Source organism: Oncorhynchus gorbuscha, linkage group LG11, assembly GCF_021184085.1.
Source record: "Oncorhynchus gorbuscha isolate QuinsamMale2020 ecotype Even-year linkage group LG11, OgorEven_v1.0, whole genome shotgun sequence".
Classification (NCBI taxonomy): domain Eukaryota; kingdom Metazoa; phylum Chordata; class Actinopteri; order Salmoniformes; family Salmonidae; genus Oncorhynchus; species Oncorhynchus gorbuscha.
This window is the reverse complement of record NC_060183.1, coordinates 68047950-68118877: the sequence shown is the minus strand read 5'-3', so window position 1 is coordinate 68118877 and position 70928 is coordinate 68047950. Positions and strand designations below refer to the sequence as shown.

Here is a 70928-nt window from a genome sequence, read left to right as displayed (position 1 = left end):
TTGCATGCGTGACCTGAGGCTCCAGGGCATCTTGGGTATAGCCGAGGTCCGTGGTGGAGCAAGCCATCCTTCCACGCTACTGACTATTGACCTTCAGTTGAGCATGGCTCAGGAGTTAACCAGCTAAGTAAATGTTAGAGGAGGTTAGAGAAAATGGTTCTGTTGCAGGTAGTTTTCTGTGTTGACTGAAGTGCAGAGGTCAAAAGCCTGGAGCATTGACATTGGAGATACTTTTGGTCATGTAGTGTATGTTGACACCTGCTTGTCGAACATCTCATTCCAAAATCATGGGCATTAATATGGAGTTGGTCCCTCTTTGCTGCTATAACAGCCTCCACTCATTGCTATGGCAACTTGATTCCATTGAGCCACAAGCGCATTAGTGAGGTTAGGCGATTAGGCCTGGCTCGCAGTCACCGTTCCAATTCATCCCAAAGCTGTTCGATAGGGTTGAGGTCAGGGCTTTGTGCAGGCCAGTCATGTTCTTCCACACCAATCTCGACAAACCATTTCTGTATGGATCTCGCTTTGTGCACAGGGGTATTGTCATGCTGAAACAGGAAAAGGCCTTCCCCAGACTGTTGCCACAAAGTTGGAAGCACAGAATCGTCTAGAATGTCATTGTATGTTGTAGTGTTAAGATATCCCTTCACTGGAACTAAAGGGCCCGAACCATGAAAAACAGCCCCAGATCATTATTCCTCCTCCACCAAACTTTACAATTGGCACTATGCGTTAGGGCAGGTAGCGTTCTCCTGGCATCCACCAAACCCAGATTCGTCCGTCAGACTGCCAGAGGATGAAGCATGATTCTTCACGCCAGAGAATGTGTTTCCACTGCTAGTTTCCAATGGCGGCGAACTTTAAACCACTTCAGGCGAAGCTTGGTGCATGGTGATCTTAGGCCTGTGTGCGGCTGCTCGGCTCCATTTCATTTAGCTCCCGATGAACAGTTATTGTGCTGAAATTGCTTCCAGAAGCAGTTTAGAACTCAGTAGTGAGGGAAAGGGAAAGGGGAATACCTAGTCAGTTGTACAACTGACTGTATTCAACTGAAATGTGTTTTCCACATTTAACCCCTCTGAATCAGAGAGGTGCGGGGACTGCCTTAATTGACATACACGTCATCGGTGCCAGGGGAACCGTGGGATAACTTCCTTGCTCAGGGGCAGAATGACACATTTTTACATTGTCAGCTCAGGGATTCGATTCAACAACCTTTTGTTTACTGGCCCAACATTCCTACCCGCAAAGCTACCTGCCACCCCAGTGCTGCAACCAAGGACAGACGATTTTTACGCCCTACACGCTTCAGCACTCGGCGGTCCAATTATGTGAGCTTATGTGGCCTACCACTTTGCGGCTGAACTGTTGTTGCTCCTAGACGTTTCCACTTCACAATAACAACACTTACAGTTGACCTGGGCAGCTCTAGCAGGACAGAACTTTGATGAACTGACTTGTTGAAAAGGTAGCATCCTATGACAGTGCCACATTGATTTTAGACACCTGTCAGCAGTGGTTGGCTGAAATAGCCAAATCCACTAATTTAAAGGGGTCTCCACATACTTTTGTATATATAGTGTGTTTTCCTTCTTCCGAGCAATATATACTGAACAAAAATATAAATGCAACATGTAAAGTGTTGGTCCCAATCTTCATGAGCTGAAATAAAAGATCCCCGAAATGTTCCATCGGCACAAAAAGCTTATTTTGCTCAAATTTTGGTCACCCAGTGACTGGCTGGCACTGTTAGTGAGCATTTCTCATTTGGCAAGATGATTCATCCACCTGACAGGTGTGGCATATCAATAAACTGATTAAACAGCATGATCTTTATACAGTTGCATCTTGTGCTGTGGACAGTAAAAGGACACTCTAAACTCATTCTGATTGTCTGGGCCTGGCTCCCCAGTGGTTGGGCCTGGCTATGAAGTGGGCCTATGCCCTCCCAGGCCCATCCATGGTTGTGCCCCTGCTTAGTCATGTGAAATCCATAGATTAGGGCCTAATGAATTTATTTCACTTGATTGATTTCCTCATATAAACTTGAACTCAGTAAAACCATTGAAATTGTGGCATGTTGCTTTATATTTTTGTACAGTATAAATAATCTAATTTCGCTCTCGCTTTTTTCTCTCTCGCTCTCTCTCTTATTCTATCTCTTTCTCACACACAGAAACATACACACACACACAAATACACACATTCAGGAAACCAACCACATGACCTGCCTGAGGCAAAAGGAAATGTGAATATTGAGCGGCAACCTTTAACTGACCTCAGAGATGCAGAGCTCTCTCCATCATGATTGGACTGAAGCCAAGCCAGGGTCGTCCCTACTGGGTCGAGGCCAAAGTGGGCTCATTCATTCTGGAGCAGAGCCAAAGTGATGATTCAGTCAGGAGAGCAGTGGAGGTGTTGTGAGTCCCACTAATGATGAGAGGAGAGGAGAGGAGAGACATTGCTCTCTGAGTTGGTGCCCCCCCCCCCCTTGGGTTGTGCCGTGGCGGAGATCTTTGTGGGCTATACTCAGCCTTGTCTCAGCATGGTAAGTTGGTGGTTGAAGATATCCCTCTAGTGGTGTGGGGGCTGTGCTTTGGCAAAGTGGGTAGGGTTATATCCTTCCTGTTTGGCCCTGTCCGGGGGTGTCCTCGGATGGGGCCACAGTGTCTCCTGACCCCTCCTGTCTCAGCCTCCAGTATTTATGCTGCAGTAGTTTATGTGTTGGGAGGCTAGGGTCAGTTTGTTATATCTGGAGTACTTCTCCTGTCCTATTCGGTGTCCTGTGTGAATTTAAGTGTGCTCTCTCTAATTCTCTCTTTCTCTCTTTCTTTCTCTCTCTCGGAGGACCTGAGCCCTAGGACCATGCCTCGGGACTACCTGACATGATGACTCCTTGCTGTCCCCAGTCCACCTGGCCGTGCTGCTGCTCCAGTTTAAACTGTTCTGCCTTATTATTATTGGACCATGCTGATCATTTATGAACATTTGAACATCTTGACCATGTTCTGTTATAATCTCCACCCGGCACAGCCAGAAGAGGACTGGCCACCCCACATAGCCTGGTTCCTCTCTAGGTTTCTTCCTAGGTTTTGGCCTTTCTATGGAGTTTTTCCTAGCCACCGTGCTTCTACACCTGCATTGCTTTCTGTTTGGGGTTTTAGGCTGGGTTTCTGTACAGCACTTTGAGATATCAGCTGATGCACGAAGGGCTATATAAATACATTTGATTTGAGTCGGAGCATGGGACTGAGATGCGTAAGAAGAGAAAGAGTGGGATTATGTGAGAGGGGAGGATAGAGAAAAAGACAACAATAAGAACAGATAAATACTTAGGGTTTTGTAGAGAACTAAACAGTCATTCAGTGCTTGGTTCGGACATGTTTTCATAAGAGTTAGCATTATGGAGTGGAATGGGGTAGACAGAGCACTGAATATACAGTATGCACTATACACAACTAATTACAATATTACTCACTATGGAGATGTATTTCATGCTACGTTAAAGATGCTCCAGGTCAGGAGATTTGTGAGTCAGATAGATCCAGTAGGAGTAGTGGGAAGGAACAGCTTGTCTCTATCCGTGGGAGGGACTGCTTTGTGGATGGGAAAATGTCCTGGAAGATCAGTCATGAGGGAGGGCTGGAGGGAGAAGTTTGGAGGGAAGGACAGATGAGTTGTGTGTATTTTCCTGTGGTCTGATAGATGGAGAATGTCTGTGCACACAGAACAGAAGAGTCAGGGAGAGTTGAAAGTTGAAAACTGGGTCATGGTCTCTAAGGATGTTAACGTCTAGAGAGAGCCAAGGTTAGAGATAGTGATGCAGCAAGGGAGGAAAGTGAAACCGATTTTTTTTTTGCTTCTCATACATTATCCTAGAAAAAAGTCATTAGGAAAAGGCTGAAAAATAATATAGAAACTAAATGATTGTCTATAACAGCAGTATTGAGGAATATTCTGAAAAAATAATAATATGCAGTATTAGAATGAGTAAGTTAGTTATAACACTTAAAATGTATCAATGTAAGCAAGGGGAGTCAGTTGTAAATGGAAAATGCATTAATGAGAGAGGGGAAGGAGGGAGGGAGGGAGGGAGGGAGGGAGGGAGGGAGGGAGGGAGGGAGGGAGGGAGGGAGGGAGGGAGGGAGGGAGGGAGGGAGGGAGGGAGGGAGGGAGGGAGGGAGGGAGGGAGGGAGAAAAGTGAAGGCTATAGAGACAGCAGAATGACGAGATAAAGGGACATTCCCATTTCCCTCCTGAAGATTCTCCTCCTCTCTAAACTGCTCCCTCCCGGCATACCTCTAACCCCACTGCTTCCTGCCTGCCTCTTCTACCCTAATGCCTGCTTCTCCTCCCTGCCTGCCTCTAACCCCATTGCTTCCTGCCTGCCTCTTCTACCCTAATGCCTGCTTCTCCTCCCTGCCTGCCTCTAACCCCATTGCTTCCTGCTTGCCTCTCCTCCCTCCCTCCCTGCCTGCCTGCCTCTTCTCACTGCTTCCTCCCTGCCTGCCTCTAACCCCTGCTTCTTCTCCCTGACTGCCTCTAACCCCATTGCTTCCTGCTTGTCTCTCCTCCCTCCATGCCTGCCTGCCTGCCTGCCTCTTCTCACTGCTTCCTCCTTGCCTGCCTCTAACCCCATTGCTTCCTGCTTGCCTCTCCTCCCTCCCTCCCTGCCTGCCTGCCACCTCTCACTGCTTCCTCCCTGCCTGCCTCTAACCCCATTGCTTCCCGCCTGCCTCTCCTCCTTGCCTTCCCTTGTTTCATACAGCACTATTTTCACCCTGAACATAAAGTCCTTGTTTTTCACCCAGACCCAGGCCATACACTGTCACAGGAATCAACAGAAATAATAGTTTCTGTAATAGTCTCCGTGACTTTGTGGAAGGGCAAAGTCCTTTTCCACCATAATTGGAATGCTTCGTCATTTCATTCTATTTATCATGTCTGAGAGAGAGAGAGAGAGAGAGAGAGAGAGAGAGAGAGAGAGAGAGAGAGAGAGAGAGAGAGCTAGAGAGAGACAGAGAGAGGAGAAAGAGATAGAGAGAGAGAGAGAGAGAGAGAGAGAGAGAGAGAGAGAGAGAGAGAGAGAGAGAGAGAGAGAGAGAGAGAGAGAGAGAGAGAGAGAGAGAGACAGAGAGAGACAGAGAGAGGAGAAAGAGAGAGGAGAAAGAGAGAGAGAGACAGTTAGGCTAGAGAGAGAGTTCCTGATTCTCACACTTCTGTAGACAGACACTAGCTCAAAGTCATACACAATCAAACACACACACTAATAATCACACGTACACACACACACGCACGCATATATAGACCCATGAGCACATAACCCAATCACCTGCTGTCTGTCTCCCTCTCTGTAGACTCCCAGGCTAAATCCTCTTGCTAATCTTCAATTAAAACAGTGATAATAGCTGATAGCATAACACTGCTGGCTAGTCCTTCACCCTTCCACCCAGTGACTTGCTGGCTAGCCCTCCACCCTTCTACCCAGTGACTTGCTGGCTATCCCTGCCCCTTCCACCCAGTGACTTGCTGACTAGCCCCCCCCCTTCCACCCAGTGACTTGCTGGCTAGTCCTCCACCCTTCTACCCAGCGACTGGCTGGCTAGTCCTCTACCCTTCTACCCAGTGATTTGCTGGCTAGTCCTCTACCCTTCTACCCAGTGACTTGCTGGCTAGCCCTCCAACCTTCTACCCAGTGATTTGCTGGCTAGTCCTCCACCCTTGTACCCAGTGACTGGCTGGCTTGCCCTCCACCCTTCCACCCAGTGACTTTCTGGCTAGTCCTCCAGCCTTCTACCCAGTGACTGGCTGGCTAGCCCTCCACCCTTCTACCCAGTGACTGGCTGGCTAGTCTTCCACCCTTCTACCCAGTGACTTGCTGGCTAGCCCTCCAACCTTCTACCCAGTGATTTGCTGGCTACTCCTCCACCCTTGTACCCAGTGACTGGCTGGCTAGCCCTCCACCCTTCTACCCAGTGACTGGCTGGCTAGTCCTCCACCCATGTACCCAGTGACTGGCTGGCTAGTCCTCCACCTTCTACCCAGTGACTGGCTGGCTAGTCCTCCACCCTTCTATCCAGTGACTGGCTGGCTAGTCCTCCACCCTTCTACCCAGTGACTTGCTGGCTAGCCCTCCACCCTTCTACCCAGTGACTTGCTGGCTAGCCCTCCAACCTTCTACCCAGTGATTTGCTGGCTAGTCCTCCACCCTTGTACCCAGTGACTGGCTGGCTAGCCCTCCACCCTTCTACCCAGTGACTGGCTGGCTAGTCTTCCACCCTTCTACCCAGTGACTTGCTGGCTAGCCCTCCAACCTTCTACCCAGTGATTTGCTGGCTACTCCTCCACCCTTGTACCCAGTGACTGGCTGGCTAGCCCTCCACCCTTCTACCCAGTGACTGGCTGGCTAGTCCTCCACCCATGTACCCAGTGACTGGCTGGCTAGTCCTCCACCCTTCTACCCAGTGACTGGCTGGCTAGTCCTCCACCCTTCTACCCAGTGACTGGCTGGCTAGTCCTTCACCCTTGTACCTAGTGACTGGCTGGCTAGTCCTCCACCCTTGTACCCAGTGACTGACTGGCTAGTCCTTCACCCTTCTACCCAGTGACTGGCTGGCTAGTCCTCCACCCTTCTACCCAGTGACTGGCTGGCTAGTCCTTCACCCTTGTACCCAGTGACTGGCTGGCTAGTCCTTCACCCTTCTACCCAGTGACTGGCTGGCTAGTCCTCCACCCTTCTACCCAGTGACTGGCTGGCTAGTCCTCCACCCTTCTACCCAGTGACTGGCTGGCTAGTCCTCCACACTTCTACCCAGTGACTGGCTGGCTAGCCCTCCACCCTTCTACCCAGTGACTGGCTGGCTAGTCCTCCACCCTTCTACCCAGTGACTTGCTGGCTAGTCCTCCACCCATGTACCCAGTGACTGGCTGGCTAGTCCTTCACCCTTCTACCCAGTGACTCGCTGGCTTGTCCTTCACCCTTCTACCCAGTGACTGGCTGGCTAGTCCTCCACCTTTCTACGCAGTGACTGGCTGGCTAGTCCTCCACCCTTCTACCCAGTGACTGGCTGGCTAGTCCTTCACCCTTGTACCTAGAGACTGGCTGGCTAGTCCTTCACCCTTCTACCCAGTGACTGGCTGGCTAGTCCTCCACCCTTCTACGCAGTGACTGGCTGGCTAGTCCTTCACCCTTCTACCCAGTGACTGGCTGGCTAGTCCTCCACCCTTCTACCCAGTGACTGGCTGGCTAGTCCTTCACCCTTGTACCTAGTGACTGGCTGGCTGGTCCTCCACCCTTGTACCCAGTGACTGGCTGGCTAGTCCTTCACCCTTGTACCCAGTGACTGGCTCGCTAGTCCTTCACCCTTCTACCCAGTGACTGGCTGGCAAGTCCTCCACCCTTCTACCCAGTGACTGGCTGGCTAGTCCTTCACCCTTCTACCCAGTGACTGGCTGGCTAGTCCTTCACCCTTCTACCCGGTGACTGGCTGGCTAGTCCTCCACCCTTCTACCCGGTGACTGGCTGGCTAGTCCTCCACCCTTCTACCCAGTGACTGGCTGGCTAGTCCTTCACCCTTGTACCTAGTGACTGGCTGGCTGGTCCTCCACCCTTGTACCCAGTGACTGGCTGGCTAGTCCTTCACCCTTGTACCCAGTCACTGGCTCGCTAGTCCTTCACCCTTCTACCCAGTGACTGGCTGGCTAGTCCTTCACCCTTCTACCCAGTGACTGGCTGGCTAGTCCTTCACCCTTCTACCCGGTGACTGGCTGGCTAGTCCTCCAACCTTCTACCCGGTGACTGGCTGGCTAGTCCTTCACCCGTCTACCCAGTGACTGGCTGGCTAGTCCTCCACCCTTCTACCCAGTGACTGGCTGGCTAGTCCTCCACCCTTCTACCCAGTGACTGGCTGGCTAGTCCTCCACCCTTCTACCCAGTGACTGGCTGGCTAGTCCTCCACCCTTCTACCCAGTGACTGGCTGGCTAGTCCTCCACCCTTCTACCCAGTGACTGGCTGGCTAGTCCTCCAGCCTTCTACCCAGTGACTTGCTGGCTAGCCCTCCCCTTCCACCCAGTGACTGGCTGGCTAGTCCTCCACCCTTCTACCCAGTGACTGGCTGGCTAGCCCTCCCCTTCCACCCAGTGACTGGCTGGCTAGCCCTCCCTTTCCACCCAGTGACTGGCTGCCTCGCCCTCAACCTTTCCTCCCAGTGACTGGGCTGGCTAGCCCTAGACCCCTCCATCCTGAATCCATCCCTCCGTCCCTCCACACCTCTACCCTGAATCCATCCCTCCATCCCTCTCCTTTTAAATCTGTAAAAGGAGACTGACGCAAGCACACTAGCAAGCACACACACACACACACACACACACACATACACACACAGGCAAACATTGCCGACCGGATTGACCTAAATTGAGCCCCACTTCACAAACTAATTTGTGTTTAACACAAAGAGGGATTAGTGCAGATTAGGATGACAGGGTCTGAGGGTAACAGGCCTGGGCCAATTAGAATCACTGAATGCATCCCAAATTGCACCCTATTCCCTATGTAGTGCACTACTTTGGAACAGAGCCCTATGGGCCCTGGTTAAAAGTAGTGCACTAAGTAGGGAAGGTGTGTTATTTGGGATGCAGTCACCGCCTTTACAAAGACACCAATAGGGCTAATCCAGCCAGCCGTGCTGCGGAGGCTAACACTGGAATCTGTGATATATGGTTCCGAAATGCTACAACACTACAGAACTGTTATGTACAGCAGTTGTCACGAGACCTGCGTTCAAAAAGTATTTGTTTTCTTTCAAATACGTTAGCTGTGCTCAATTAAAGTTGCCTGGCACAATAGAATCAATGAGATAACCATCAACTTAAATCTGCTAATAATCTTCATTGTACTTGTATCACTTGTAAGGCTTTGACTGCCCTCCTCCTCCTATAATACAGTCGTGGCCAAAAGTTTTGAGAATGACACAAATATTAATTGTCACAAAGTTTGCTGCTTCAGTGTCTTTAGATATTTTTGTCAGATGTTACTATGGAATACTGAAGTATAATTACAAGCATTTCATTAGTGTCAAAAGCTTTTATTGACAATTTCATGAAGTTGATGCAAAGAGTCCATATTTGCAGTGTTGACCCTTCTTTTTCAAGACCTCTGCAATCCGCCCAGGCATGTTGTCAATTAACTTCTGGGCCACATCCTGACTGATGGCAGCCCATTCTTTCATAATCAGTGCTTGGAGTTTGTCAGAATTTGTGGGTTTTTGTTTGTCCACGTTTGGCCACGACTGTACATAATATAATATATAATCTGAGTGTGGGAAGGGGGAGTATGAGTATGGGAAGGGGGGCAGGTTAGGAGTGTGGGAAGGGGGGGGTTAAGAGTGTGGGAAGGGGGGTTATGAGTGTTGGATGGAGGGTCAATGAGTGTGGGAAGGGGGGTTATGAGTGTGGGATGGAGGGTCAATGAGTGTGGGAGGGGGGGGGCCTATGAGTGAGAACGGTGGGTCTAAGAGTGGGTGTGGTTGTGTGTGTGGGGGTGTCCATGTGTGTATGTGGGGTTCTTTAAGTGTGGCTAGGGGAGGTCTATAAGTGTGTGTGTGTGTGTGTGTGTGTGTGTGTGTGTGTGTGTGTGTGTGTGTGTGTGTGTGTGTGTGTGTGTGTGTGTGTGTGTGTGTGTGTGTGTGTGTGTGTGTGTGTGTGTGTGTGTGTGTGTGTGTGTAAAGGGGGGTTGAGCAAATTCTATTGTGGTTGTTTGAATGGGTGTTCAGCACATGGTTGTGATTATGAGTGTGTGTGTCGCTGAGTGTCGAGCCTCAGATGGAGGAAAAGAAGCAGGGCTCTCATCAATTGCACAGAGACAAAAAGACATCCAGGCCCCCAAAGAGCAGCAGTAAAATAACAATAGTAAGACTATATACAGGGGGTACCGGTACAGTGTGTGGGGGCATCGGTTAGTCGAGGTAATTGAGGTAATATGTATATGTAGTTAGAGTTATTAAAGTGACTATGCATAGATAATAACAGAGAGTAGCAGCGGCGTAAAAGAGGGGGGGGGGCAATGCTAATATAGCAAATATGTGGTATGACTCAGCTTAAGTTATATTAGTCCTATGTACAGGATTCACATGGTATTTACCATCCAACAAAATTCTCGACAGGAAATAAAATATAAGAATATGAACATAAAGTCAATTGCTCAGTAGAATAGAATAAACATTTTAGCATACGTACAATACAGGAAGACACAATTTATAGTCAAACATTTACATGTTGGAAAGTGTATAAACTGAACAGTATAATAAGAGTCTGGTAGCAGCAGTTGGGATGTGTCTGTTTAGGTGTGTGTCTATGTGGGTGTGTCTGTGTAGGTGTGTGTCTGTGTAGCTGTGTGTGTGTGTGTGTGTGTGTGTGTGTGTGTGTGTGTGTGTGTGTGTGTGTGTGTGTGTGTGTGTGTGTGTGTGTGTGTGTGTGTGTGTGTGTGTGTGTGTGTGTGTGTGTGTGTGTGTGTGTGTGTGTGTGTGTGTGTGTGTGTGTGTGTGTGTGTGTGTGTGTGGCAGAGATACAGTTTAGAGAGTGAAGCTGCATTTCACCGGTCGGGGGTCAGTCCTAGTCGGAGGAGCGGAGCGTCTCTCTCTCTGAGACACAGTTAACAAGCTGCCTGCGGGGCAGAAGATAAAAAACAGTCCAGCCAGCTGTTGGACGTCCTGCTTAACTCTGCTAATTACAAACTCAGTGGGCATCCTCTCTGTCCAGACCCCCTGCACACACACACACTCACACACACTCATACATGCATATGAACGGGCAGACACGTGCACACACACACAGGCACGCGCACACACATAAACACCGCACACACACCCTGTACCATCCTGTCTGTCCCGTCCGACCCCCACCTCTGCTCCATCTGCTAGCGAGCTCTTTAATTAGGAGCAGCTCTTTAGTTGATGAAAGAGAGTGAAGGCTTGAAAACTTCAAACCAACGTCTGACTCCAAACCACGGCACGTCTGCGCTGTGCTGCATTCAACCCCACATACAACTGCCAATGAAATGGGCCTCCTCCCTCCTTCATTAACAATAGATAACAGTGGCTATGCTAGCTACCTCGTCATGTCAGACGTCATTCATCAATGAGGCGTCTAAGGTAGACTGAGTGTGCCTCCAGAAATAAAGACTTTTCCTGAAGCTATGTTGGTCTTTGTTTGCTGGACTTGTTCTCTCTCTGTGGTTGTTTTGGTTTGTAGATTAAGGTCTTTGCTTGGGACTGTTGTTTGGACTAGCTAGCAGGCTGACAGGAGCACTGAACTTGTCACTGACAGGTACCTTCATTGGGGGTTTGGTAGACTGGTGTGTGTGTGTGTATATGTGTGTGTGTGTGTGGGGGGGGGGTCAGTTATTTGCTGTGGAGGTAGAATAGTGGCCTTGTGGAATATTGATAGTTTTGATCTGTTGTCAACATTCCCCATCATTTGATGTCTGCTGTTGTCTTGTCTGAGACAACACTCCAATTATTTCCCTCCTCACTCTTCATTCAGATGGATTATCTGACCTTATTCAGGTGGATTATCTGACCTTCATTCAGATGGATTATCTGACCTTCATTCAGATGGATTATCTGACCTTCATTCAGATGGATTATCTGTCCTTCATTCAGATGGAGTGTCTGACCTTATTCAGATGGATTATCTGACCTTCATTCAGATGGATTATCTGACCTTCATTCAGATGGATTATCTGACCTTATTCAGATGGATTATCTGACCTTATTCAGATGGATTATCTGACCTTCATTCAGATGGATTATCTGACCTTCATTCAGATGGATTATCTGACCTTCATTCAGATGGAGTGCTTGTCCATTCAGATGGAGTGCCTGACCTGAGCCACTTTCCCTTCTGTGTCCAAAAGGCACCCTATGCACATAGGCCTGCCGGTCAATGGAGTAGCAGATTGTGACGGTTCCTCATTCTAATCTAATCACCTCCTCTGTGTCACACCCTGATCTGTTTCACCTGTCTTTGTGATTGTCTCCACTCCCCTCCAGGTGTTGCCCATCTTCCCCATTATCCCCAGTGTATTTATACCTGTGTTCTCATTTTGTCTGTTGCCAGTTCATTTTGTTTGTCAAGTCTACCTGCGTTTTCCCCTTGCTCCTGTCTTTTCTAGAGTTCCTGTTTTTTAGTTTTCCGTTTTTGACCTTTCTTCCTGAGCCTGAGCCTGCTTGCTGTTCTGTACCTTGTCCCACTACCCTGGGAAACTGACATCTGCCTGCCCTTGACCTGTTGTATTGCCTGCCCCCTGTTCTAGTAAAAAACTGTTGTTACTTCGACACTATCTGCATCTGGGTCTTCCCTGAAACATGATACTCTGTGCTGGTTCCTCAATCTAATCTAATCACCTCCTCTGTGCTGGTTCCTCATTCTAATCTAATCACCTCCTCTGTGCTGGTTCCTCATTCTAATCTAATCACCTCCTCTGTGCTGGTTCCTCATTCTAATCTAATCACCTCTGTGTTGGTTCCTCAATCTAATCTAATCACCTCCTCTATGCTGGTTCCTCATTCTAATCTAATCACCTCTGTGTTGGTTCCTCAATCTAATCTAATCACCTCCTCTGTGCTGGTTCCTCAATCTAATCTAATCACCTCTGTGCTGGTTCCTCATTCTAATCTAATCACCTCCTCTGTGCTGGTTCCTCAATCTAATCTAATCACCTCTGTGCTGGTTCCTCATTCTAATCTAATCACCTCCTCTGTGCTGGTTCCTCATTCTAATCTAATCACCTACTCTGTGCTGGTTCCTCATTCCAATCTAATCACCTCTGTGCTGGTTCCTCAATCTAATCTAATCACCTCCTCTGTGCTGCTTCCTCAATCTAATCTAATCACCTCCTCTGTGCTGGTTCCTCATTCTAATCTAATCACCTACTCTGTGCTGCTTCCTCAATCTAATCTAATCACCTCCTCTGTGCTGGTTCCTCATTCTAATCTAATCACCTACTCTGTGCTGCTTCCTCAATCTAATCTAATCACCTCCTCTGTGCTGGTTCCTCATTCTAATCTAATCACCTACTCTGTGCTGGTTCCTCATTCTAATCTAATCACCTCCTCTGTGCTGGTTCCTCATTCTAATCTAATCACCTCCTCTGTGCTGGTTCCTCATTCTAATCTAATCACCTCCTCTGTGCTGGTTCCTCATTCTAATCTAATCACCTCCTCTGTGCTGGTTCCTCAATCTAATCACCTCCTCTGTGCTGGTTCCTCATTCTAATTTAATCACCTCCTCTGTGCTGGTTCCTCAATCTAATCACCTCCTCTGTGCTGGTTCCTCATTCTAATCTAATCACCTCCTCTGTGCTGGTTCCTCATTCTAATCTAATCACCTCCTCTGTGCTGGTTCCTCATTCTAATCTAATCACCTCCTCTGTGCTGGTTCCTCATTCTAATCTAATCACCTCCGCTGTGCTGGTTCCTCATTCTAATCTAATCACCTCCTCTGTGCTGGTTCCTCATTCTAATCTAATCACCTCCTCTGTGCTGGTTCCTCATTCTAATCTAATCACCTCCTCTGTGCTGGTTCCTCATTCTAATCTAATCACCTCCTCTGTGCTGGTTCCTCATTCTAATCTAATCACCTCCTCTGTGCTGGTTCCTCATTTTATTTTATTTTATTTTATTTTTATTTCACCTTTATTTAACCAGGTAGGCTAGTTGAGAACAAGTTCTCATTTGCAACTGCAACCTGGCCAAGATAAAGCATAGCAGTGTGAACAGACAACACAGAGTTACACATGGAATAAACAATTAACAAGTCAATAACACAGTAGAAAAAAATGGGCAGTCTATATACAATGTGTGCAAAAGGCATGAGGAGGTAGGCGAATAATACAATTTTGCAGATTAACACTGGAGTGATAAATGATCAGATGGTCATGTACAGGTAGAGATATTGGTGTGCAAAAGAGCAGAAAAATAAATAAATAAAAACAGTATAAAAACCGTATGGGAATGAGGTAGGTGAAAATGGGTGGGCTATTTTCCTATAGACTATGTACAGCTGCAGCGATCGGTTAGCTGCTCGGATAGCTGATGTTTGAAGTTGGTGAGGGAGATAAAAGTCTCCAACTTCAGCGATTTTTGCAATTCGTTCCAGTCACAGGCAGCATAGTACTGGAACGAAAGGCGGCCAAATGATGTGTTGGCTTTAGGGATGATCAGTGAGATACACCTGCTGGAGCGCGTGCTACGGATGGGTGTTGCCATCGTGACCAGTGAACTGAGATAAGGCGGAGCTTTACCTAGCATGGACTTGTAGATGACCTGGAGCCAGTGGGTCTGGCGACGAATATGTAGTGAGGGCCAGCCGACTAGAGCATACAAGTCGCAGTGGTGGGTGGTATAAGGTGCTTTAGTGACAAAACGGATGGCACTGTGATAGACTGCATCCAGTTTGCTGAGTAGAGTGTTGGAAGCCATTTTGTAGATGACATCGCCGAAGTCGAGGATCGGTAGGATAGTCAGTTTTACTAGGGTAAGCTTGGCAGCGTGAGTGAAGGAGGCTTTCTTGCGGAATAGAAAGCCGACTCTTGATTTGATTTTCGATTGGAGATGTTTGATGTGGGTCTGGAAGGAGAGTTTGCAGTCTAGTCAGACACCTAGGTACTTATCACCTCCTCTGTGCTGGTTCCTCAATCTAATCACCTCCTCTGTGCTGGTTCCTCATTCTAATCTAATCACCTCCTCTGTGCTGGTTCCTCAATCTAATCACCTCCTCTGTGCTGGTTCCTCATTCTAATTTAATCACCTCCTCTGTGCTGGTTCCTCAATCTAATCTAATCACCTCCTCTGTGCTGGTTCCTCAATCTAATCTAATCACCTCCTCCGTGCTGGTTCCTCATTCTAATCTAATCACCTCCTCTGTGCTGGTTCCTCATTCTAATCTAATCACCTCCTCTGTGCTGGTTCCTCATTCTAATCTACTCACCTCCTCTGTGCTGGTTCCTCAATCTAATCACATCCTCTGTGCTGGTTCCTCATTCTAATCTAATCACCTACTCTGTGCTGGTTCCTCATTCTTATCTAATCACCTCCTCTGTGCTGGTTCCTCAATCTAATCACATCCTCGGTGCTGGTTCCTCATTCTAATCTAATCACCTCCTTTGTGCTGGTTCCTCATTCTAATCTAATCACCTCCTCTGTGCTGGTTCCTCATTCTAATCTAATCACCTCCTCTGTGCTGGTTCCTCAATCTAATCTAATCACCTACTCTGTGCTGGTTCCTCATTCTTATCTAATCACCTCCTCTGTGCTGCTTCCTCAATCTAATCTAATCACCTCCTCTGTGCTGGTTCCTCATTCTAATCTAATCACCTCCTCTGTGCTGGTTCCTCATTCTAATCTAATCACCTCCTCTGTGCTGGTTCCTCATTCTAATCTAATCACCTCCTCTGTGCTGGTTCCTCATTCTAATCTAATCACCTACTCTGTGCTGGTTCCTCATTCTAATCTAATCACCTCCTCTGTGCTGGTTCCTCATTCTAATCTAATCACCTCCTCTGTGCTGGTTCCTCATTCTAATCTAATCACCTCCTCTGTGCTGGTTCCTCATTCTAATCTAATCACCTCCTCTGTGCTGGTTCCTCATTCTAATCTAATCACCTCCTCTGTGCTGGTTCCTCATTCTAATCTAATCACCTCCTCTGTGCTGGTTCCTCATTCTAATCTAATCACCTCTGTGCTGGTTTCTCATTCTAATCTAATCACCTCGTCTGTGCTGGTTCCTCATTCTAATCTAATCACCTCTGTGCTGGTTTCTCATTCTAATCTAATCACCTCTGTGTTTTTGAAAAGGGCAGCTGACAGGGAATCACTGGAGTCTGACAACATTGGAGACAGGCTCACTGAATGTGTACGAAATGCAAACCTATTTCCTATATACTTTTTACCAAGGCCCTTGACCAGGGTCCCTAAGGCTCTGGTTAAAAGTACTGCACTAATAGGGAATAGGGTGCAATATGGGACACAAGCACTGTTCAACTGCCAGGCAACGGACTCATTACCAAATTCCTAGATGTAATTAGAAACCTGATGATAGCGCACCTCAATAATGTTTAGCGTTTAACAGACTTCACCAACACTATGCTACTTTAAAGTGAAAATAATACATAACCAACCTAGCTAATTCAACAACCCCTCCTCTCTCTCACCCTCTCCTTATCACATGTGCCATTTATCACAAACTCAACCTTAACCACACCCAAGCAAAAATAACTTAGAACAGTAGAAATTGCAGGGCGAACCAACACCTTTAATTTGAGTGAGAGCCTGATTAAAAGACCAAACAGGACTATTTCAAAGCGAGAGATAGAGGGGTGTAAACAATGTTATGAGGCTGCCAGCTACACCTTACACCTATTTAACCTTCATTTAACTAGGCAAGTCAGTTCAGAACAAATTCTTATTTACAATGACGGCCTACACCGGCCAAACCTGGACGACGCTGGGCCAATTGTGCGCCGCCCTATGGGACTCAAACTAAAGTAAAAAATGAAATATAAAGTTACACAATAAAAGGACAATAAAGAGGCTATGTACGGGGTACAGGTTCGTCAAGGTAATTTGTACATGTAGGTAGGGGTAAAGTGACTATGCATAGATAGTAAACAGCAAGTAGCAGCAGTGTAAAAACAAAGGGGGGTCAATGTAAATAGTCCAGGTGGCCATTTGACTCATTGTTCAACAGTCTTATGGCTTGGGGGAAGAAGCTGTTAAGGAGCCTTTTAGTCCTAGACCTTACCATGCATAGATCTGGGGACACATGCCAAATCTTTTCAGTCTCCTGAGGGGGAAAAGATGTTGTTGTGCCCTCTTCACGACTGTCTTGGTGTGTTTGGACCATGATAGTTTGTTGATGATGTGGACACCAAAGAACTTGAAACTCTCGATCCACTCCACTTCAGCCCCGTTGATGTTAATGGGGGCCTGTTCGGCCCTCCTTTTCCTGTAGTCCACGATCAGCTCCTTTGTCTTGCTCACATTGAGAGAGAGGTTGTTGTCCTGGCACCACACTGCTAAGTCTCTGACTTCCTCCCTATAGGCTGTCTCATCATTGTCGGTGATCAGGCCTACCACTGTTGTGTCATCAGCAAACTTAATGATGGTGTTGGAGTTGTGTTTGGCCATGAGGTCGTGGGTGAACAGAGAGTACAGGCGGGGACTAGGCACACACCCCTGAGGGGCCCCAGTGTTGAGGGTCAGCGTGGCAGATGTGTTGTTGCCTACCCTTACCCCCTGAGGGCGGCCCATGAGGAAGTCCAGGATCCAGTTGCAGAGGGAGGTGTTTAGTGCCAGGGTCCTTAGCTTAGTGATGAGCTTGGAGGGTGTTGAACGCTGAGCTCTAGTCAATGAACAGTATTCTCACCTTTTGTCCGGGTGGGAAAGGGCAGCGTACAATGCGATTGAGATTGCGCCATCTGTGGATCTGTTAGGGCGGTATGCAAATTGGAGTGAGTCTAGGGTTTCTGGGATGTTGGTGTTGATCTGAGTCATGACCAGCCTTTCAAAGCATTTCATGGCTACAGATGTGAGTGCTACGAGTCGGAAGTCATTTAGGCAGGTTACCTTCACTTTCTTGGGCACAGGGACTATCGTGGTCTGCTTGAAACATGTAGGTATTACAGACTCAGACAGGAAGAGGTTGAAAATGTCAGTGAAGTCACTTGCCAGTTGGTCCACAAATGCTCTGAGTACACGTCCTAGTAAAGTAGTGCACTATATAGGGAATATGGTGCCATTTGGACACAGAGCGCATCCACCTTATGATGTACTCCCTATGGTGTTTCATCTCTATCCATGAGATACGCCTCTGAGTGCTGAGGTAAGCTAAGTGGCACTAAAAGCAATTCTTAAGATGTTAATAATTACACTCTAATGACCCTAAACACATTTGATCTTATATGAAAGAGTCTGATAAAAAAAACGTATTGCATGTTCAACAGAGCGATCCGGTGGGGTGATTGGAATTTACAAGCACAAAGTATGAGGGAAGGAAGGCTTTTAAATATGCTGCTGTGAGAGAAATGAGAGCGGGCGGGGGGGCGCGTTACAAGGCTAGGCTGCAACATGAAGGTATGGAGCCTCAGTCCCAGTGCTTCACAGAGAGAACGCATCAGTCAGTTTTCATATCAGTATGGGATAGGGAGTTTCATACCTTCCCAAGGATAAAGCTTTGTAAAACCATTAGTCTCTAGGTGTGGAGCTGGAAGATTTGCTGCACGGTGAGGTAGGTAGGTGTCCAAGTTATTGGACAAAACAGAGCTTATTGAGCTTCTCATAAAACATTTCCAGCTGCCTGCTTCTGATGACCTTGCTATGAACAGCTATTTTCGTAGGCTTTCGATAGATGAACAGCACAAACCTTGTCTGGAGTATTGTTAAAACTTAGGGCTGCAATCCCGTTAACGGGATCGATATGACAACAGCCAGTGAAAGTGCAGGGCGCCAAATTCAAAACAACAGAAATACCATAATTAAAATTCCTCAAACATACGTGTATCTTATATCGTTTTAAAGGTAATCTTGTTGTTAATCCCACCACAGTGTCCGATTTCAAATGGGCTTTACAGCGAAAGCACCACAAACAATTATGTTAGGTCACCACCAACTCACAGAAAAACACAGCCATTTTTCCAGCCAAAGAGAGGTGTCACAAAAAGCACAAATAGAGATAAAATGAATCACTAACCTTTGATGATCTTCATCAGATGACACTCATAGGACTTCATGTTACACAATACATGTATGTTTTGTTTGATAAAGTTCATATTTATATTTTTAAAAATCTCAGTATACATTGGCGCGTTACGTTCACTAGTTCCAAAAACATCCGGTAATATTGCAGAGAGCCACCTCATTTTACAGAAATACTCATTATAAATGTAAATGAAAATACAATTGTTAGACATGGAAATATAGATATACCTCTCCTTAATGCAACCGCTGTGTCAGATTTCAAAACAACTTTATGGAAAAGCAAACCATGCAATAATCTGAGAACGAGAGAGAATTTGTTTTTTTATCCGCCATGTTGGAGTCAACTGAAATCAGAAATAACATTATAAATATTCCCTTACTTTTGATCATTTTCATCAGAATGCACTCCCATGAATCCCAGTTCCACATTAAATGTTTGATTTAGTTCGATAATGTCCATTATTTATGTCCAAGTAGCTACTTTTGTTAGTGTGTTTAGTACACAAATCCAAACGCTCATGCAGGTCCAGCCAAACATCGGATGAACACTCCAAAGGTATATTACAGGTCGTAGAAACATTTCAAACTAAGTATAGAATCAATCTTTAGGATGTTTTTATCATAAATCTTCAATAACGTTCCAACTGTAGAAAAGCCCTGGAACGCAGGTCGCTATCATGTGAAATGCGCGTGACCAGGACCTGGCCCTCTGCCAGACCACTGACTCAAACAGCTCCCATCCTGTCCCACAACACTGTAGAAGCCTGATTCAAGTTTCTAAAGACGATTGACATCTAGTGCAAGCCTTAGGAAGTGCAACATATCCAATATCCCACTGTGTCTTCAATAGGGACTGTGTTACGGTTTTCTTCCGTCGAATGAGAGTCGGACCAAAATGCAGCGTGGTTAGTTCGATACATCTTTAATAGACGAAAAAACACGAACAATACAAAACAACAAACTGACACTCACCCATACTGAGTCCTAAATGGCACCATATTACCTACAGCACTGGTCAGAAGTAGTGGACTATAGGGGGAGTATGGTGCCATTTGGGACACACACCCAGTCAACTGTCTCTTTACACAAACAACAACTTCAAGAGCTTGTTTTTCTAAATAGATTTATGTTTAAGCTTCTTAGAACAATCTTTGTAGATTGAATCTGGAAGACGAGAGGAGATGACATCTAGAGCAGACAGGTAGAGCAGACAGGTAGAGCAGACAGGCGGAGCTGACATTTAGAGCAGACAGGCGGGGCTGACATCTAGAGCAGACAGGTAGAGCAGACAGGTAGAGCAGACAGGCGGAGCTGACATTTAGAGCAGACAGGTAGAGCAGACAGGAGGAGCAGACATTTAGAGCAGACAGGTGGAGCAGACAGGAGGAGCAGACATTTAGAGCAGACAGGTAGAGCAGACAGGCGGAGCTGACATTTAGAGCAGACAGGTAGAGCAGACAGGAGGAGCAGACATTTAGAGCAGACAGGTAGAGCAGACAGGAGGAGCAGACATTTAGAGCAGACAGGCGGAGCTGACATCTAGAGTAGACAGGCGGAGCTGACATCTAGAGCAGACAGGCGGAGCTGACATCTAGAGTAGACAGGCGGAGCTGACATTTAGAGCAGACAGCCGGAGTTGACATTTAGAGCAGACAGGCCGAGCTGACAAGGTACAGTCTGTCGTTCTGCCCCTGAACAGGCAGTTAACCCACTGTTTCTAGGCCGTCATTGAAAATAAGAATTTGTTCTTAACTGACTTGCCTAGTTAAATAAAGGTAAAATATAGTGCACTTTTTTTGGCCCATGGGCTCTGGTCAAGTAGAGCCCTAAATAGGGAATAGGGTGTCATTTTAGATACAGCCCTCAACTGCTGTATAGTAATGAAAGTGTGCAGCAGTCTATGCCTCTCTTTGCCAAGCCCTCCAGAATGATTGCCCACCCAGGAAGCCACCTACCTTCCGGTTACTAGTCCAACGCTCTAACCACAAGGCTACGCTGCCGACCCACAGCACCCTAGAGAGTAGGGTGCTGTGTCGGACACAGACCAGATTCCATGGGCTAAAAACCAATACATCAAGCCACATGCTGTGCTGTATGACAGGTCCTCATTGAGAGGCCTGTGTTACCTCATTGAGAGGCTTATGTTACTTCATTGAGAGGCCTGTGTTACCTCATTGAGAGGCCTGTGTTACCTCATTGAGAGGCTTATGTTACTTCATTGAGAGGCCTGTGTTACCTCATTGAGGGGCCTGTGTTACCTCATTGAGAAGCCTATGTTACCTCATTGAGAGGCCTGTGTTACCTCATTGAGAGGCCTGTGTTACCTCATTGAGAGGCCTGTGTTACCTCATTGAGAGGCCTATGTTACCTCATTGAGAGGCCTATGATACCTCATTGAGAGGCCTATGTTACCTCATTGAGAGGCCTATGGTACCTCATTGAGAGGTTTATGTTACCTCATTGAGAGGCCTATGTTACCTCATTGAGAGGCCTATGATACCTCATTGAGAGGCCTATGTTACCTCATTGAGAGGCCTATGATACCTCATTGAGAGGCCTATGATACCTCATTGAGAGGCCTATGATACCTCATTGAGAGGCCTATGTTACCTCATTGAGAGGCCTATGATACCTCATTGAGAGGCCTATGTTACCTCATTGAGAGGCCTATGGTACCTCAATGAGAGGTTTATGTTACCTCATTGAGAGGCTTATGTTACCTCTCATTAAAAATTCATAAACTACACATACAGTGTGCTCTTGATCATTCCCCACCTGTCTCACAGATCTGCAAACCTGAAGCACAACTGGAAATGAAAGGTGGCCCTAAATCCAACATAAAAATGACCCCACCATGAAGATAATATTTTACTTTGTCACTTAAAGCCCCTCCAGGGGTACATGTCTTTTCTGCTGTGATATTTACTTGGCCTGAAGCTCCCTGGTCTCTCTCTGTCTACTTATTGGTGATGTAAAAGGGGAGTAAGGGCTGGCACATCTCAAAGGACTTGTCTCTCTTTTCAACTCTACTTCGACAGGAGGCTCACACCCTGTGTGTGTGTGTGTGTGTGTGTGTGTGTGTGTGTGTGTGTGTGTGTGTGTGTGTGTGTGTGTGTGTGTGTGTGTGTGTGTGTGTGTGTGTGTGTGTGTGTGTGTGTGTGTGTGTGTGTGTGTGTGAACTGGTAAGGCTGAATCAGAGAGCTGCCAAACGTGTTGCCAGGCAACGGTGACATGCAGGAACATTGTTTTTATCGCCTGTGGGCACGTAGTACATGCTGCCAGAGCGTAGGTGGCTTCCTGGGTGGGCAATCATTCTGTCCCTGTTATATTTTAAAAGCAGTCTTTCTAAATCTGAATATGTTTCATCTTTCTCTCTCTGTCTCTCCTTGTCTCTCTCTCTCTCTCTCTCTCTGTCACTCTCTCTGTCCCTCCCTCCATCTGCAGCACAAAGCAGGGGTTTGAACTGAACTTGGTGAGGACAGACTTCCCAGTAATCACTGGAGGTCAACTTATCATTGGTAATGTTATGATAAGGAAAAACAGGAGCCATTTCCTGCTAGACAGGATATTTAATTTTCTTTGATTAATAAGGGACTGTTAACTCACATAGGGGCAATAGAGGAGCCTCCCAGTCCCTCAGACATGGACCAAAACTTAAACTCAAGTGCCAATCAGTGTATTTTTGTTATACAGCATTGCCGCTGGGGGAAAATAAACATACTTACTCAGTCCTCTTTGTTCCGGGTGGGACATAAGGCAGCAACAATATTCTACCACTGGAGTCTGTCTTTGGCCAAATCTTGTGGCCTGACCCATGAGGAGGAACGTAAAGAGGGAAGAAAATTCATTCCATCTCACGGATACACCGCAAAAAAGCCTGGGCGTCGCAAAACTTTCAGTTCGAACCACAATAGTGAAGCTGAATAATAGCACATGTTCAACCTATGAACTTGAAGAATGTCTCTTTTGGTCGTATTCCCCATCTTTCTGTGAAAGGGTACGTGTGTTGTGTTTGTCTATGGTGAGGGTCAGGACTGGAGCCAGTTAAACTGGTGTTTCAGAACCTGCTGTCACCAATCACCAATCACTAAGCAGAGCAGAAAAGAGAGGAGCTGGACTCCACAGTGCTAGAGGAATGCAGTGTTATGTTGAGTCCCAAATGGCACTCTAATTCCATAGGGTATTGGTCAAAAGTAGTGCACTAAATAGGGTCATTTGGGATGCTGTCTTATCAAGCAGCTGTGCTGTGCTGTGCTCTCTGCTTTGCAGTCTCCACACTAATGGGATATTAAACTTGTTAGAGAGACAAGGAAACGTTAAACACAGTGAGTCCACAGTTGGCAAGCAGATATGTACCGTATTCTCTGCACTGTCTCATGTGGAAAGAGTGAGTGGAGGGTGTAGGAAGTGAGAGATGAGGGAAGGGAGGGAGAGAGTTCTCCTTTTTCCTTCCTCAGCCCCCACAGTTTTCAGCAGATAAAGGTCACCGTTGCCTAGGTGACATGGCAGAAAAAGGGAAAGTATCTGGGCAGTCTTTTTGCCTTATTCCTTCCTAAGCTGCAGATCGAGAAAGAGAGAGCAGAGAGAGAGAGAGAACAGAGATCTGAGAGAGAGCAGAGCAGAGAGAGAGAACAGAGAGATCTGAGAGAGCATAGCAGAGAAAGAGCAGAGAGAGAGAACAGGGAGAGAGCAGAGCAGAGAAAACAGAGAGAGAGAACAGAGAGAGAGCAGAGCAGAGAGAGAGAACAGAGAGATCCGAGAGAGCATAGCAGAAAGAGCAGAGAGAACAGGGAGAGAGCAGAGCAGAGAGAACAGGGAGAGAGCAGAGCAGAGAGGGAGAACAGAGAGATCCGAGAGAGCATAGCAGAAAGAGCAGAGAGAGAAGAGCAGAGAGGGAACAGAGAGAGCAGAGCGAGAGAGAACAGAGAGAGAGCAGAGAGAGAGAGCGAGCAAAGAGAGTCGAGAGAGAGCAGAGAGAGAGCAGAGAGAGAGCAGAGAGAGCGGCGAGAGCAGAGAGAGAGAACAGAGAGAGCCAAGAGAGAGCAGGGAGAAGAGAGAGAGAGAGAGAGAGAGAGCAGAGAGAGAGAGAGAGAGAGAGAGCAGAGAGAACAGAAAGAGAGCAGAGAGAACAGACAGAGAACATAGTGAGAGAACAGAGAGAACAGACAGAGAAGAGAGAACAGAGAGAACAGAGTGAGTGAGTGTGAGCAAACAGAGAAAACAGACAGAGAGAACAGAGTGAGAGAATAGAGAGTACATAGGGAACAGACAGAGAGAACAGAGTGGGAGAATAGAGAGTACATAGAGAACAGACAGAGAGAACAGAGTGAGAGCAGAACAGAGCGGAGATGGAAAGCCACAGGCATACAGTAGATAGGATTATTTTAGTCTCTCCTCTAACAGAACAAAAGGCTGTGTGGAGGGATAATACAGTGGGCTTTAATACTGTGGGACAATTAAAGTGAACTACATTCCCTCTAAAGCTGCCTAAATATGTGAAACATGCAATAATGAGCTAGCTAGGCCTTCGGAACCCAAGGCTATGGTGCTACTGCTGGAATGAGTGGGTTGTATTTTTCCTCATTCCTACTACTCAAGAGCTATGTCAAAATATTTGCAAGAGGTTTATAGGGGAAGTTTGTCTTAGGAATGATAGATAGCCTGTATGCAAAACCGTCACGTGCCTTCATGAGTTCAGCCTGGGAAAGACATTGGATGTTGGTTTAAGCATAGTGTTAGAATACATTTCTTTAGAGGTCATTGTGTGTGCACACCAAATAGTTACACAAATAGTTGCACTATATCAAAGCTCAATTGCAAATAAAAACAGGTAAGGCAAGTGATTACAGTAGAGGGAAAAACTCATTTATTTTGCCATGAATTTCACACTGTGAAAAAAAATCTGTCACATGTACAAACAATGTTATAAAATATTTAAACATGACAGAAAAAATGAAAGCAAATGCACATTGAAAGTGTTTATAAAGAAGTTTCCTTCATTTTGGTGAATGCCTACAGCAAGCCAGTCAGGGAGAACACACTACACGTACGCGGGGTGAATCCCAATAAGGCGGGAAGAGAGAGGGGGCAACAAGAGAAATGAGAGAGGGATATGACACTGAACAATCACTTGTAAATTGGAGGGGCACTCACTGTTGACTGTTGCCAGGGTAACTTATGTTCTAAAAGGAACCCTCTTATATGATTGGTGAGGAGAAAGGTGCAGTGGTCTGTGGGTTGGTTGGTTAGGGGGTCGACATCAAGGCGCCAATGAGTTCTCCACAGAATTCCTTAAACAGTTTGTGCTTTTGTAGCCCTAGGAGGTGGGAGGTGGGCTGGGAGGTGGGCTGGGAGCTGGGAGGTGGGCTGGGAGGTGGGCTGGGAGCTGGGAGTTGGGCTGGGAGGAGGGCTGGAAGCTGGGACGTGGACTGGTAGCTGGGAGTTGGGCTGGGAGGAAGGCTGGGAGGTAGGCTAGGAGGTGGGAGTTGGGCTGGGAGGTAGGCTGGGAGGTGGAAGTTGGGGGCTGTGAGGAGGGCTGGGAGGTGGAAGTTGGGGGCTGTGAGGTGGAAGTTGGGGGCTGTGAGGTGGAAGTTGGGGGCTGTGAGGAGGGCTGGGAGGTGGAAGTTGGGGACTGTGAGGAGGGCTGGGAGGTGGAAGTTGGGGACTGTGAGGAGGGCTGGGAGGTGGAAGTTGGGGACTGTGAGGAGGGCTGGGAGGTGGAAGTTGGGGACTGTGAGGAGGGCTGGGAGGTGGAAGTTAGGGGCTGTGAGGAGGGCTGGGAGGTGGAAGTTGGGCGTTGGGCTGTGAGGAGGGCTGGGAGGTGGAAGTTGGGCGTTGGGCTGTGAGGAGGGCTGGGAGGTGGAAGTTGGGCTGTGAGGAGGGCTGGGAGGTGGAAGTTGGGCTGTGAGGAGGGCTGGGAGGTGGAAGTTGGGCTGTGAGGAGGGCTGGAAGCTGGGACGTGGACTGGTAGCTGGGAGTTGGGCTGGGAGGAAGGCTGGGAGGTAGGCTAGGAGGTGGGAGTTGGGCTGGGAGGTAGGCTGGGAGGTGGAAGTTGGGGGCTGTGAGGAGGGCTGGGAGGTGGAAGTTGGGGGCTGTGAGGTGGAAGTTGGGGGCTGTGAGGGGGCTGTGAGGTGGAAGTTGGGGGCTGTGAGGAGGGCTGGGAGGTGGAAGTTGGGGGCTGTGAGGAGGGCTGGGAGGTGGAAGTTGGGCTGTGAGGAGGGCTGGGAGGTGGAAGTTGGGCTGTGAGGAGGGCTGGGAGGTGGAAGTTGGGCTGGGAGGAGGGCTGGGAGGTGGAAGTTGGGCTGGGAGGAGGGCTGGGAGGTGGAAGTTGGGCTGGGAGGAGGGCTGGGAGGTGGAAGTTGGGCTGGGAGGTGGAAGTTGGGCTGGGAGGTGGAAGTTGGGCTGTGAGGAGGGCTGGGAGGTAGAAGTTGGGCTGTGAGGAGGGCTGGGAGGAGGAAGTTGGGCTGTGAGGAGGGCTGGGAGGTGGAAGTTGGGCTGTGAGGAGGAAGTTGGGCTGTGAGGAGGAAGTTGGGCTGTGAGGAGGGCTGGGAGGTTTGGGTGGCTCAAATAATCAAACAGGAATGTGGAATACAAGGGATTGAGGCCATTCACTGAATCCACCCAGAACACATCCTGCCTGGGAAAATCTATACAACTGTTAGCTTTTATGTTGACCTTGACAATGATTTCATCATGCTAAACTGTACATGTCAATATTTTGGCCACCCAGACAGACAAACACATCCAGAAATCAACTACTGGTACAAAACTGTGGATGCAAGTATTTAAGACATTCTCTTTGTTGGTCTTTGGAACTCTCCCCTGTCATATTCCCTCCCATACATCAGTGCCCATATGGTGAAGAGCACTGCGGTGTCTGTCTGCCCTTTACATTTACAGGATTCAGTTAACTACACATCCTCCTCTTTATCTTCACACTCACACTACAGTAAAATGTCAGTATTCTGACTTGAGATCTACATGCTTAGCTTGTATTTTTCATGCAAGTCTCCCGTAAACATTGATAAATGATGTACACAGAAGTCTGAGCTACATACGCTCGTCTCAAGTCAGAATGTTGAATATTGGAGTGTGGGACTTAAAATAAAGCAGATATGCCTCATAGCAGAGTCGACATTTAAATGTGAGATGTTACTCTACCCAGAGTCCACCTCTAAAACAAACACATTCCCACCCACTGGCCACTTACACTCTAGGTAATCTAAGTGTCCATCCGTATACTGACTCCTAACCCCAGACCTCTGACCTGTTCACCTCACTGACCATATGGTTGGAACAGGTTGCACTTTGGGAGAAACTGAACTGTGCAAAAAAAGCAGACCAAAGGATAAACAATAAAATAGAGCATCTATAACAAGGGTCATGCATGATTTACCCTTAAAAAGTTCTACATTCATTTACCTGGAAATGAATGCAGGCAGAGAAACAATAAATAAAGTCAAGTCATTTTTGTATAAATTAAGACTTATGAAACATGATACACTGGAGCAAGATAAGACACGAATGTATTACGTTTCAGTTTTGGTTCGGAAGTTAACAAGATGCACTTGGCCAGAGAAGTTCATCATGCCAATCATACTGGAGTCCCCATAGCCATGGTACATGTTCTGAAGACATCAGAATCATCTTCTAGGCAAAGGAGAAAATGGATCCATCAGTGATCCAACAAAACAATACTGCTCATTGGAAGGACTTCGGAACAAACAGTAAATAGTGTGCAAGAGCAAACCCTTCAGGGCTGGATGCAATCCGGAAAGGAAGCTTAACATTTTAAAGGTCATTTCCGATTGAGCCGACATATGCAGCTATTACCGTGAATGCAGTCTCCGCGAACATGGAAACATTGCCTTTCAATTTCAATCACGCTGTAATCCTGATATTCAGCACTACAGATTGAATCGAGCCCTTAGTGTCCAACAGAGCTTGAATTTGCATTTTCTTCAGTTCTATGTTGCATTGTCCACTTCTCTTCTTTGATTATTGTTATTTTGGGTCAGGAGAGTGTAGTGACCTACAGCAAGAATGGCGTTGGGGGAGGCAGGGCGAAAGGGGGTGGTAACTTTACATCGGTAGACATGTCAGGACATGACCCTCCTTCACCCTCTCCCCAACTCCCCTCTCAGACTCAGCTGGAACTTCAAGTCCTCACAACACGTAGTGACAGCTAGAGCCAGGTCTCACTAGCAAACTGCCAAAGGGGAACTTCCAACACCCATTACAACGTTTTAAACCCCAAACGCCTACTAGGTGATGGGGACAGGAAGAGGAGGGGAGGAGGTTGTCAATCTCTGTCTTTCTCTCTCCTCTTCCTTGGCGAGGGCAGAACAACTGGAACAAGAAGATTCTAAAGTCTCAGATACACTAGGGAGAGAACTGCTTATGGATCAGCTGCTCATAATCAAGCTGAAGAGGAGTCTCTGGTCACTCTCCTCTCTCTCCTCATATGTATCGTATCCTATGTCCAAACAGGTGCTCCTTCATGCTATTACATTAAAGGCCCTGTGCAGAGAATGTTTCTTCTTCTTCATTTTTTCAAATTTCATATCACAGAATTATCAGAGTGAGAAGAGCAAAGACATAGTCCGTAGTACAAGCATTTCATGGTTGAACGGGAAGAAATCTGATGGGTCTTTCATGGAAGGCTGAGACGCACAGGCGCGGTATGCCGATAGTACACTGGGATTAGGGGGTTGTTGGATTTTACAGTACAATCAGCAGGTTGTTGAATCTTACCGTACAAGCAGCAGGTTGTTGGGTTTGTTTGCATGAATAAACGTCCAAACCTCTCTCTCAGAAACGATATGACATCATTGACATCATTCTGTGTACAAGGTCCTCTCAGGAGCATTGATGGTTCTTTGAACGTCTGTAAACTCACAGTAGCATTAGGGCGGATCGTGTGTTTTCACACTTATACAATGGTTCAGTTTTTGTCATGAAGAAAATTAGAAAGTCTTATTTTTTTATTGCACAGACAGGAAGTTAAAGAGTGTGTTTCTATCTTCACAGCTGGAATCCAGTGGATGATGCAAAACAGAGAAATCTGAGGAAAAAGGAGAGAGAGAGAGAAAAAAAAACATTAGACAAAGTGTTTAAGAGGTCATGGAAAATATCTCTGCTTTTGCGCCTCGAAAAAAGGCTCAAAAGTAGACTATTTAACATATTTGCTAAGATTCAAATGTTCAGGGACAGACAAATCCCTCAGATAGACTCCGGACCCTATCTTCACTCCTTTACTGTCTCCCTAACTCATTCTCTTTCTCCCCTTAGTAAAAAACTAAACTAAACAGACACTGCCTTGCCTGCCGTGGCATTTGCACCTGTTCCTCTAGAGACTTGTCAGAGATATCATGCATTAGGCTAGAAGGCTAATGGACTCCTTTGTGAAATTCATCCACTTTACTGCCATTCCCCCGACACAGTTAGGGTTCTTTTTTATCGCTTCCCCAAATCTAAATCCAGATAGATATTTCAAATCTGACTTCTGCTCTGCATCTTATTCTGACTTTTCGGTTTTAAAAGCGTTATTTTTTTCAGCATTACACCACAGATGGTTTATAGCCTTGGGAAGGCCCCACATGGAACGAGAGTCTAATATCCATTTTAAATACATATCCTCCTCCCCCATCTCTCTCGCCTTCTTCCCATGTGGCCCTATCTTGAGGGGGAAGCCCAATCTTACAACTGGCTGTGGCAGCTAGAGGAAACGCACATACAGGCACACGAACACACACACACACACACACACGAACACACACACACACACACACACACACACACACACACACACACGTGCATAACGGTCGCTCCGCCAACTGTGCCTCCCAGAAGAGGCCTTTCTCAATTAGGCTTCCAGAAAAGATCCAAGTCTAGTGATGGGGATATCTGCCTGGAGGTCATCGCATAGCGAAGGATGAATAACAATAAGCAAGCATCTCTATCCTCTCCAATGCATGAGTGGAATGAGCTAGCTGACTGATAATGAAATCCTCATTTCAGATTTTGGAGGATTCTATACCGTGGAATTCCCCAGTCCTTACCAACCTTGGACGTTACAAAATGGAATGATAACAAATGGGATTTATCAGTATTGGCACCCTTGCGAGACGAAAGCAGATCTCTGAACAAAAGCATGAATTGGCTTGACACCAGATACCTAGTGGGGCTGTAACCAGTACAAGCCAGCAGGACGGACTAGACCTAATAGAGGGAGAGAGAGGAAGGGAAAAGGGAGGGATGAAGAGAGAGGAGAGGGAAGTGTAGAGGGGAGTCCCCCTGGGAAGTGTTGAGCAACCAAAAAAGTGTGAAAACAGACTAACTGAAGAGATCTGTTTTTCACCCTCCTCTCCTCCCACTATTTAATATGTCAGTGTCATTGTGTCTCTGTGTGGAGTCACCACTCCACACTATGACTGTTTACAGAAAAATGGGCACCTACACAAAAGAGAGGAGCAGGCCTTACAATAAATCAGTGACTGAAATCTGAAATAATTGTACACCCAAAAGCAGTATGTTGCATTGGTCTAGTCTAGAGGGTTAAAGCTTTCACTGCAGTCTCTGTTTCAGAGATGAGTCACTGAAGAAAAATGTGCACTTAAGTCAGGGAGCATTTCATCAAAGGAGAGCAAAGAATAGTGGAGCGGAGAGGCGCATCAGTATCCCAGGCCGATCAATCTATGTATCTATCTTTCCCTCTCTGTCTCTCCCCTCTCTTTGGCTCATGAGCTGAGGGCACACAGCCATTTCACCAAGGTCTGCGAAATGAGAAAGTCTGCCAATTGTGTCTGCATGCGTGTGTGTGTGTGTGTGTGCATGTATGTCTGCCTTTATACGATCGTGTGTGAGTGTGAAAGCGAGAGTTGGATTATGACACCAGGGTCTCCAGTGTTCAGAATGAGCAGGGTTGCCAATGGTCTGTGCTCTACATCCGTCTGGCCTGCTTATCGTCAAGGAGACAGAGAGTGGTTACTATAAGGCTTTGCAGATACACACAGACAGACACACAGACCCAGGGGAGAGGTGGGGGAGACTGGGGCTGCTCAGAGAAACAGTAAACACTCACTTCCTGTCCAGGCACTGTTATTTGTCAAGGCCGGAGTGTGTGTACTGGCTGTGCTTTGCTTGTCTGCATGGCTGTGCATCCGCGTTCTCTCTGAAAGACAGGCACCGAAGTCTTACTCCCTGTTACCACCCTCTGCCTTCTCATCTCAGTAACTCCAGACTGCCTCTCTCTCGCTCACCTCCCACCCAGAGCACCATAAACCCATCAAAAAGAGGCAATTGAGAGTGGATTAGCCTCACCAGGATGTTGTAGCTTGCCGGCATGTAACTTGTCTTAATTGGCCTCCCCGCTCTCAACCCCCTCAGACAAATTTCCCCCACAGGGACAATAAAAGTATTCTATTCTGTTTCAATTACCCCCTGTGTGCCTCCTCCTTCACTGCCTCGTGCAGGTTGAAGTGTATTGTCATGAGTCTTGTCCTGTAGGCAGAACGGAGTGATTTCCCCTTAGGCCAGCCGCAAAGTCAAAATTGTCTCGCCCTAACCCTGCGGTCTCATAACTCTCATGACCTACACATACAATCCCCCATCCTCCCACTCACTCCCCTCTCTCCACACAGTGGTCTGGTGCATTTTGTTTCTCCCTGTATCTGTGGTTTTCACTGGTATCAACAGACACAAATCAAATAGCGGTGGCTGCTTGGTTAGTATTCAAAGCATGCAGTTCAGCCCTGGCCAAAATCGCATGGCAATCTAATCACTTTATCAATAGTCCATTTGTGCTTGATTCAATCAGGATCTTTGTAGGGTGATGGAGGAAGAACGGGATTTTTATCTACTGGCTACTGAATGAAAACAGCTGTCTTGAACCTATGAGCTGGGAATTTTACTTATATCATCCCAGTATGTGACAATGAGAGTTCAAAACAAAGCCCAATAGATATTTGACAATGAGAGTTCAAAACACAGCCCAATAGATATTTGACAATGAGAGTTCAAAACACAGCCCAATAGATATGTGACGAAGAGTGTTCATCATAAAAACTGACAACAAGAAACTACCTTATGCACTCAGCTCAGCTGAGAATATTTGAAATCGCTTGGACTCTCCAGTCTGGACTGCCTAGAGTATCACTAATACATTATGCATTCCATCTCATTCCTCTACTGACAGATAGTAACAAACAAACAAACAGACTACACACACAGAGAGAGAGACAGAGACAGAGAGAGAGAGAGAGAGAGAGAGACAGAGACAGAGAGACAGAGAGAGAGAGAGAGAGAGAGACAGAGATCTCCATACCTCATGAGAGGGGGGTTGGGATGGAGATGTGGGCTTATCCCAGAATGCCATGCAGGTCAGGCTGGAAGATGTTTCCAGGTGCTGACGAAGGCAGTGGGGATGAGGGAGTAGGGTACGGTAGTGATGCTGTTCCAAGCATCCAGCGTCGGGTCATAACAGTCCAGAGTCTTACACCGCTGTGTGCCAAAGTAGCCCCCCACCACATACAGTTTGTTACCTGACGCTACGGCCTGGCAGCTCATCCTCTTAGCCGTCACGTCTCCCACTTTAGTCCACTGGTAGGTATCGCTGCTGAACTTATAGGCCGAGCACGCCGAGAACTCTGTGTCCCCGCCCATCACAAAGATCTGATTGCCGAGGACGGCGGCGGCAGTGTAGCGCCAGGGCTGCGGGCAGGAGGCGGGAACCATCCAGCAATTCTCCTGCGGGTCGTAGCACTGCACCTTGGGAAGTTTGTCATGGGTGACGCTGGTTCCGCCGAAGGCGAAGAGTTTCAGCTTGACGCTGACCACCGCCGCATTGCTCACGCCTTCCCTCAGCGGCGCCACCATGGTCCACTTATTGGCCGCCGGGTCGAACTGCTCCACCTGTTTCAGGGACACCGAGGGTGAGGCGGGGAGGCAGCCGGTGCCGGCCGTGTGTCCTCCAACCACGTACAAGCAGTGTTTCAGCTCGGCTGACCCGTGGCCGAAGCGGGCAATGAGCATGGGCGCTGCCTTGGACCACTCCTCATGCACAGTATCATAGACCCACACGTCTTTGGACACACCGTTCTCTGAGCCCCTCCCGCCGGTCACGTAGACATTACAGCCGATGGCGCAGGCGCTGAACTCCTTCCTGGGGCTGGGGATGTCTGCCTTGGGGATGATCTCCTTGGCCTTCTGGTCCACCAGGTACAGCTTGTCACACATGAAGGTCTGTCCTCCCAGGAGGAACAGGGCGTGGCTGGTCTTCCTGGGCCGGGCGCAGGGGCTGTTCACCACCCCGTCGTTCTGGAGGATCTTCAGTTTGCAGTGGATGGCCTCGTCCACCAGCTCCTTGCTCTTTAACTGGGCGTTGATCAGCTCCTCTGTTGACACGTTCTCCATGAGGAAGATGGCGGGGAGCAGTGCCAGGCGGACGGTTTGCAGCAGCTCCGGCAGGTGACAGTGCCTCCTCTCCAGGTCGTAGTTGACCCAGTTGAGGGTGGCCTCATAGACCAGCCTCTCGTCCTCTGTCTCCAGCTCCTCGTGGGACAGGAGCTGCACCACCATGTCTTTGGGGAGCTGCAGGAAGTCCTCTGTCTTGCAGATGGCGGGGAAGTTGCTGAGGCACATGGCCCAGGACAACTCAGACAGCTTGGTGCACTGGTGGGCGTCGGACAGCAGCAGCATGCCCAGGCAGTTGGACGGGTGCAGGTTCCTCTCCAGGAACTCGGCGCAGGCGTCCCGGATGTCCTGGAACTCCAGCATGTCCCCGGCCTCCAGCAGAGACTCTGCATTCTCCTCGTTGATGACCACGCGAGAGGAGTAGACGTAGTCTAATAACAGCTCCAGGACCTCAGGGTGGATGGAGTCCCTGAAGTCAACCTCGCTGGCCTGGCTCTCCCGGAGACCTCCAGAGAACATAGCCTGACAGACAAACAAGGGGGTGGGAAACCAAGAGTTAGCGGATTAGCATTTGGTCCAGCTAGTGTTAGCATGGCAGCTAAACGTGACTTGTTTTCCAATGGCAAACACTAACAGTATCCTGCCTTATAGGTAACAGTGTCTTTACCTGGAAGTAGCGGCTGCAGGCGGCCAGCACGGCACGGTGGCAGGGGAAAGAGCGGCTCCCGGCGTGGAGGAGGACGTCGGTGAAGAGACGTTGCTGCCTCAGTGTGTTCAGGTGCATCAGGACGCTGTCAGCGTACGACGACTTGTGGAACAGGTAGATGTTCATGGAGCCGGTGCCGGCACGCGACTTGCGGTTCTCATGGACGCACACAGACATTTTCATTGAATCCTGGAGAAAGAGAACAAAATTATGAATTGTATTTGCATTATTATACTGTATAATAATCAAGTAATAGACATAGCCAGTGGCATGAGTGATTCTAAAAAGAAAACCCATACAAACATATGGAAACCCATACAAACATATGGAAACCCATACAAACATATGGAAACCCATACAAACATATGGAAACCCATACAAACATATGGAAACCCATACAAACACATGGAAACCCATACAAACACATCATAGAAAAATGCATGATAATATATTTAAAGCATTGGGATGTAGCCTACAGTTTAAAGTCCTTTTTCTAACCAGAATCCCTGAATATAAATGGAAGCTAGTCCAAGCCAAGCCAAACCCTGTAAGAGTGTATTACTCATCTCTACACAGTCCTAAGGAAGGGTAGTGAGTCTCCATCACATTCTCAGGGTGCATCCCAATTGGCCCCCCATTTCCTATAGAGCCCTATGGGCCCTGGTCAAAGTAGTGCACTACATAGAGAATACGGTGCCATTTGGAATGCGGCCTGGTCAAAGTAGTGCACTACATAGAGAATACGGTGCCATTTGGAATGCGGCCTGGTCAAAGTAGTGCACTACATAGAGAATACGGTGCCATTTGGAATGCGGCCTGGTCAAAGTAGTGCACTACATAGAGAATTTGGAATGCGGCCTGGTCAAAGTAGTGGTGCCATTTGGAATGCGGCCTGGTCAAAGTAGTGCACTACATAGAGAATACGGTGCCATTTGGAATGCGGCCTGGTCAAAGTAGTGCACTACATAGAGAATACGGTGCCATTTGGAATGCGGCCTGGTCAAAGTAGTGCACTACATAGAGAATACGGTGCCATTTGGAATGCGGCCTGGTCAAAGTAGTGCACTACATAGAGAATACGGTGCCATTTGGAATGCGGCCTGGTCAAAGTAGTGCACTACATAGAGAATACGGTGCCATTTGGAATGCAACCTCTCAATCTCATTTTGATTTCAGGCAGGGTGTGTGATATGATCAATATCAGCAGGGTCGCTCGCTCCCTGGGCTGAGATCAAGAAAGCAATGTCTGTCTGCCAGAGACGTTGATATGACTGGGTCAGGCAGACAGATAGCTGCTGTGCTGGATGATGTCATGACACACACACACACACACACACACACACACACACACACACACACACACACACACACACACACACACACACACACACACACACACACACACACACACACACACACACACACACACACACACACACACTGTCTGATCTGATGTCTGGGGCTGGCTGGAATCTGTCAAATCATTGCCAGGTGTTCAAAGTGGACCAGGGATATAGAGAGAAGAGGTGGGGGGGCTAGGCAGGGAGAAAACTTGCAAAAGTAAACAGCAAGGCATGTGTATCCTATAACTGTCCGATCCATGCAGGAAAAATAAACCCCATCACTGTGCAAAATGCCAATTTAATCCCTCAGTGTAAACAGCCGTCATCTACGAGTGTATATTCAAATCCAATCAGTCCTAATTGTCATGTAACCAATACAATGCTGGCGGTCCCCGACTGGCTGTCATCGTCTCTGTGCGAGAGGTTAATTGTGTTGTTAAACCCAACGCTCCACGGGACTAAAATTGTGTTCCTTGCCGAATTTAACCGAATAAGGAACATTAATGACACATCAGCAGCTATGTTGGCACTATATCACACCTGATGCCCTCCGTTAATCTCGTTACACCGGGAGCAGCTGTGAAGGGCACCCAGGGAGACCATTCAGAATAGACCGGGTTTAAATCAATGAGAAGACAACACAATATAAGGGTTACAATTGCAAGGGTTGATTTTTTTAAATATTTTTTTATAAACATCGCCTCAGTGTTTCTAGATGGGATTGGCTTGAATATATTTATAAAAGACGTACACATGCTAAACGTCCTATTCGTGCCCTAAAAATAACACGTTAGGCTATATGATCTCAATCTTTGCTTTGTCTTGCTTCTCTCGTTAAAGTATGCTAGAATATATGCAGCCAATTAACATGATAATGCAAATGTCCTCTAAATTATTCTAATATGACATCTCCTAGACAGACATTTGAGGAATTCCTTTAATAAGTGTCATGCTGCAAAATCCATTACAGGATGGTGTCTAGGCTATGTTCTTAAATGAGGCGTTTCCACAGAAAGACACAATAATGGGAGGTGTGATCCTCTTAAATGCTCCATCAAAGCTCCTCCGTGCATGGAGCCTATATCACAACATCAACAATAATGGCAATAACAATTCTCAAATGTGAAAAATACAAATAGGCTATGTGCCATTCCTACCTCTTTGGGTGAAAGTAGGAGTTCAATTGTGTCTGCTTTATCCCTCGAACATGCCACTGCTGGAAGAGTAGCCACGATGCTGGTTCAAGCAAGCCACCTGTGCTTGGGAGAATGCGCGTCTTGGGTTCCTCAAAAAGGAATAGCCTTATTTGGAAAGGATCTGGACAATATTTCTATCCCTATATAGATGTCAATGGACTCGACTCATCCAAATGTGTCGTTCAGTGATGAGATCTCCAGTTCAACATTCGTCGTTCCGTCCAGTTTGAAGGAATAAAGATAAAGGGTTGCGCTCGTGGACTGACTCCAGACTTGCTTCTGATCCTATAGGAGTTCTATGTCGATAGTGCATACCGTGCGCTCGGTTGAGTCGGGTCTTCCCTCCGTAAAATCAATGGGTGTGTTTATAGTGAGAAAGGGGGAGGAACGTCCTCGTGTCGAGGAAGCGGAGTGGGAGAGGTAAAGCTATGCAAAGTAGTCTAGCGTGATGGGAACGGAGCAGCGGTAAGGATGACAACGGAAGGGAGAAGTAACAAAACAGTAAAATAGTCAGTGAGAAAGAGTCTGGCGTCTCAAATCTAAGAGTAGTACAATTTACTCACCTGCAGAACTGTGCCCTTTATTACAAACAGACGCTCAAAACAGTAAAATAGTCAGTGAGAAAGAGTCTGGCGTCTCAAATCTAAGAGTAGTACAATTTACTCACCTGCAGAACTGTGCCCTTTATTACAAACAGACGCTCAAAACAGTAAAATAGTCCGTGAGAAAGAGTCTGGCGTCTCAAATCTAAGAGTAGTACAATTTACTCACCTGCAGAACTGTGCCCTTTATTACAAACAGACGCTTAAAACAGTAAAATAGTCAGCGAGAAAGAGTCTGGCGTCTCAAATCGAAGGGTAGTACAATTTACTCACCTGCAGAACTGTGCCCTTTATTACAAACAGACGCTTAACAGACAAATGGTATCCTGATCAGGTCAGAAGGCCTAAATAGCCCATAGTCTGCCTACCTCCACTCTAATGTAGACGTGAGTTCACATTTGTTTGCACACCATACGAGGCCTACTGGATGATAAAATGCACACAATATGATTTATATGAGGCTACATTTGATTTCCATGAAGTCAACTTCCTTAATGGGAAACGTCACCATTCTCCAACTTCATAGTCATCATCTCCAGCACCATCCCAACATCAACATGTGAAATTGGTGCATTTCTACGTTTTCTACTAAAACATAGAGGAAGATAAGCGTTTCCAATGACATCATAGGTGTGCATCGTGATTTTGATCAAATTTGAGTAGGTATTGCCTACTAATTGTCTACTAATTGGTTGATGATGTCATTAGAATCACATATTTCTCTGTCATGGGAGTGTTTCTGGATAAGAAAGAAGAAGAAATGGAATGGGGCTAAACACAGGCAGAATCTTAGAGGAAAAGCTGGTTGTCTGCTTTCCAACAGACACTGGGAGATTAATTCACCTTTTAGCAGGACAATAACATAAAACACAAGGCCAAATCTACACTGGAGTTGCTTATCAAGAAGACTGACTCAGTTAAAATATATGGCAAGATTTAAAAAGGGTTGTCTAGCAATGATCAACAATCAATTTGACAGAGCTTGAAGAATTTTGAAAATAATAATGGACAAATATTGTACAATCCAGGTGTGCAAAGCTCTTAGAGACTTACCTAGAAAGACTCACAGCTGTAATCGCTTCCAAAGATGATTCTAACATGTACAGACTCAGAGATATGAATATTTCAGGGAGACATTTCTGTATTTCATTTTCAATAAATGTGCAACATTTCAAAAAATGTTTTCACTTTGTCATTATGGGGTATTGTGTGTAGAGGGGTGACATGTGTTTTGTTACTTTAATCCATTATGAATTCAGGGTGTAACACACTAAAATGTGGAATAAGACCAGGGGTATGGAATCCTTTCTGGGACGCTGTACGTGTGTGCCAATATACACGTGACCAGAGGCCTGGCCATGACCCAACATAGTCTAGTATACAAATTATGTGGAATATATATTTTGCCTGCCAGGGTCTTTACACCTAAATGTGTTCATATTTGTAAAGTATAATGGACAGACAGACACGGGACAGTACGTTTAGATGGATATAGGTCATTTTGGCATGCAACATTGGCAACATTTCAAACGTTTTACTGCTTGAAACATATTGTCACAAATAATTAATCCACTTAGACATTGTGAAATGGTGAGATATTGTTGAGATTGATGTGAGACTGAATGAAAACTTCATTAGAGTCTGAAACAACTTTGTGAAACATGACTGTTTTTGTGACAACATCGCCACTTGCTGGAGAAAATGAAAGCTTGAGAAAAGGTTAGTTGATTCGAGAACGTTCAAAGAGCAAGGAGTCATATTATCAAGTCTTCTTACTCACTCACTGAACATTCGTTTGGTCAATGTTCAGGCAGCAGGTGTAATATGTGACCATAGGTACTGGCTAGATTATCCCTCAACCTGCTTATGTATTTTCTCCATATGCTTTTTTTAACCGATCTATTTATGTGGCAATAAGACTTTAATCCATCGGGTGGGGATGAGAGCAAATAAACATAATCATGTTGTAATGTGTTTGGAGATATTCTAGACACTCATACTTATAGTAAGTATTTACAATAAATAGCCTAGCTATCTTGAGGACCTCTAACTCATATATAATGTATTTATATTTCATTTACATGATTTATGAGTTGAAAGTCCTCAGATAGCTAGATTGAAAGGTCATCTAGCCAGTCCCTGTGGTCACATATTACACTGGCTGCTTGACCATTAACCAAACAAATGTTCGGTTTTCAGTGATTTACTGTCTCATGGCTCAATATATAAATAAAGACATGTCTTATATGATTTGGTCCTATTTCCACATTGATTCAAGCCCCACCCGCTCGAGGCTAATGCAGTCTTGCCAGTTGTCAGCCGACTGGCAACACCATAGCACATCATGTTTGCGACGCTGAAGTTTGCAGCTTTGTTGCTCGCGGTTGTTGTCTGCTGGGCAACGCAAGATTATGATTATAATGACGAGATAGACGAGGAGCCAACTCTGGGTGATTCTCCATATGGATCTCTTTGGCCGTTGCCTCAGAAAGTCAAAATATCCACGGTAGTATTCAAACTCAGCGGTGCTAGCTTCCATATATTCGACGCTAAAGAATCGTCTTCTGGTGCGAGCTGCAGACTTCTTCAAAATGCATATCGAAGGTAAGACGACCGAGTCGGGTAAGTAACAGGCATCAATCGGCATGCTTTCATGATTTGTTTGTTTTGCGTCAGCTCCTTTTAAAGTGGCAATATGCGGTTGCTACATCAGTAGTTTTACTCTTAAATGAATGTACCCATTGATTATTGAAGAATATAAATGAATTGCCTCATGAGTTTATGAATGAAGCGGTCCATTTCTCCAGCTCCAACACTAAACTGTTGACCCCAAAAGGTGTCTCTTATTATTGTTTAAACTGCAGATGTCCCATTTGAATAACGTTTGCTTTAAATGCCTGGAGTCCATTTGTATTTTATTAGGCCTACAGATGTATCAATCTGAATGTTTTTCAAAAGTACTAGATAAAAGAATGTATAAATACAAGTGGCTTGCTGCTGAAGTGTATTATGGATAGATATTCTACTTACATTTCTTATCTTCCTGGGGTTCTAGACCAATTGTCACACAAACATGACACACTGGTTTTGTTCCTCCTTCCTTCAGGTATGATGAGTACATCTTTACCAGTTCCAGAAAACAAGGGCAAAACAAGAGCAAAAAGGCATTGGCCTCTGACATGTCTGAATTACAGGTGTGGATCACATCAGCTGACTCTGAGTGTGACAGCTACCCCAGTGTGACATCTGACGAGTCATGTGAGTTCACAGGCATGGTGTTTGTCTTCCATTTTAGTCATTTAGCAGACACTCTTATCCAGAGCGACTTACAATTATAGTGCATTTGTAACTGATGTGAAATGGCTAGTTAGTTAGCGGGGTGTGCGTTAACAGTGTGCGTTAACAGTGTGCGTTAACAGTGTGCGTTAACAGTGTGCGTTAACAGTGTGCGTTAACAGTGTGCGTTAACAGTGTGCGTTAACAGCGTCTCAATCTTTGACATCACTCACTCTGAGACCTTGAAGTAGTTGTTCCCCTTGCTCAGCAAGGGCTGCGGCATTTGTCGAAAGATGGGTAACGATGCTTCGTGGGAGGCAGTTGTCGACGTGTGCAGAGGGTCCCTGGTTTGAGTGCAGGTAGGGGCGAGGAGATGGACGGAAGCTATACTGTTACACATCTTAAGGTAGCTAGGGGAGAGAACTACATATCTCAGTCATAATATGTACATTTTACCACAATAAAACCGCTGTGAGCAAAGTCAGTGCTAGTAAGAAAAGACGGGTGCTGGAGTTCTAAGACGGGGTCCGTATGCACAAAGACTTTCAGAGTGTGCTAACACAGGATCTGATTTCTAAAGCATATGGTCAGGGGGGGACCTAATCCCAGATCAGCACTCCTGAGACTCTGTGACTATGGGCACATGTTTTCAAGTTTGGGACTGGAGCAGGATATATGCAAATGTAAGAGACTTCAGTCGTATAGTGGAGGGGCCTCCCCAGAGGGATCCAGGTCTCATCATCCCACACCAGTGTTTAGGGGAGTATTATCCTCTGGTGTAGTTTAAGCCTGCCAGTATATTTTACGTCAGTAGTAGACCAAGAGGGAGGCCCATTGGATGAGATGGTCAGAAGGGCAGGACCTCTGAGTTTTGAGATGCAGTCGAGAAGAGCAGACGCAAGGAATCAAGAAAATGCAATTGAGATTATCCCACAGAGGGATTACCTGGATTGTCTTGGAGATGATGGATTTATTCTACGGTCAGATCTTTGTTGTGAAGGCCCTTAGCTACTGTTTCATGAATGCACACCAGTAGTACACATGCATGTTTGGTCGTGGATGAGTTTCAAGGCCCCAAACTAATAGAGAAATGAACGTATTTACTTACACATCAAAGAAGAAACATTCACTTACCTAGATGGGTAACCATGACAAATGTATGTCTTTGAATCAATTTGCATTATTGGATGTTGACACATTTTAAAACACAACATAGGACTGTGTTCTCTCTGCCTTTCCACAGACAAACTGTCAGTGGACTCTCCTGTTGCTGTGCTGAAAGCACCTAAGGTGTGGGGAGCTCTGAGAGGTAGGGGTCATGGCTTTTATTCTACACACTCTTTATATTCTGATGAAGAGGTTTGTTCAAGACCGTCACGACATCCTCTATTTTCATACTATAATAAACCTTTATTGTTTATTGTTTTCATAACCCATGTGCAACTTTTGTGGTTGCCTTTAGAGTTTCTTGTGTCTAGACCTTGAGAGCTACAGTACTTTCTAGTACTTTCTATCTCCAGAACCTGATCTTTGAGACTTATACTTTGTATAGTACTGTTGTCCTGAGAGGAAAGCTTGCAAGTAAGCATTTCATTGTACTGTTGACAACACTACACTGTATCCTGTGCATATGGCAAACTTTGATTTGAGACATACCCAGTTTGCAGCAGTGTGTTTTAAATGGGGATGTAACAATTCACCGATACCCATCGGTCACAGATCCAAATGTTTAAGATACAAGTGCATTGGTTCGCGGACCCCAAACTGGCCCAAATGTAGCATGCATCGGTCAGAAAATCTATTCAAACGTTCTGAATCAGAAGTTCAATTTGTTGTAGTTGCTCATATTATGTTCTTCATACCTTCCGAAAAGACCATCTATTGTGACAACTGAAGGCCTACCCTTCAGTGTCAAACTGCATCTAACTATTTTTTTGTTGTTGATCTACAAGTCATTTTGAATGCAGAACAACTCCAGGTGATATCAGTAGCCTAATCAAACTGCGCACTGTGCAGCAGGTAGTCTAGCGGTTAAGAGGTTGGGCCAGTAACCGAAAGCTTGCCGGTTCAAATCCCAGAGATGATTAGGTGACATCTGTTGATGTGCCCTTGAGCAAGGCACTTAACCCTAATTGCTCCTGTAAGTCCCTCTGGATAAGAGCGTCTGCAATAGTGTTGGTAGTTTTGCTCTAAAATATCTGAGTATTTGGTCGTTTTTTAATATACAGGGTAAAGTTCATAACTTCATAACGAGGACAGCAATCACTTTTGCGAGGAGAACTGTGTGGCAGAAGTGAGAGAAGAGAAGATCACTCTGTTAACTTCCAAATGATCAAACTCATTTGATTTTGATATGTGGGGGGGTGAAATCTAAAGTTGTGCTATGTATTGGCCTTGTCATAGAATCAATATTTATCGTTTAGAAATTAGCTGTCTCAAACATTTCATCTGCAAAAATGACAAGTGTGTGTGTGATGGTGGTTTCATAACCAAAGTGGGGGGACCAAAACCCGGCTACAGTGCACTCCCCTAATCTGATAGTGGTAATGAGATGGTAGATGCCTAGTCTCCCTTATGGCTCAACTCAGGAGCCTACATAGTACATGCACTATAGACATCCATAATTTACACACACCACATATCAAACCGACTCACAAATCGTTTCAAACTAAAAACGTATCTGTCCTATATGGTATCGCAGCCCATACATCTAGGTACGTATCGAATCCTCTTGAAATGGTAAGGTGCACATCCCTAGTTGTAAAGCATGTCTTTGCAATCGTTGCGATTGTGACTCTGTTGATTAACCCTTGTCTGTGTCTCGTTTCTTAATTGCTAGGTCTGGAGACTTTTAGCCAGTTGGTGTATAAGGATGAATATGGAGCAGTAAGTTTGTGTTAGTGCCATGTGAATAGTTTGCTACATTCAACCAGGAGGCCTCACCCATGTCTGAACACCAGTCGTATGATTACGGAAGTACACTACCTCACCGGTTTTAATTTGTTATTATGCCAAGTGTTTGTATTGCATCAACACATTTGGACATTCAGTTGCCCTCAATTTAGCAAGCTATTTTCAATTAAACATTGTGGTTTTGGCCTCAGTGACTCAGTATTCATTGTGTAAATTGTACCAATATTTCAATAATAATTTCATTTTACATTTTTGTTTTTTTTCTCACAGAAAAGCATCAATAGGACAGACATTCACGACTTCCCGCGGTTTGCACATCGAGGCCTCTTATTGGATACCTCTCGTCACTTCCTGCCCATCAAAGTCATTTTAGCCAATCTGGTGAGAGGACGATATATGGATCCTGATTTCAGTTCACTCTGTTGTTATGGTTAAATGTTTGCGTTGGCCATATGATCAAATCATTTTCAATTTCTAATAATGGCATAACATAACATCATACTCATAACATTTACATTTACATTTAAGTCATTTAGCAGACGCTCTTATCCAGAGCGACTTACAATGTTCTCCCCTAATCCATACACAGGAAACCATGGCGTGGAACAAATTCAATGTTTTCCACTGGCACATAGTAGATGACCCCTCCTTCCCTTACCTGAGTCGTACCTTCCCCCAGCTGAGTCAACATGTGAGTAGATGGGCATTGTTATTGATATCCTGGTCCCATTTCAGCTGATATGCCTTCAGTTTCCCACACCTGAAAGGACTAGATGGGTGAAGGGGATATGGCGAAAGTGAAATGTGAAAAGAATATGGTTGGTGCTTCACAAGGCCTATTGGAGGGCTAGGTAGAGCCATCATATTGCTAACACATCTGTAATAATAGATGTAGGGATATATAACCAGTCTGAACTTCATTGTGATCATGAAGTACAGGACGTGCATAAATTATGCATGTTTCATATAAATGTCAAATGTGTGTAGATAACTGTTTCTATCCTGTGACTGCAGGGAGCATACCACCCGTACACACATGTGTACACGCCTTCTGATGTGAAGATGATCATCGAGTTTGCTCGCCTAAGGGGCATTCGGGTTGTCCCTGAGTTTGACACCCCTGGGCACACTCAGTCATGGGGCAAAGGTGAATGTGGGGTCATTCAGATGAACATTTTCTGGCTGTATCGAGGGGTTCATTTCTAGGGGGTCAGGGTTGTCTTTTGTCCTTTAGACATGCACAATTTCATAATCTTTTTGTAAGAATTTAACTGAAATATGCAGCTACCTAATATTGCATTGGTGTTATCTGCACCAAATGACACCTCCTTCCTCTCGAATGCACCCTTCTCACTCATTCTTCCCTCCCCCTCACCCCTTCCAGGGCAGAAGGACCTGCTGACCCCCTGTTACTCTGGAGCCAGCACCTCTGGTTCGTTCGGACCGGTCAACCCCATGCTCAACACCACCTATGACTTTATGAGGATGTTCTTCAAGGAAGTCAACACAGTGTTCCCTGATGCCTACGTCCATCTGGGAGGAGACGAGGTCGACTTCAGCTGCTGGTGAGACAGGGACATTTAACATGCATTTTCCAATGGGAGTTACAGTTAACATATTCAGCACCCACTTAACCACAGACTCCTCATCCACTACACATTTATGTCCACAATAATTGTCAATAGCCAACAGCCATGTGACACTGGCTTGTTTGACACTCAATGGAAATGAAATCACAGAAACCGTACTGTAGGCTGTGTCTTGGCCAACATCAAGCACATCAATAAAAACACTTCCACTTTCTGCCTCTGTGATCCACAGGAAGTCCAACCCTGACATCCAGAAGTTCATGGAGCAGCAAGGCTTTGGGATGGACTACAGCAAACTGGAGTCTTTCTACATCCAGAGGTGTGTCTTCATTCAGACCTCTGGATGGCCTTAAAGTGAAACAAATTATGTTGATCACTCGTTCAGCCAACCTGAAAAACCGTAATTTATCCATATATTCTCAAAGATTTCCTCTCCTTGATTTCCACTCTTGTTTTCTTTCTTAAGCTTAATTATTCACATTATCATGTGGTTATTTTCTGTCACATGATAGGCTCTTGGATATTGTCACCACTACCAACAAGGGCTACATGATCTGGCAGGAGGTCTTTGACAACGGTGTTAAGGTAGCAGAACAACAGCAGTTATAAGCACTGGCAGAGTGAAAAGCAGCCACTCTAATGTCTAGAAATCAAAGGGTCATTTTCTGAAATCAAATTCTGGTGAATGCACCAATTTGTAAGTCGCTCTGGATAAGAGCGTCTGCTAAATCACTTAAATGTAAAAATGTTAAATGTGATACTTCAGTATATCTTCAGTTACCCTACTCACTTCTTGCCTGGTGTTTACATAAGTAGTACATTTAGTTTCATGGCTTAGCTTCTATAGTTTCCCCCCTGTTAGTATTAGCTTTTCCTTTCCAACTCTATCTGATAACCACCAGAACTTGGTTCACACACACAAGTCTATCTGTGTCTGTTTGAGCTTGCCTAGATTAATAGACCAATAGAAATGTCCCAAAACTGAAAATACCACCCATCTGGCCCTCCCCACAGAGAGGGGATTCGAGGAAGCTTAATCGAATTCCCATCAGACTCAAGCAAGTGCTCAATGTATTTGAATCGATCGGCTATTTGAAACCCAAGTCTGACCACCACATCCACAAATAATACACAGACAAATATGTTCTCTGAGTCTAACAAATCAGTGTAATACTTGCAGTTGAAGTCGGACACGGTAGTGCATGTGTGGATGGGAAACAAGGTGGAGGAGGAGCTTCAGAAGGTGACTGAGGCGGGCTTCACCACCATCCTCTCCGCCCCCTGGTACCTAGACTACATTAGCTATGGACAGGACTGGCAGAAGTTCTACAGAGCCGAGCCGCTCAGCTTCAAGGGTCAGTTGGCTTCATCAGATGGTGTTTTTGTACTCTCAACGTGTGTAAAATGTATATATATATGGGAATTTCCCTGCGTTTTGCCCGAGCATGCCAGGGCTGAAAATGCCAAAATAGTGATTAAAAACTGAAAGACTTCACTCAACAGGTTTGAGCTTTAATATTGCACAGCTGTATCGAAATCTCTGCTCTCTGGAAGAAAGTTTTGTAGGGAGATGGTGACTGTTGGAAGGCGGGTACGGCTCTATGTTGTGCCATTAGCTCTTGCTGGTTTTGAGAGCAGCCTATTCAGTTGAAAAAGTGTCTTGTTTACATCTATTACAAATGTTTCTCCATCCTGGTCTTGGGGTCCCAAAGGGGTATTTTGGTTTTTGCCTTACCACTAAAAACCTTATTCATATCATCAAAGCTTGATGGTGAGTTGATCATTTGAATCAGCTGTGTAATTTTGGGGCATAAAGTAAAATAACCCTTTGGGTCCCCAGGACCATTATTGAGAAACACAGTATTACAATGTTGACAGGTGGCCCGAAGTATACATCTTCATGGCTTGTTGCACGGTATTACTTTCCAAATACTATCCCTGACAATTCCTACATTGTCAGTTATTTTCCTTTCTGTACATGTTCACTTGGCATTCATGATGTGTTGTTTTTCAGCTGCACAATGCTTTTCTTATATCAGGGTTACATTCAAGACCAGTAACACTGTAGCATGTTAAACATTATGAGCAAAAAGTTGACATGCAGTGTATTCAGAACCCTTCTCTTTTTCCAAATTGTGTTACATGACAGCCTTATTCTAAAATTGATTAAATAATTGAAAAATCCTCATAAATCTACATACAATAAATACCCCATACTGACAAAGCGAAAACAGGTTTTTAGACACTTTTTTGCAAATATATATATATATAGATATATAGATTATTTTTTATACATCTCGAAATTGGGCTCAGGTGCATCCTGTTTCCATTGATCATCCTTGTTGTTTCTACAAGTTAATTAGACATGATTTGGAAAGGCACACATCTTTCTATATAAGGTCCCACCAAGCCATAAGATCGAATTAATTGTCCGTAGATATCTGATCCAGGATTGTGTTGAGGCACAGATCTGGGGAAGGGTGGCAAAACAATTCTGCAGCATTGAAGGTCCCGAAGAATGAAGCATGGTGGTGGCAGCATCAAGCTTTGGATGTTTTTCAGCGGCAGGGAATTGGAGACTCAGGCTCGAGGGAAAGATGAACAAAATAAAGTACAGAGAGATCCTTGATGAAAACCTGGTCCAGAGCACTCAGAACCTCTGGGTCGAAGGTTCAATTTCCAACAAGTCAACGACCCTAAGCACACAGCCAAAACAACACAGGAGTGGTTACGGGACAAGTCTCTGAATGTCCTTGAGTGGCCCAGCCAGAGACCAGACTTTAACCTGATCAAACATCTCTGGAGAGACCTAAAAATAGCTGTGCAGCGACGCTCCCCATCCAACCTGACAGAGCTTGAGAGGATCTGCAGAGAAGAATGGGAGACAGTCCCCAAATACAGGTATGCCAAGCTTGTAGCGTCATACCCAAGAAGTCTCGAGGTTGTAATCGCTGCCAAAGGTGCTTCAACAAAGTACTGGGTAAAGGGTCCTGTGTCAATAAGTACTCATATTTCAGGTTATTGTTAATACATTTGCAAAAATTGCTAAAAAGCTGCTTTTGCTTTGCATTATGTGGTATTGTGTGTCGATTTAGATTAAGGCTGTAATAAAATGTGGGGGGAAAATCAAAGGGTCTGAATACTTTCCGAATGCACTGTAAAACCTTACAAATGCAGGCAACTTTGGACTTGGCTCCATCTGTATTGTGATCTCTACCCCCGAAGAGAAACGAATGCCAATGCATTGATGAAAACCACCCCACCGGAAGCATCTGACAAGAGGACCGCTACTTCAATTGGTCACTGCTGTTGTTGTTGCATCTTGAATGTACCCTGATGCAAGCTTATCCACGTGAGCTCTGCTGTGGCATTTTGTTTTTCTATTTAATGTTTTTCTCCAAAAAATACTACTCTACCCTAATCGGTACTAATAATACTCCTAGTTGCTAAGGCTATTTCTCAATCACATGTTGCATGTGTATCTGTGTGTGTCTAATGTATGTAGCTGAAGGCAGACTCACTAATCCACATGTGGAAAGGCAACCAGTAGCAGCATCGGGCTACCAGACCCTGCTCTCCACACCCTGGTACCTCAACCGCATCTCCTACGGCCAAGACTGGCAGGCCATTTACAAGGCCGACCCATATAACTTTTATGGTGTGTGTCCTATATGGCTGTGTTTACACAGGCAGATAAATTCTGATATTGTTCTCCACTAATGAAAAATAAATAAATAACTGGGGAAAAACAATCAGAATTAGGCTGTGTTTACACACGCAGCCCATCTAGATGCTTTGGACAGAGGCTATATTTCTGGGAAAGTACGATTCCTCGGCTCCAACACTCACAACAACACTCACAAACTCAGTGGTGTAAAGTACTACGTAAGTATTTAAAAAATAAAATGAAAAGTTATCTGTACTTTACTATTTATATTTTTGCCAACTTTTACTCAACTACATTCCTAAAGACAAATAATGTACATTTTACTCCATACATTTTCCCTGACACCCAAAAGTACTTGGTACATTTTGAATGCTTAGCAGGACAGAAAAAGGGTCCAATTCACGCACTTATCAAGAGAACATCCCTGGTCATCCCTACTGTCTCTGATTTGGTCGTACTCACTAAACACGTGTCGTTTGATGTGTTGGTGTGCCCCTGCCTATCGGTAAATGAAATAACAACAATTGTGCTTCCTAGTTAGCTTAATATAATGAATTTGAAATTATTTATACTTCTTTTGATACTTAAGTACATTTGATCAATTACATGTTATTTTGATACTTAAGAATATTTAAAACCAAATAGTTTTGATTTTTACTGAAGATGTATTTTACTGGATGACTTTCACTTTTACTTGAGACATTTTTTTATTAAGGTATCTTTACTTCTCATCGAGTATGAAAATTGGGTACTTTTTCCACCACTGACAATACCTCACTCAATATTAACAGTAGGGCAGCAAAGACCAATACAGTGATTGACTTGCTTTATGGTTTGTGATAAAGAAAGACTTTGCCTGGCCCTGTTGTTGTAGAGTGCTAGTGGATTAATGTGACAGTTCTGAGGTCACCCACTTTCTGAGTCTGAATAGGGAAAACCCCCACCGTGCCAAAAGCCATCTGCTTTTTTTCTAATGAGCCGATGGTCACACGGTTTGGATTTCTGTGCAACTAAGTGTAAACCTGTTGACTGAAGTAGCAGAAAAATGTCCCTCCAAAATCTGTGTTCACATGGTAAGATTAAATACAGAAATTGGCATACATACATGTTTACATATGTTTATGTGAAGGTGATTACCCCCTGACCCCTAAATTACCCTTTGAACCCAGGCACAGATGCCCAGAAAAAGCTGGTGATTGGAGGAGAGGCATGTCTGTGGGGAGAATATGTGGATGCTACCAACCTGACCCCTAGACTCTGGTACACCAGGCAACGCCACATCAATAATAGATGAGAACGGATGTTTCATTATCTCACACATATGTTCAGCAATGTTATAGCCTACAGATTAATTACTAATAAGTCTGTTGGTCCCATAATGTGTTTCCTATGCTCAGGCCCCGTGCCAGTGCTGTGGGGGAGCGGTTGTGGAGTGACAGGGATGTGAGGGACCTAAACGATGCCTACAGTCGTCTAGCCAAGCACCGCTGCCGTATGGTCCAGTAAGTCGTGCCCATAGAGATACATATCAACTCAGCAAAAAAAGAAACATCATCTCATGGTCAACTGCGTTTATGTTCAGCAAACTTAACGTGTACATATTTGTATGAACATAACAAGATTCAACAACTGAGACATATTCTGAACAAGTTCCACAGACATGTGACTAACAGAAATGGAATAATGTGTCCCTGAACAAAGGGCGGGTCAAAAAGTAACAGTCTGTATCTGGTGTGGCCACCAGCTGCATTAATTACAGCAGTGCATCTCCTCCTCATGGACTGCACCAGATTTGTCACCTCTTGCTGTGAGATGTAACACACAGCATTGAGATTTCCTGCAATGACAACAAGCTCAGTCCGATGATGCTGTGACACACCGCCCCAGACCATGACGGACCCTCCACCTCCAAATCAATCCCGCACCAGAGTACAGACCTCGGTGTAACACTCATTCCTTTAATGATAAAACGCAAAATCAACATCACCCCTGGTGAGAAAAAACCGTGACTCGTCAATGAAGAACACTTTTTGCCAGTCCTGCCTGGTCCAGCGACGGTGGGTTTGTGCCCTTAGGCAACGTTGATGCCGGTGATGTCTAGTGAGGACCTGCCTTACAACAGGCCTACAACCCCTCAGTTCAGCCTCTCTCAGCCTATTGCGGACATTCTGAGCACTGATGGAGGGATTGTGCGTTCCTGGTGTAACTCGGGCAGTTGTTGCCATCCTGTACCTATCCTGCAGGTGTGATGTTTCGGAGGTACCGATCCTGTGCAGGTGTTGTTAAACGTGGTTTGCCGTCCTGTCTCCCTGTAGCGCTGTCTTAGGCGTCAAACAGTACGGACATTGCAATTGATTGCCCTGGCCACATCTGCAGTCCTCATGCCTCCTTGCAGCATGCCTAGGGCACGTTCACACAGATGAGCAGGGACCCTGGGCATCTTTCTTTTGGTGTTTTTCAGAGTCCGTAGAAAGGCCTCTTTAGTGTCCTAAGTTTTCATAACTGTGACCTTAATTTCCTACCGTCTGTAAACTGTTAGTGTCTTAATGACCGTTCCACAGGTGCATGTTCAACAATTGTCTATTGTTCATTGAAAAAGCATGGGAAACAGTGTTTTAAACCCTTTACAATGAAGATCTGTGAAGTTAATTCATAAAAATCCAAATATCTTTGAAAGACAGGGTCCTGAAAAAGGGACGTTTGTTTTTTTGCTAAGTTTACTTCTCTGTATTACTGTTATTTAATTCCATGGTGGCCCCCCAGTTGTAGTAAAAAGAATGATCAACTCTTGACAGTAGTATACAATGTGGTAATTCTCTCTTCCTGTCCTCTCTCTTGACTGGTAACTCTCTCTCCCTCCCCAGGCGTGGTATCCCAGCTGAGCCTCTCTTTACAGGTTACTGTGCACATGAGTACAAAGGGGTATGAAAAGTGAAGACCACTGTGATCGTCATGACTTCATTGATGCACTGATACGAGCCAACATTTGTTTAAAAACAATTCTCATTCCATGTAATGTCACATTGATCTTGTTTTTAGAAAACCATTTGTTTTTATATGAATGTATGATTCAAATGATTAATAATTACATTTTAGTCAATTCGCAGATGCTCTTAGTGACTTGCAGTAGTTAGTGCATACATTTTCATTTTTTTTTTATACTGGTCCCCCGTGGGATTCAAACTCTGAAATTGCAAGCTCCATGCTCTACCAACTGAGCCACACGGGACTTAATAATAATAATAATAAACCTTTGCAAGGTCAGTTGTCTGTGTACAGTGCTGTGGACACCTGAAGTGTGATAGTTTTACACACTCATGGAAATGACACATATCATCACAAGATCATCTTTCGTACAATGTCCATACATTTTCCTACAATATGTTCAGCAGCACTACTATATGCCCTCATACACGGACTATCATGTTCTTGATTCATCTGTTTGCACTGCAAACACCCTTACAAGAGTATCGACAGTGGCATTCCTGGCTTACATTTACATTCAAACATCATGTATATTCCACAGAAACATACTATAACAACTGAATTGTGCTCTTGTTCGGTACAAAAGTCCATTAGTCCAATCCTAGTCTCTTGTGAGTGTGGCCATGCCACATGCTTGAACTGGATGCTGAGATTTGTCAAACCATAACTGTTCAGTTTCGAATTGCAACAATCTCAAATCCTGCAGCCATTTCTTGTAGTTTAGGAACAAGAGGTGACGTCATCAGGCGAGGCCAGCCATCTTGTTGAGCAGTGTTCTGGTGCTGGAGGTTCATGGCTTCGTAGCTGTCCAGCTGAAAGGAGAAGGTGGCGTTGTCAGAGTTCGCAGGGCGGTAGTGTAGCCCTGAAACCGAGGAGGAAAGATTAGATTCATTACGACCAAGGGACATATTTATTAGTGCACACTGTAGAAAAAAGTAAATATGACCTTGGTCAAAGGTGCTAAACATGGACTTAGAATTAAACATCGCATCGTTATATCTGTCCCATTATGGCGTCTGAGAACATGAGCGGCGCCATGGAGACAGTCTCCATTTTGTAGTCCAAATTCTGTGAGCTGGCAAACAAACTGAAAGGGTGCACACTGCCACCTAGTTGGTTTGAAAGGGTATAAGGTCAAGGTAACTTGCAGTTATGGAATGTTTCCTCACGGTTGACTACTTCAAAATAGTGAAATTCCTCAATGGCGCTGCCCATGCTAAAACAGGCTTTTGGGCACTAGAATCCTATCTATCTCTATGGTGCTAACTGATGAGTCTACTGTACTCTATTTTTATTCTCAAATGTGAGTGAAATGCTCACACTGCCGAGCCTTGACCTCCCACCAACATGGCTGGGGAAATGGACATCATGCGTCCTCTGATACACAAGCCGCACTGCTTCTTAACACAGAGCGCATCCAACCCGGGAGACAGCCGCACCAACGTGCGTGCACCTGGCAACCTTGGTTAGCGACCGGCGTGCAGTGCACCACTCAACTGGCCCCTCCCTGGATTTTGTGTTAAACGCTCTACAACAAAGCTTTCTTAGTGTCCAACAAGCGTTCTCTGCCCTTAACCTTGTTCTGAACCCCTTCGAAACGAAGGTCATGTGGTTTGGTAAGAAGAATGCCCCTCTCCCAACAGGTGTGATTATTACCTCTGAGAGTTTAGAGCTTGAGGTAGTCTTCTCATACAAGTACGTATGGCTAGAAGTATGCCTAGAAGGTACACTGTCCTTCTCTCAGCACATATCAAAGGTGCAGGCTAAAGTTAAATCTAGACTTGGTTTCTTCTATCGTAATCGCTTCTCTTTCACCCCAGCTGCCAAACTATTCCTGATTCAGATGACTATCCTACCCATGCTAGATTATGGAGACGTAATTTATAGATTGGCAGGTAAGGATGCTCTCGAACGGCTATATGTTCTTTACCATTCGGCCATCAGATTTGCCACCAATGCTCCTTATAGGTCACATCACTGCACTCTATAAACTTCTGTCAACTGGTCATCTCTATACCTGTCGCGAGACCCACTGGTTGTTGTTTATTTATAAAAACACTCTTAGGCCTCACTTCTCCCTATCTGAGATATCTTCTGCAGCCCTCATCATCCACATACAGCACCCATTCTGCCAGTCACATTCTCATAAAGGTCCACAAAGCACACAGATCACTGGGTCGCTGGTCTTTTCAGTTCGCTGCAGCTAGCGACTGGAACGAGCTGCAACAAACACACAAACTGGACAGTTTTATCTCAATCTCTTCATTCAAAAACTCAATCATGGACACTCTTACTGACAGTTGTGGCTGCTTTGCATGATATATTGTTGTCTCTACCTTCTTGCCCTTTGCTGTTGTCTGTGCACGATGTTTACCCTGTTTTGTGCTGCTATGACGTTGTGCTGCTACCATGTTGTGTTGCTACCATGCTATGTTGTTGTTTTAGGTCTCTTATGTAGTGTTGTCTCTTTTTTATCATTATGTGTATTTTGTCCTATATTTAATGTATTTTTAATCACAGCCCCCAACCCTGCAGGAGGCCTTTTGGCAGTCTGTCATAGTAAGAATTTGTTCTTAACTGACTTGCCTAGTTAAATAATGGTTCATTTAAAAATATATATATATTTTAATAAATTCATGTTTGGTAGAGCAAGTTTCAGGCGATACAGTTGATTGTTGATACAATATTTCAAGGTTGTTACAGACAGGTCATGGGTAACCAATGTGATTAATAGAATATTTATTTTTTATCAGGATATTTTCTACCTGCTGGCTACAATGTTTTTAGGTTTTGTGTTTATGTAGGCAATTTTTACATAGTTGGCAATGGCAAGTTACTTTTAGATTTGTATAATTTTCATTTAGATTTAGAATGTAGATTAACCATAGATAATGGCTTGAGATACTAGATGAAACTGTTCCACAAATATATGCAAATCACAACTGGCACTCAGATTGGTAAAATTTGTAAGATAAATTGGCACTCCAAATGATAAAGGTTGCTGACTGCTGGTGTAGCCTATTACAGGCAACTTCAGGAGCATAATGGCAGAATCTGTGAAGGCCAGCAGCAGCGGGAGGAGCATCAAACTGTTTTTTCATTATTTAAAAAAAATCTTTGGCTCCCTCTTGAGTAATACGTGTCATAATTATTTAATCAAACAGCTTAAAGCAGGGGTGTCAAAGTCAAATGGACGGAGGGCCAAATAAAAAATGTAGCTACAAGCCGAGGGCCGGACTGTTCGAATGTTCATTGAAATTTTTTTAAATGACGCATATAGTCTAGTGAACCTAATTGAACCTACTGAAAACCTAACAAATATATTCCAATATGATCAGATAAATAAAGCAATATTTTCTTATGGCTCTGTCAGTAATCTTTAATTTTCAACAGACACAAAAGACAAATTTCCTTTATATAAAAATCCCCATAACATGAACATTAAATGAAAGAAACCGGTATTCAAGGCACCATCAGTAGCCTATATTTTCTATTTTAGCAAAAGTGGGCTAAATTTACTTCAAAGAAAAAAACAATAATAGCAATTTTCTATCATCCACTCAACTGAAATATTTTTAAAATATAATTGGATTGAAATACAATAAAATAAAGTGCAAAAATCTATTAATCAAAAACAACACTTTGTTTAAGGAGAAGTAACATGCAGTGAAAACAAATATTAATCTTTAACTTTTAAACTTGAACTGAGTAAAAACTCTAAATATGTGATTGCACAGTAATGTTCACTTGTTTGAGGTTGAGGGTGATACTTGGTGGTGTCCCATCTTTTCCACAAGTTCATCAATGTTCGGGGTAAGGCTCTGAGCTGAGGAAATCCTCAGAATTGAGTGGAGGTGTTCAGCAGTAAGTCGACTTCTGTGTGATGTTTTGTTCAAGTTCATCAAAGAAAACAGTTGTTCACACAGGTATGTGCTGCCAAACATAGACAACGTTTGAGCAGCCTGGATGCGCAGCTGGGGCATTGTGTCGGGGAGGAAACGGGCGAACTCCGCAGCACCCACTGCCGCACAGTTTGGTTTTAAATGCCTTCACTGTACTGTACATATCAGAGATGACACGATCCCGACCCTGCAGCTGCAAGTTCATTGCATTCAGATGACTCGTAATGTCACACAGAAAAGCCATTTCACACAGAAACATTTCGTCTCGGAGTTGTGTTGTGTCTTTCCCTTTGCTGTCCAAGAACAGACAAATCTCCTCACGAAGCTCGAAACATCTTTGAAGCACCTTTCCCTGGCTTAGCCATCGCACCTCTGTGTGATAAGGCAAATCACCATGCTCCGTTTCTAACTCCGTCAGAAATGCCTTGAACTGACGGTGATTCAAACCTTTGGCTCTGATAAAGTTAACTGTGCGCGTGATGATGCTCATTACATGCTCCATTTTCAAGGCTTTACCGCACAACGCTTCCTGGTGTCAGCTCACCTGTCGCGTTTTCCTCTTGCATCTTTTCCTCTTGCATCTTTTCCCGTATCTTCTTCACCAGTCCGCTCCTGTGTCCACACATCGCAGGTGCTCCGTCGGAAAATCCCCCTCCGTAAATGGCCGGGCTGATTTAGCGATCTCTTCTGCCAAAATAAAACTGGCCTTGACAGCAGCCTGGCCTTGTGATTTGGCTTTTTTGAACAGAGCCTGTCGAGATTTGAGGCCTCGTTTTAATTCCTCTGCCTTTTGTAGCCTTTGTTCCATGTCCATATTCTTGTTTTTGTCCGCGTGTTTCGTTTCATAATGTCGTCTCAGATTATACTCTTTCAGTACCGCCACACTTTCTCCACACAGAAGACACACAGGTTTTCCAGCTACCTCCGTGAACAAATACTCCGACTCCCACCTTGTTTGAAACCCCCGGTTCTCAGTGTCCACCTTCCGTTTTGCCATTTTTGATGGGTATCTGAAAGTTAATTTTACTGTGATGCTGACAACTGCTGTGCCAATAAATATTGAAATGAAGCAGCCTACTGCTCGGTGCGTCACCGTTGCATTGTGGGAAATGTAGTATTGGTGCGTGTAAAAGATCTGCGGGCTGCCGGCTTGCTGCGGTCTGCGGGCCGGTTCTAATAACAAATCAAGATCATCCCAGGGGCCGTAAAAAACCTTCTCGCGGGCCGGATGTGGCCCGCGGGCCTTGACTCTGACATATGTGGCTTAAAGGATCAGACAAGTTCAGTACATATAGCCTAGTTTATTTTATTAAACACAGTGTTTTATATCTACAGTACCAGTCAAAAGTTTGTTTACACCTACTCATTCAAAGGTTTTCTTTATTATTACTATTGTCTACATTGTAGAACAATAGTGAAGACATCAACTATGAAATAACACATCGAATCATGTAGTAACTAAAACGGTGTTAATTAAACAAATAAACAAATATTTTAGATTCTTCAAAGATTCTTTGCCTTGATGGCAGTTTCGCCCCTGCTCAACTCTAAATTTAGCACCTACTGTTGGCCTTGAACTGGCTGTCAAATAAGCTAAACACATTCTTTAAGTGCCTAGAAATCATTTTTCATGATAACAATAATCAAAAACTAATGTATTCATATCTCAATGATCCAACTATAGGAAATCTATCCACATTTTCCTCATTTTCCTCATGAATGCAACCTTCAACATACATTCCCAAGCAGCATTCCCATCAGAATTTCACTTTCGGTTTTACATTTTAAAAAGCCAAGAGTAATGAGTATTAAAACTGGCCAGATTTTTAAAATTGTATTGTAATTTATAGGTAACTCGTCAATTTAGTACAGTTTATAGTGTGCAACGAGACAGTTCCTGAACCCTCGCACCAGGTTCCATTCCGGAATTTGTTTGAGGACACTCCAGTCACGTACTTCCTCTAAAATTCTGGCTTCGGGGAAAATAAACACCAAAGACCCAAGCCTTAAGTCAAAACGACGGGGGAAAAAACACATTTGAAACAACCAATTAAATCAAATAAGTATTGTACCTGAACACGTAACATTCAAGACACAAAATGGTAAGATATCCACGTTTCACGTATAACATTTGATGGGAAAATGTGTTGGCATGCAAAGTTAGCTAGCTGCCTAGCTAACATGTGGCAGACGACTGACGACAGTGTCTCAAATGTGTTTTGTTGGTCGAACTGCTCTAGATCTAAAACCACGGCTTGTTTCAGATACATATATACAAATCCGATGCACAATAATTAATACCATTTGAAATGACAATGAAACATACTATAGGAATAGGCCCGCTGGACTGAATTGTTTTGATCTTGCCTTACCTCAAGTAGCTAACGCTAATCAATCAGCAATTAGCTAACCAAGTTACTTTAATGGTCATCATTCCAAACATATTTTAAGGATGCTTGAGCCAAGTAAGCCGATCTTTATATATTCAGAAATAATTCGTTATTTGTGATGTTTGTTTACTTAACACACATTCAGACAGGCTTAACCCTTTTAAAAATAAGTTGAATTGTAATCCTTCTTTGCCTCTTACCCCAGCCCCAGAACGAACACATTGAGTTACATCGCAAGCGCCATGGCCAGCGCCTGGACCATCAGGAGAGGAAGAGGAAGAAGGAGAGCCGTGAGGCCCATGAGCGCTCACATAAAGCCAGGAAGATGATTGGTCTGAAGGCCAAACTCTACCACAAACAGAGGCACTCTGAGAAGATCCAGATGAAGAAGACGTGAGTATACACTACCATGCTGCAGCACCCTTTGAAAAATCACAATAACATTTTTTTGAAAGTAGTGCACTGGGCCTTTACTAGTCCTGTATTAATGGACCAATATAGCTGTCTTTAGCGTGGGCAAACAAATGTTTCCTTTGATTTGCCATTGCTGCTGTTTGTTGACAGCTATGTACCACAACCTGTTTCACCACAGCCTCAAAATGCACGAACAGAGGAAGACCAAGCAGAAGAACGACGACAAGACGCCTGAGGGAGCAGTACCAGCCTACTTGCTGGACAGAGAGGGACAGTCACGCGCCAAGATCCTCTCCAACATGATCAAACAGAAGAGGAAGGAGAAGGCTGTGAGTATTCGATGCCTTTCTTGTTTGTGTTTTCATCATGTCTCACTGAAGACAGTGTATGTCTGGACAGATTATCTTGTATAAAAGGGAACAATACCTGACATTGTTTCAAATGTCAACATAAAACTGAATGGATTGGTTTCCAGCAATCCCATATTAAGCCTAGTCCTTAACATAAATGCACTTTCAATGAAAGTGTGCAAAGCCCAAGCCAGTTTAGTTGAAAACAGGTTCTTAAAGGTGTCCTGAAATGCTCTCTGATCGGATATTCTGTTTCTCCCTGTAGGGTAAATGGGAGGTACCCCTGCCCAAGGTTCGGGCCCAGGGGGAGACGGAGGTGCTCAAAGTAATCCGTACAGGCAAGAGGCAGAAGAAGGCCTGGAAGAGGATGGTGACCAAAGTGTGCTTTGTAGGTGACAACTTCACCCGCAAGCCTCCCAAATATGAACGCTTCATCAGACCCATGGTAAGGAGGATTGCGCCATTACTCACTAGCATACTGTGTGTGTGTGTATAATATATATGTATTGTGTGTGTGTGTGTGTGTATATATTAGAGGTCGGCCCGATTATTATTTTAACGCCGATACCCATTATTGGAGGACCACAAAAAGCCGATACCGATTAATCTGACGTTTTTTACATTTTATTTTTTAAATATATACATATTTGTAATAATGACAATTACAACAATACTAAATGAACACTTATTTTAACTTAATATAATACATCAATAAAATCAATTTTGTCTCAAATAAATAATGAAACATGTTCAATTTGATTTAAATAATGACAAAAGTGTTGGAGATGAAAGTAAAAGTGCAATATGTGCTATGTAAGAAAGCTAACGTTTAAGTTCCTTGCTCAGGACATGAGAACATATGAAAGCTGGTGGTTCCTTTTAACATGAGTCTTCAATATTCCCAGGTAAGAAGTTTTAGGTTGTAGTTATTATAGGACTATTTCTCTCTATACCATTTGTATTTCATATACCTTTGACTATTGGATGTTCTAATAGGTACTTTAGTATTGCCAGCCTAATCTCGGGAGTTGATAGGCTTGGAAGTCATAAACAGTGCAATGCTTGAAGCACAGCCAAGTGCTGCTGGCAAATGCAGGAAAGTGCTGTGTGAATGAATGAATGCTTACGAGCCTGCTGCTGCTTTCCACCGCTCAGTCAGACGTCGAATCATAGACTTAATTATAATATAATAACACGCAGAAATATGAGCCATTAATATGTTAAAATCCAGAAACTATCATTTCGAAAACAAAACGTTTATTCTTTCAGTGAAATAAGGAACCGTTCCATATTTTATCTAACAGGTGGCATCCATAAGTCTAAATATTGCTGTTGCATTGCACAACCTTTAATGTTATGTCATAAATATGTAAAAATCTGGCAAATTAGTTTGCAACGAGCCAGGCGGCCCAAACTTGCTTATACCCTGACTCTGTGTGCGATGAACGCAAGAGAAGTGACACAATTTCCCTAGTTAAAATAAATTCATGTTAGCAGGCAATTAACTAAATATGCCGGTTTAAAAAATATACTTGTGTATTGATTTTAAGAAAGGAGTTGATGTTTATGGTTAGGTACATTACATTTACTTTTAAGTCATTTAGCAGACGCTCTTATCCAGAGCGACTTACAAATTGGTGCATTCACCTTATGACAATCGGTGCAACAACAGTGCTTTTTTTCGCGAATGCGCTTGTTAAATCACCCTTTTGGCGAAGTAGGCTGTGATTCAATGATAATCGAAGCGGTGCCTGTTAATTTATATGCAATGCAGGACATGCTAGATAAACAAACTAGTAATATCATCAACCATGTGTAGTTAACTAGTTTTTTATAAGATTAATGCTAGCTAGCACCTTACCTTGGCTCCTTGCTGCACTCACATAACAGGTAGTCGGCCTGCCACGCAGTCTCCTCGTGGAGTGCAATGTAATCGGCCATAATCGGTGTCTAAAAATGCCGATTGTTATGAAAACTTTAAATCGGCCCTAATTAATGGTCCATTCCGATTAAAATCGGTCGACCTCTAGTGTGTGTGTATATATATAAGAGGTAGACCGATTAATCGGACTGGACGATTAATTAGGGCTGATTTCAAGTTTTCATAACAATCGGAAATCTGTATTTTTGGGCGCCGAATTGCTGATTCTTTAAAAAATGTATTTTTTAAATGTATTTTTTGCACCTTTATTTAACTAGGCAAGTCAGTTAAGAACACATTCTTATTTTCAATGACGGCCTAGGAACGAGGCAGAACGACAGATTTTTAACCTTGTCCGCTCGGGGGATCCAATCTTGCAACCTTGCAATTAACTAGTCCAATGCTCTAACACCTGATTACATTGCACTCCACGAGGAGCCTGCCCGTTACGCAAATGCAGTAAGCTAAGGTAAGTTGCTAGCTAGCATTAAACTTATCTTATAAAAAACAATCAATGACTGTCATTGCTCCAATGTGAACCATAAACGTCAATGCCTTTCTTAAAATCAATACATAGAAGTATATATTTTTAAACCTGCATATTTAGCTAAAAAAATCCAGGTTAGCAGGCAATATTAACCAGGTGAAATTGTGTCATTTCTCTTGCGTTCATTGCACGCAGAGTCAGGATATATGCAACAGTTTGGGCCGCCTGGCTCTTTGCGAACTAATTTGCCGTACTTTTATGTAATTATGACATAACATTGAAGGTTGTGCAATGTAACAGGAATATTTAGACTCATGGATGCCAGCCGTTAGAAAAAATACGGAACGGAATAAACGTTTTGTTTTCGAGGTGATAGTTTCCGGGTTAGTCAAAGGTATATGGTTTAGAGAGAAATAGTCGACACTTTATAATTCCTGTAATAACTTGCGGCTGAACTTGAAAGGGGTTCCTTCGTTATTTTTACCATTCATGTCTTCCATAGAGAATGTCTTGATCTACATCAAATAAGGTCTGTGTTTTGCTAATTGCCTATAATTTCCACCTGTTGTCTATTCCATTTGCACAACAGCATGTGAAATTTATTGTCAATCAGTGTTGCTTCCTAAGTGGACAGTTTGATTTCACAGAAGTGTGATTGACTTGGAGTTACATTGTGTTTAAGCGTTCCCTTTATTTTTTTGAGCAGTGTATTAAGTTACAATAAGTGTTCATTGAGTATTGTTGCAATTGTCATTATTACAAAATGTGTGTGTGTGTGTATGAGATATATATATATATATTATATATAAAAAAGTTATATATTAATCGGAATCAGCTTTTTTTTGTCCTCCAATAATCAGTATCAGCGTTAAAATCATAATCGGTCGACCTCTAATATATATATATATATATATATATATATACGCGCGCGCGCATATACAGTACACCTTAGCCAAAAATATTTAACCTCAGTTTTTCACAATTGCTGACATTTAATCCTAGTAAAAAATTCCCTGTCTTATGTCAGTTAGGCTCACCACTTTCTTTTGAGAATTTGAAATGTCAGAATAACAGTAGTGATTTATTTCAGCTTTTATTTCTTTCATCACATTCACAGTGGTTCAGAAGTTTACATGCAATCAATTAGTATTTGGTAGCAGTGCCTATAATTCTTTACGTTTTGGGTAGCCTTCCACAAGCTTCCCACAATAAGTTGGGTGAATTTTGGCCCATTCCTACTGACAGAGTTGGTGTAACTGAGTCAGGTTTGTAGGCCTCCTTTATCGCACACGCTTTTTCAGTTCTGCCCACACATTTTCTATAGGATTGAGGTCAGGGCTTTGTGATGCCCACCCCAATACCTTGACTTTGTCTTTAAGACATTTTGCTGCAACTTTGGAAGTATTCTTGGGGGTCATTGTCCATTTGGAAAACCCATTTGCCACCAAGCTGTTACTTCCTGACTGATGTCTTGAGACATTGCTTTAATATATCTACATCATTTTCCGACCTCATGATGCCATCTATTTTGTGAAGTGCACCAGTCCCTCCTGCAGTGACCAAAAAGTGGCATTTGTGTCCTCATTACCAGTAAAACGTAATCAAAACATATTTCTTTGCTATTTTGTTGTTAAGTCGTTTTCATTCTCAACCAGGATTTCATCATCCATGTCAAGCAGTGAAGTTTCAGCTCTGTCTGTCCGTGGCCTCTCTTCCTCGGTGTGCTCTGTCACTCTGTCCGTTTCCATCTTGTCCAGCTTTGTATGTAAATTTCACGTGAATCCTGTTTCTTGTCTGCATCGAAGTAACGGTCCTTGTACCTAGCATCGAGCATGGGGGCGACACAGTAAAGAGGCTCAGAGAATGCCACCGAATTGTTTGTTCACAGCCTTGAGTACTTTTGTAAGTTAACCCCTCGGTCTGTGTCGGCAGTTTTGTTGAGCGGGCGTTTCAATGCCATGACCGAGGATATCATGTCTGCTGCAGACGCAGTTGATGAGCTTGTTTCTTGAGTCAGTTGTTCAAATGGAGAAATGAGTGTGTTCATGTTGCAAACATGTTCTCAAATGCCATTGAAATAGCAGCAGCGGTATGAGAACCAGCACATTCTTGAAAATGCAATACGGCTTTCTTCAGTACGAAATCCTTATCGACCCACTGTGCTGTCAGACTCTGCATGCTCATGGGGCTGACATCGTTGGTCCAAATGTCAGTTGTGAAGCTAATACCAGTGGCGCCCATAGCAAGTAGCTCATGGATGTGTTTCAACAATACTGTAACTCCGGTAGGGCAACATCTGAAAAATAGCACCTACATGGTAGTGTGTACCGGTGCTCGATGAGTCGGGGAAAGCCAACATCATCCACAACAGAGAAAGGTTGATTGTCCCGGGCAATGAATTTCATTGTCTTGGCGTTTAATGGATTTTGCCTTTTGAGTTGTCTCGCTGAAATGTTCTTACTCTTTCAAATGACTGCTGGACTTGAACTTGTTTAGTTGTTGGAGTCCCACCAAAGTGTCCGATTTCAAATAGGCTTTTACAGCGAAAGCACCATAAACGATTGTTAGGTCAGAGCCAAGCCACAGAAAAACAGCCATTTTACAGCCAAAGAGAGGAGTCACAAAAAGCACAAAGAGAAAATGAATCACTAACCTTTGATCTTCATCAGATGACACTCATGGGACTTCATGTTACACAATACATATATTTTTTTGTTCGATAGTGCATATTTAGATTTTTTAAAATCTCAGTATACATTGGCGCATTATGTTCACTAGTTCCAAAAACATCCGATGATATCATTTTACAAAAATACTCATTATAAATGTTGATGAAAATACAGTTGCTAGACATGGAAATATAGATACACTTCTCCTTAATGCAACCGCTGTATCAGATTCCAAAAAAGCTTAACGGGAAAAAGCAAACCATGCAATAATCTGAGTACAGCTTTCAGACAACAAAGCAGCCAAAAAGATATCCACCATATTGGGTAGTCAACATTAGTCATAAATAGCATTATAAATATTCACTTACCTTTGATCTTCATCAGAATGCACTCCCAGGAATCGCAGGTCCACAATAAATGTTTGTTTTGATTGATAATGTCCATTTTCGTCTAAAGAGCTACTTTTGTTAGCACTTTTGGTAAACAAATCCAAAGTCATGAACCGCGTTCCCTAATTGCAGACGAAATGTAAAAAAGTTCCGTTACTGTCCGTAGAAACATGTCAAACGATGTATGGAATCAATCTTTAGGATGTTTAACATAACTTCAATAATATTCCAACCGGAGAATTCCTTTGTCTTCAGAAAAGCAAAGGAACGCAGCTACCTCTCATGTGACATGCGCGTGACCAGCGTGTGACTGCTGGCAGACCTCGGACTCATTCCTCTCTCACTACTGTGAAGGTCCCACTTCACAGTAGAATCCTCAAACAAGTTTCTAAAGAGAGTTGACATCTAGTGGAAGCCTTAGGAAGTGCAACATAACCAATATCCCACTGTGTATTCAATAAGGGCTGGGTTGAAAATTGACCAACCTCAGATTTCCCACTTCCTGTTTGGATTTCTTCCCAGGTTTTTGCCTGCCATATGAGTTATGTTATACTCAGACCGTTTTAGAAACTTCAGAGTGTTTTCTATCCAATACTATTAATAATATGCATATATTAGCAACTGGGACTGAGGAGCAGGTAGTTTACTCTGGGCACCTTTCACCCCAAGCTACTCAATACTGCCCCTGCAGCCATAAGAAGTTACTGCTTATTGCACATTTTATAAAACCGACTAAACGGCCTGTATCGCAATCTTTATTTGACTAAATGCTGCAGTAATGCATGTGAAACTGAGCATTCATTTTCCACAATGAAAATTGGTACAACCGTTTTTAGTAGTGTATGCTCTGCTCAAGATTTGAGTTGAAACATCAACAGGGTATGATTCGAAAGATTAATTTATCCTCTTACAGTAAAATAATGTCTCATTTGAGGTTGGACCAACCTCAAATGCAAGTAGCAAGTTAACTCTTGCCAAAATCTGTACAAATTAAGCCCAATGCGTTTTTATGGGCTTAGGTAAAAAAATAAGCTTGTCACCTGCCTTCCCACCTTTGGGACAACGACTCCCATTGTTAGGACGGAGACATGAGCATCTCGTCATTATATACAGATCTCTGGTGTGAATGGAAAGGTGCACAGACAGAGTGAACGAGACAAGACCAAAAAGACATGAGAACAAGTGGATATAAATACAAAACTAAATTATGCGATACATGCATTTTAGAATATCACGCAAACAGAGAATTAATTTGAATATATCCCCCAGCCCTAATGTGTATGTTCTCTAATGTACAGTATTTGGCATGTTGACGCCTTTCTCAGTTAGTTGCAGTGTTTGAAACTTTGACGTGTTAACACCCTCATCACTGTGTGAGCGACTACATTTGTAAAATGTATCAGTCTAGAGCAACTTAGTTACAACCAATGCATTCAACTAAATGACAAAAAACAACTTAAATTGACTTAAACCTTTTTGCTCTTTGGGAACCATTGGCAAACTTCCTCCAGTGGGCTCAGTGTTGAACAGGTTTTTCCACTTCTTTCAATGATGTTCCTAGTTAAGAGGCAAAAACCCTGAAATAAAATGTCCCACCCGCCTCTGCCCTTTCCTCTCTTCAGGGTCTACGCTTCAAAAAGGCCCATGTGACCCACCCGGAGCTGAAGGCCACATTCTGTCTTCCCATCCTGGGTGTGAAGAAGAACCCCTCGTCACCCCTCTACACAACCCTGGGGGTCATCACCAAGGGAACCGTGGTAGAGGTCAACGTCAGCGAGCTGGGCCTGGTAACGCAGGGGGGAAAGGTCATCTGGGGTGAGTCACCTCCTGTCCTCTCACATGGATATTTATCTGGATCAATATGGGCCGGTTTCCCGGACACCAATTTAAGCCTAGTTCTGGACTAAAAAGCACTTTCCATGGAGATTCTCCATTAAACATGCTTAGTCCACGACTAAGCTTAAACTGTCTGGGAACCCGGCCCTATATGTTATTTATTTAACCAGAGAGCTGCAGAATTGTGGGGTTTGGTGTAGTCCGGCATTGCTACAGGAGGATGTATACTTTTATTAAACGGTGCAGAAATGTCTGATAAGACAGGTGTGGCCAAAGTAAAGAATAGTGAGTGATGGCAATATATTAGATTGATCTCACTCCTGACAACACTAATATAAAACTGCATACAATCTCAGTGTAATTCAATTTCTGAAATGTAGGGATTAAAATGTCTCTTCTTCCCCAGGTAAATACGCCCAGGTGACAAATAACCCAGAGAACGACGGCTGCATTAATGCTGTACTGCTGGTGTAAAATGAAGAACTCTATGGGACGTTTTCCCAGACACAGATTAAGCCTAGTACTGGACTAAAGCATTTATGGAGACTCTCCATTGACCTTGTTTAATAGTCCAGGAATAGGCTTAATCTGTGTCCAGGAAACCGCTCCTCTATACAGACTGCCTGTAACATACAGCCAGAGTTGGGGCTGGCATGGAATAACAGACATCTGTGGTTAAACCGTATGATGGAGAAAACATCAGGCATATTTTGCAATAAGGTGTCTCGTAACTAAATTCTGGACTGTGACTAAAAGTGTTTGTCAAATAGTTGTCATTTGTTTTTCTTGGTTGCATATTGCCTCAAGGTTCATATGTGACTGCGCTCTGAGAAGGGGGGGGTCCTTCAAAACTGATTAAGCGCAATGCTTGTGAAAAAGGATGGTGGGAGAAAGCCAGCCTATACAAGTCCCCTGCACTCCTCAGAAAAGTCTGACAGCAGGCAAGCCCGTTGATGTCTGGATACCTGAGGGTCATCAAAAGTCCCCACAGAAGAGTAGGTGGTAGATGTTCTCTTTTTCTTTGCCGTCGGCATCTACAGACCGATTTATCAGACCTACAAAATCACCTTTCATCATAAATTACTACTCATTATGATTCGTAGATCGTTCACTCCGCAGCTGCTAACTGCAACGCTGTGCATTGGTCCAGCTTGCTGCTGATGGTCTTGCAGCCCTTTACGGAGAAGAGCTTCTCTGTTTTCTCTGGCCGACTGGTTAGCCACTTCCTGGTTGGGCTTCAGGCCCTTGGCAGCCATCTCAACCATGTCACACATCAGATGTGACGGGATAGGGAAAAGAAACAAGGATGGACAGAATAAAAAATGATAAATAAAAAGCCTTGTTTTCTGATTCCAGGATTATAAACACAGAAGGGACTAATCTTAACATTAGACACGTGTAACTTGATCTTTCAATGCATGATTTGTTAAATAGAACGAGTTACAACCGTGCATCTAAAGAGTGATAGTGAACAGCTGGCTTACTCTGCTTGTTGTTGGACAAGGAGAGCGTTGTTTGCAAATCCTTCAGCTCCATCTGTCTTGCCCTGCTCTCCAGAAGTCCAGGGCCACCTGAACTATTTTATCTCCTCCAGTGTTGCTATGGAGATGAGCAACACAGTAAATATTAAGGGATCAGAAATAACTTAATTTTGTATGATTAAACGTCTTATTGACAGCTGACTTTCAGCTAAGTAAAATAGTCACTACAGGTCACTTAGTTGTGGCCAAAATTTAAGAATGACACATTCATTTTCACAAAGTCTGCTGCCTCAGTTTGTGTGAGGGCAATTTACATTTTCTCCAGAATGTTATGAAGAGTGATCAGATGAATTGCAAAGTCCCTCTTGGGCATGCAAATGAACTGAATCCCAAAAACACATTCCCACTGCGCTGCCACAAAAGGAACAGCTGACATGTCAGTGATTCTCTCGTTGACACAGGTGTGAGTGTTGACGAGGACAAGGCTGGAGATCACGGTCATGCTGATTGAGTTCCAATAACAGACTGGAAGCTTCAAAAGGAGGGTGGTGCTTGGAATCATTGTTCTTCCTCGCCAACCATGGTTACCTGCAAGGAAACACGTGCCGTCATCATTGCTTTGCACAAAAAGGGCTTCACAGGCAAGGATATTGATTCAGAACATTGATGCAGTAGTAGCTAAGATGGGGAGAAGTCTTGTCTATAATAAAGTGATGCTCTGCCTTAACACTATCAACAAGGCAGGTCCTGCAGGCCCTAGTTTTGTCGCACCTTGACTACTGCTCAGTCGTGTGGTCAGGTGCCACAAAAAAGGACTTAGGAAAAGTGCAATTGGCTCAAAACAGGGCAGCATGGCTGGCCCTTGGATGTACACAGAGCTAATATTAATAATATGCATGTCAATCTCTCCTGGCTGAAAGTGGAGGACAGAATTGACTTAATCACTACTTTTATCTATAAGACATGTTGAACGTACTGAGCGGTCTGTCTAAACTACTGGCACACAGTTCGGACACCCATGCATGCCCAACAAGACATGCCACAGGTCTCTTCACAGTCCCCAAGTCCAGAACAGACTATGGGAGGCACAGAGTACTACATAGAGCCATGACTACATGGAACTCTGTTCCACATCAAGTCATTGACACAAAGCAGTACAATTAGATTTAAAAGACACCTTATGGGACATTGGGGACTGTGAAGGAACACACATTGGCACAGACACATGCATACACACAATAACATATGCACTATACATACACATGGATTTAGTACTGCAGATATGTGGTAGTGGTGGAGTAGAGGCCTGAGGGCACACAGTGTGTTGTGAAATCTGTGAATGTAATGTTTTTTAAATTGTATAAACTGCCTTAATTTTGCTGGACCCCAGCTTTGGCAGCAGCTAATAGGGATCCATAATAAATACAAATTGCAAGTAGCCAAGTAATAAGCCCTTTACTTACTGCAAAGGAGGATATGTTAAGAAAACCAGTTGCAACAATTCATAAATCTGAAATCCCCCCCCAAAAGAAACGTTACCACACTGATAGTAAAAGTTCAACATATGCTGTTATGCTGAAGGAGATCCAGTGTGATCTACAATATTCGTGATAATAGCAACCCAGAAAAATTATATTTGAGTCAAAGTCTGTTAAACTAGTCGCTGATTCTAGCCATCCCTTCTGGTTAGTTCTAGTCAGGCAACTTAGTCTCCCATTCAGATGACCCCCACTTTTGTTAGTGTCTTATTGGTCAAGGTCACACCAAATACTTATCACCACATCTCCTTCAGCCTATCAGTGGACTTGATTCCCAGGACTTCAGGTAGTATATGACCCCAGCATGCCTTGTGGTCAGAAACATGCGTTCCCCATCCTGATGAGCACTTCCACCCCAGCATGCCTTGTGGTCAGAAACATGCGTTCCCCATCCTGATGAGCACTTCCACAGTTAGTATATGACGCCAGCATGCCTTGTGGTCAGAAACATGCGTTCCCCATCCTGATGAGCACTTCCACAGTTAGTATATGACCCCAGCATGCCTTGTGGTCAGAAACATGCGTTCCCCATCCTGATGAGCACTTCCACAGTTAGTATATGACCCCAGCATGCCTTGTGGTCAGAAACATGCGTTCCCCATCCTGATGAGCACTTCCACAGTTAGCTCTTCTGTTGAACTTCTCCTTCTTTGGATTGAATCCCTGTATGACTGATGTTTATTGTGAATGCATCTTAACTTAATGTCCGTTCTCACTGGACATGATTCTCAGTTATCTGAACCATGAGTGGTCAGGTGTGTCTTCCATTAAACTCCCCTTAACCTGGACACCCATCGCATCCTTGTTCTGACCGGACATTCTGTAGTGGTTGCTACCGGGCTTAAGCCAGCACTTAAGATTTCTTATTACATTCGTGGTTCTTTGATTCTCTACAACCCTACCACTATTATTTTAAGTATAAAAGTATTTGGTTTAATATACACTTAAGGATCTAAAGTAAAAATCATTTCAAATTCTGTATTTATTTACGTATAGCCAGGGACACACTCCAACATTCAGACAATTTACAAATGAAGCATGTGTGTTTAGTGAGTCCGCCAGATCAGAGGCAGTAGGGACGGTCTGTTTGGTGTGAGAATTGGACCATTTTCCTGTCCTGCTAAGCATTCAAAATGTTATGAGTACTTTTGGTGTGTAGAGTAAGTATGATGTTTTCTTAAAAGGAATGTAGTGAAGTAAAACAAATGAAAAATATGAATATTCAAGTTCAGAGACCCCCAAAAACTACTTAGTAATAATTTAATGTATTTTTAATTAAGTACTTTACACCACTGCCGGAAGGTTGAACGTATGTTAGGATCGTAAGAAAATCCATATGTAAATTGTTAGGATCGTAAGAATAGCCATGCGTAAAACATTAAATGTAACAGTTAAAATAGATCTGTAAATGTACAAACCTTCTGACTTAAAATACGTGGACAACTACAAATACCTAGGTGTCTGGTTAGACTGTAGACTGTAAACTCTCCTTCCAGACCCACATCAAACATCTCCAATCCAAAGTTAAATCTAGAATTCGCTTCCTATTTTGCAACAAAGCATCCTTCACTCATGCTGCCAAACATACCCTTGTAAAACTTACCATCCTACCAATCCTCGACTTCGGCGATGTCATTTACAAAATAGCCTCCAATACCCTACTCAACAAATTGGATGCAGTCTATCACAGTGCCATCTGTTTTGTCACCAAAGCCCCATATACTACCCACCATTGCGACCTGTACGCTCTCGTTGGCTGGCCCTCGCTTCATACTCGTCGCCAAACCCACTGGCTCCATGTCATATACAAGACCCTGCTAGGTAAAGTCCCCCCTTATCTCAGCTCGCTGGTCACCATAGCATCACCCACCTGCAGCACGCTCTCCAGCAGGTATATCTCTCTGGTCACCCCCAAAACCAATTATTTATTTGGCCGCCTCTCCTTCCAGTTCTCTGCTGCCAGTGACTGGAACGAACTACAAAAATCTCTGAAACTGGAAACACTTATCTCTCTCACTAGCTTTAAGCACCAGCTGTCAGAGCAGCTCACAGATTACTGCACCTGTACATAGCCCACCTATAATTTAGCCCAAACAACTACCTCTC

The 70928-nt window shown here is 44.4% G+C and overlaps 4 protein-coding genes across 8 annotated transcripts; 2 read left to right on the top strand and 2 right to left on the bottom strand.

Moving 5' to 3' along the window:
• Positions 1-25072: 25072 nt before the first annotated feature.
• Positions 25073-31247, bottom strand: LOC124047709 (vegetative cell wall protein gp1-like). The gene is made up of 3 exons (XM_046368014.1): positions 31195-31247; positions 25488-26007; positions 25073-25366 (listed from the first exon to the last, which is right to left on the bottom strand). The coding sequence occupies exons 1-3, from the start codon at positions 31245-31247 to the stop codon at positions 25073-25075; spliced, it is 867 nt and encodes a 288-aa protein (XP_046223970.1).
• Positions 26069-40169, bottom strand: LOC123989306 (ectoderm-neural cortex protein 1-like). Of its 3 annotated transcripts, none has more exons than XM_046290220.1 (5): positions 37289-37525; positions 36375-36853; positions 33836-34063; positions 32081-33690; positions 26069-28819 (listed from the first exon to the last, which is right to left on the bottom strand). In XM_046290220.1, the coding sequence occupies exons 3-4, from the start codon at positions 34055-34057 to the stop codon at positions 32137-32139; spliced, it is 1776 nt and encodes a 591-aa protein (XP_046146176.1). In that variant the 5' UTR covers positions 34058-34063; positions 36375-36853; positions 37289-37525; the 3' UTR covers positions 26069-28819; positions 32081-32136. The 3 variants fall into 3 exon arrangements, with proteins under 3 accessions (XP_046146176.1, XP_046146177.1, XP_046146178.1); XM_046290221.1 differs by having other exon boundaries at positions 36375-36471; XM_046290222.1 differs by lacking the exons at positions 36375-36853; positions 37289-37525 and adding an exon at positions 40046-40169.
• On the top strand, positions 39241-51737 carry LOC123989307 (beta-hexosaminidase subunit beta-like). 3 transcript variants are annotated; one of them, XM_046290223.1, is made up of 14 exons: positions 39241-39619; positions 40122-40273; positions 41535-41600; positions 43131-43177; positions 43475-43585; positions 43794-43895; positions 44219-44351; positions 44589-44769; positions 45026-45112; positions 45306-45378; positions 45974-46148; positions 49630-49720; positions 49858-49962; positions 51325-51736. In XM_046290223.1, exons 1-14 carry the CDS (start codon positions 39360-39362, stop codon positions 51386-51388), a joined length of 1647 nt encoding a protein of 548 aa, XP_046146179.1. In that variant the 5' UTR covers positions 39241-39359; the 3' UTR covers positions 51389-51736. The 3 variants fall into 3 exon arrangements, with proteins under 3 accessions (XP_046146179.1, XP_046146180.1, XP_046146181.1); XM_046290224.1 differs by having other exon boundaries at positions 39503-39637; XM_046290225.1 differs by lacking the exons at positions 39241-39619; positions 43131-43177 and having other exon boundaries at positions 40237-40273; positions 51325-51737.
• Positions 51738-57289: 5552 nt separating this feature from the next.
• Positions 57290-66570, top strand: LOC123989305 (ribosome biogenesis protein NSA2 homolog). Its single transcript, XM_046290219.1, has 6 exons — positions 57290-57449; positions 57943-58130; positions 58330-58480; positions 58767-58946; positions 65590-65782; positions 66210-66570. The coding sequence occupies exons 1-6, from the start codon at positions 57447-57449 to the stop codon at positions 66275-66277; spliced, it is 783 nt and encodes a 260-aa protein (XP_046146175.1). The 5' UTR covers positions 57290-57446; the 3' UTR covers positions 66278-66570.
• Positions 66571-70928: the final 4358 nt, after the last annotated feature.

Bases quoted from the DNA above. Each gene is read 5' to 3' on its own strand.
- LOC123989306 (XM_046290222.1), bottom strand. From the start codon at position 34,057: ATGAAAATGTCTGTGTGCGTCCATGAGAACCGCAAGTCGCGTGCCGGC. The intron at 33,691-33,835 runs GTAAAGACACTG...TTTGTCTGTCAG, and splicing joins CCTGCAGCCGCTACTTCCAG to GCTATGTTCTCTGGAGGTCT.
- LOC123989305 (XM_046290219.1), top strand. The intron at 58,131-58,329 runs GTGAGTATACAC...GTTTCACCACAG, and splicing joins AAGATCCAGATGAAGAAGAC to CCTCAAAATGCACGAACAGA. The intron at 58,481-58,766 runs GTGAGTATTCGA...TTCTCCCTGTAG, and splicing joins AGAAGAGGAAGGAGAAGGCT to GGTAAATGGGAGGTACCCCT.
- LOC124047709 (XM_046368014.1), bottom strand. From the start codon at position 31,247: ATGACAATACACTTCAACCTGCACGAGGCAGTGAAGGAGGAGGCACAC. The intron at 26,008-31,194 runs GTAATTGAAACA...TCCACCTCCCAG, and splicing joins AAGGAGGAGGCACACAGGGG to CCCTCCTCACAGCCCAACTT. The intron at 25,367-25,487 runs GTCCCCAACTTC...TCCACCTCCCAG, and splicing joins ACCTCCCAGCCCTCCTCACA to CCCTCCTCACAGCCCCCAAC.
- LOC123989307 (XM_046290223.1), top strand. From the start codon at position 39,360: ATGTTTGCGACGCTGAAGTTTGCAGCTTTGTTGCTCGCGGTTGTTGTC. The intron at 43,586-43,793 runs GTGAGAGGACGA...ATCCATACACAG, and splicing joins AAGTCATTTTAGCCAATCTG to GAAACCATGGCGTGGAACAA. The intron at 45,379-45,973 runs GTAGCAGAACAA...TAATACTTGCAG, and splicing joins TCTTTGACAACGGTGTTAAG to TTGAAGTCGGACACGGTAGT.